Source organism: Leucoraja erinacea, chromosome 3 (assembly GCF_028641065.1).
Source record: "Leucoraja erinacea ecotype New England chromosome 3, Leri_hhj_1, whole genome shotgun sequence".
In the NCBI taxonomy this organism is placed as follows: Eukaryota; Metazoa; Chordata; class Chondrichthyes; order Rajiformes; family Rajidae; genus Leucoraja; species Leucoraja erinaceus.
This window is the reverse complement of record NC_073379.1, coordinates 104,773,512-104,839,969: the sequence shown is the minus strand read 5'-3', so window position 1 is coordinate 104,839,969 and position 66,458 is coordinate 104,773,512. Positions and strand designations below refer to the sequence as shown.

Here is a 66,458-nt window from a genome sequence, read left to right as displayed (position 1 = left end):
TATATAAACATGTTGTAACAAACAAACTGCCAGGAGGGTCTCAACCCGAAACATTAACTATTCCTCTGACTGTAGGGATGTTACCTAACATGCTGAGTTCCTCCAGTAGTTTGTCATTTTTCCTTAAGATTCCACACTTAGAAACATAGGTGCAGGAGTAGGCCATTTGGCCCCACGAGCCTGCACCACCATTCAATATGATCATGGCTGATCATCCAACTCAGTATCCTGTACTTGCCTTCTCTCCATACCCCCTGATCCCCTTAGCCACAAGGGCCACATCTAACTCCCTCTTACGCAGTGGCGGTGGAAAGCATCTTGTCCGGGAACATTACCATCTGGTTTGGGAATTGCTCTGCCAAGGACAAGAAGACTCTGCAGAGAGTAGTGCGTTTGGCCGAACGCACTATGGGAACTTCATTTGCCCCCCTGCAGGAACTATACATCAGGAGGTGCAACTCCAGAGCCAACAATATCATGAGAGACCCCTTCCATCCCTGCAATGGACTGTTCCAGCTGCTGCAGTCAGGCAAACGCCTCCGTTGCCATGTGGTGAGAACGGAGAGGTTGAGAAGGAGTTTCTTCCCAGAGGCCATTCGGACTGTAAACGCCTATCTCACCAGGGACTAACTCTACTGAACGTTTTTCCTTCCATTATTTATTATGTAAAAGAATATGTGTGTTGTGATTGTGTTTATAGTTTGTTTGGTTGTTTGTCTTTTTGCACAAAAGTCCGCGAGCATTGCCACTTTTCATTTCACTGCACATCTCGTATGTGTATGTGTGCAAATAAACTTGACTTGACTTGACTTGACTTAAATATAGCCATGTTTGGTCCATATCCCTCCAAACCTCTCATATCTATGTAACTGTCTAACTGTTTCTTAAATGTTGGGATAGTCCCTGTCTAAACTACCTCCTCTGGCAGCTTGTATCTGCATGTGTTATTGTTAACAGAGTACAAAACTCTTTCTCACTATTTTGGTACCATATCTAATTGGATTCAAAGTCCATCAGCATTCAGTTTTAAACTGCATGCCACACTATATAACTTGCTAGATTAAGTTTGTCACTACCTGAAACACCGCCTGTCCATGTTCTCCAGAGATGTTGCCTGACCTGCTGAGTTACTCCAGCACTTTGTGTCCTTTTTTTAAACTTCACAATATGGGCTAGTAATCATACACCAAGTGGCAGCACTGAGCACTCAAAACGTCATGTAAATCAGAGGTTAAAGTAGAGGCATGATCACCTGCAAGTTGTGGAGCTTTAAATAGAATATTCTCAAGGAGAAAGCCACACATCTCAAGCCATGACTGAATACACTTTTATGTATCACACATGATGCAGCAGAGGAATGATACAAGCAAGCATGTGTAGCGATTCGGCAAATGTTTGAGGAAAAAAGTGGGAACTGAGAGATTGTTCAGACTGAGGAAACCTTTGCTCTCTTAACCATCCAACTCATCCCCCAAAACATCAAACACATCAAATTAATTGAAAATGCTTCCAAGAAGGTTCCCGATTTAGGCGACTACAGGCAGCTAGCCATAGAAGCAGATTTACAGTCATATATTACAATCACTCCAGACTCTTAAATCTCTATTCCTACAGCAACATTTCTAACTTTAACTATGATTTTCTTGCACACCTCTCCCTTATCATGTATCTATAAACTGCAAATGGCTCGACTGTAATCATGTATTGTCTTTCAGCTGACTGGATAGCACACAACAAAAGCTTTTCACTGTACCTCAGCACACGTGACACATGAGCACAGGATCGCCCCAGGGTTGCGTCCCCAGCCCCCTATTGTACTCCCTGTACACACATGACTGTGTGGCTAGGTTCAGCTCCAACTCAATAATTAAGTTTGCTGATGACACTGTGGTGGTGGGCCTGATCTCAGACAACAATGAGAAGGCCTACTGGGAGGAGGTGGCTGATCTAGCACTCTGGTGGCAGGATAACAGCCTCCTCTTGAACATCAAAAAAACGAAGGAGCTGATCATGGACTTTAGGAGGGCACATCATCCGAGGACGTACACTCCATTGAGGATAAATGGGGATTCTGTGGATATGGTGAACTGTTTTAAATATCTGGGAGTCCACATCTCCGAGGATATGACATGGGCATCACACGCCTCAGCACTCATGAGTAAGGCAAGGCAGCGCCTTTACTACCTCAGGCAATTGAGGAAATTCAGAGTGTCTCCGAGGATCCTCCAGTGCTTCTACGCAGCGGCGGTGGAAAGCATCTTGTCCGGGAACATTACCATCTGGTTTGGGAATTGCTCTGCCAAGGACAAGAAGGGTCTGCAGAGAGTTGTGCGTTCGGCCAAACGCACTATGGGAACTTCACTTGCCCCCCTGCAGGAACTATACATCAGGAGGTGCAACTCCAGAGCCAACAATATCATGAGAGACCCCTTCCACCCCTGCAACGGACTGTTCCAGCTGCTACGGTCAGGCAAACGCCTCCGTTGCCATGCGGTGAGAACGGAGAGGTTGAGAAGGAGTTTCTTCCCAGAGGCAATTCGGACTGTAAACGCCTATCTCACCAGGGACTAACTCTACTGAACGTTTTTCCTTCCATTATTTATTATGTAAAAGAATATGTGTGTTATGATTGTGTTTATAATTTGTTTGGTTGTTTTGTTGTTTGTCTTTTGCACAAAAGTCCGCGAGCATTGCCATTTTCATTTCACTGCACATCTCGTATGTGTATGGGACAAATAAACTTGACTTGACTTGACTTGAATAAACTAAACTAAAACTAAATTAAACTAAAATTGTTTGAAGAAATAGAAACATTCATTCATATATTGACATTCCCCATGGAATTGAGGACTCCAATAAATAGGCTAAATATATTGGAGAGTAGAATTTTTATTCAACACAAAATTGCAATTGTTTGGAATTAAGACATAAAATATTTATGAAAATAATCCCCCAACAAATCTACACCGACCATCGATCACTCATTCACACTAGTTCTATGTTGTCTTACTTTTGAACCCATTCCTTACACTCTGAGGGCAATTTACAAAGCCCAATTAACCTACAGAGCAGCACATATTTGGGATGTAGAAGGAAACTGGAGCACTCGGAAGAAACCCATACAATCACAGTGAGATTGCGCAAACTGAGGGCCGGATTTAGATGAAGAGAGGCCCTAAGCTGTTCCACTTGTGAGGCCCCTTCCGCGTTGCTTTTCAGCGCTGGTGGCGAGGCAACGACCGGACAGCCATGGCGGCCAAATCTCCCACAATTCAAAGCGAGGGAGAAAGTGCCCAGCGCCGACCAGTTGCCGTTGCAGTGCGCATGTGCAAGACGGCCTGCCGTGCCGGCGGATGAGGAGCGAGCAGAGCCCGGACACGGATAGTGGGGGGAGATGGAGAGAGAGAGATAGAGAGGGGGACCCACCCAGAGTTGAACGGCAGGTGTCCCGCCTTGGCCAGAGGCCCCCCCTAGACCTCCAGGCCCTCAGCTTAAACTTGTCTAGTTTATAGGTAAATCCGGCCCTGTGCAAACTCCACACAGACAGCACCCAAGAACAGGATTGAACCTGCTCTAGTGCTGTGAGGCAACAGCTCTATCAGCTGCACTACAGTGCCATCCTTTTCATGGACATTTTGGAATAAATTTGTAATGTCAAATTGACATACACATGTTTTGCATGGCAATTATTTCAGTTGTTAATTTTCTAACATCAAATACCCCTATTTGCTTTTCAAAGATATTAATCTATTCAAACAAAAATGTTAACTGAATATTTTGATAATTGAACTGTTAATTTAGGTTTAGCTTTATTTTAGGTTCATGAGTGCCGAGATACAATGAAAAGCTTGTGTTTGCATGCTGGCCAATCAAATAAGAAAATAATATGCATGGATACAATCACGCCTAACCAATGTACAACAGACAGAGTCAGGACTTTCATATGAAGAAAGACTGGATAGACTCGGTTTGTACTCGCGAGAATTTAGAAGATTGAGGGGGGATCTTATAGAAACTTACACAATTCTTAAGGGGTTGGACAGGCTAGATGCAGGAAGATTGTTCCCGATGTCCAGAACAAGGGGTCACAGTTTAAGGATAAGGGGAAAATCTTTTAGGACTGAGATGAGAAAAACATTTTTCACACAGAGAGTGGTGAATCTCTGGAATTCTCTGCCACAGAAGACAGTTGAGGCCAGTTCATTGGCTATATTTAAGAGGGAGTTAGATGTGGCCTTTGTGGCTAAAGGGATCAGGGGGTATGGAGAGAAGGCAGGTACAGGATACTGAGTTGGATGATCAGCCATGCTAGCTTCTCGTTTTCACCCAATACACAGCTAACAATATCCTATTTTGTTTATCGTTATTACTTTTTTGCATATCTTTCATTCATTGTTCTTTATCTCACCGCATCATCATCTATATCTCTCGTTTCCCTTTTCCCTGACTAGTCTAGTGAAGGGTCTCGACCTGAAACGTCACCCATTTGTTCCCTCCAGAGATGCTGCCTGTCCTGCTGAGTTACTCCAGCTTTTTGAGTCTATCATCAGTATCATTTTTGGGATGACATAGAGATTCAGCTCACCCAGAAGAAACCCACACGGCAATGGCAAGGATGAGCGAATTCATAGAAACATAGAAAATAGGTGCAGGAGGAGGCCATTCGGCCCTTCAAGCCAACACCGCCATTCATTGTGATCATGGCTGATCGTCCCCAATCAATAACCCGTGCCTGCCTTCTCCTCATATCCCTTGACTCCACTAGCCCCTAGAGCTCTATCTAACTCTCTCTTAAATCCATCCAGTGACTTGGCCTCCACTGCCCTCTGTGGCAGGGAATTCCATAAATTCACAACTCTCTGGGTGAAAACGTTTTTTTCTCACCTCAGTGTTAAATGACCTCCCGTTTATTCTGAGGCTGTGGCCCCTGGTTCTGGACTCGCCCAACTTTGGGAACATTTTTCCTGCATCTAGCTTGTCCAGTCCTTTTATAATTTTATATGTTTCTATTTCTATAAGATCGCCCCCTCATCCTTCCAAACTCCAATGAATACAAGCCTAGTCTTTTCAACCTTTCCTCATATGACAGTCCCGCCATCCCAGGGATCAACCTCTTGAACCTACGCTGCACTGCCTCAATCACAAGGATGTCCTTCCTCAAATTAGGAGACCAAATCTGTACACAATACTCCAGATGTGGTCTCACCAGAGTCCTATACAACTGCAGAAGAACCTCTTTACTCCTATACTGAAATCGTCTTGTTATGAAGGCCAACATTCCATTAGCTTTCTTCACTACCTGCTGTACCTGTAAGCCAACTTTCAGTGACTGGTGTACAAGGTCACTGAGGTCACTGAATTCCATGGAGACGGCACCTAAGATCAGGATCAATCCCAGTCCTTTCACAGCTATGAGGCAACAAAACCAACTGCTATATCATCGTGTCACTCTATCACTGGTTAATGCCATTTGGCAAGAGCTGCTTTTAAAACAAGCAAAGTTCTGCATTTGGCACCTATTTCTTTGTTGCTTGGATTTGTTAACCAAACACTCAAAGGGGTAGAGACAGGGATTACACTGAAACCACCATTTCCTGGACAAAGAGAGAACAAAGAAACCACGTGTTAATTTCAAGATGAATTTAACGTGAGCTGCCAAACAGGAACATGCTCCATCTAGGACAAGGAAGTAGGGTGTAAGCATAAAATAAACCGTAAACCAAGGAATATTACATATATGAACATTATTTTCTGCATTATTTTTATTGTTCTTTATTTATGAGCGAGTCTCATTAAGCAGCCTTGAGGAGAAAATTGCTGTCTGTCATGCCATGATCATATTGAATGGTGGTGCAGGCTCGAAGGGCCGAATGGCCTACTCCTGCACCTAATTTCCTAATTTTCTATGTCATGCTTTTAGTATTTAGTTGAGAATATCGCCAGTTTCCCTTATCTAATGAGCTGGAAACGATGTCAATTTAATTCATACTGCTGCCTACACATGTGTGCTGGCCTTAATTAAAACATTTCAACCTTAGCACATGTCCTCCACCCATTATGAAATTGCCTGTTGTCCCAATTACCAAATAAAAGGCCAAGTTATAAAACTTCAGCCTGCCCCCAGTCGTTGTGGACTATCTAGGCAGTGGGACTGTGGATAATGACCAATGTTGCTACTATTCTGGCTCCCCCCATTTCATATTTAAATATTCCAAGTAATAGGTGGAGAAGGCCACTTGCCCTCTCAAGCCTTCTCTGCCATTTAGTAAGATCATGACAATCCTCATCTGTGCATTCTTGTTTGCCTGCGGAAGCTTGCTTCTCACAAATCTACCTCCCCCTTCAGACTGTGCTTAAAATGCTAGAAAAGTGTATTCCAAAATCCCCTGAAAGAAATAAAAATCACCTAATTTCTGCCTTATTTTTAAACACTGAATTGTAGTCTTAGATTTTCCTTAGAGATGAGACATATCCACTCTGTCAAGATCCTTCAGGATCTTATATGTTTCAATCAAGTATTCCTTTACTGTAAACTCAGTAGATACTAGCCTAGACTGTCCAATGTCTCCTCATAAGACAACCTGCCTGTGTAGTCTAACCTTTGTCTATGGTGCTTGCAACACGCTAACATACACCCAATACCATGCCAAGAAGTTTAGATGTGGCTTCACCAATGACTGTGTACATAAAGCATGATTTCCCTTCGTTTCCCATGGTAATAAATAATAAGTCTGTTAGCTTTCACAGTAAGTTGTTATATAACCTCAGTTTTGTAAATTGAGCACTAAAGCACCCAGAGTACGCTCCAGTTCAGAACTCTGCAAACTTGAGTAAGATAAATAAATTCCTTCTTTTTCTTGTTCCTTGTCCAAGTGGACGTTTGCATATTTTACCATATTAGTCTATTTCAGATTCAGATTCAGATTCAACTTTAATTGTCAGTGTCAGTGTACAGTACAGAGACAACGAAATGCAGTTAGCATCTTCCTGGAAGAGCGACATAGAACATGATTTCAATCAATAAATCTATTTACATGCATACAGTCATAGTGTTTTTCCTGTGGGAGGAGTGTCCGGGGGGGGGGGGGGGGTGATTGGCAGTCACCGAGGTACATTGTTGAGTAGTGTGACAGCCGCCGGGAAGAAGCTGTTCCTGGACCTGCTGGTCCGGCAACGGAGAGACCTGTAGCGCCTCCCGGATGGTAGGAGTGTAAACAGTCCATGGTTGGGGTGAAAGCAGTCCTTGGCGATGCTGAGCGCCCTTCGCAGACAACGCTTGCTTTGGACAGACTCAATGGAGGGGAGCGAGGAACCGGTGATGCGTTGGGCAATTTTCACCACCCTCTGCAGTGCTTTCCGGTCGGAGACAGAGCAGTTGCCACACCATACTGTGATACAGTTGGTAAGGATGCTCTCGATGGTGCAGCGGTAGCAGTTCACCAGAGGAGACAGATGGACCTTCTTCAGTCTCCTCAGGAAGAAGAGACGCTGGTGAGCCTTCTTGACCAGAGTTGAGGTATTGTGGGTCCAAGAGAGGTCATCAGAGATGTTGACCCCCAGGAACCTGAAGCTGGAAACACGTTCCACCTCCGTCCTGTTAATGTGGATGGGGATGTGCGTGCCGCCCCTAGACTTCCTGAAGTCTACAATGAGCTCCTTGGTCTTCTTGGAGTTAAGGGCCAGGTTGTTGTCAGCGCGCCATGCTGCTAGGAGCTGGACCTCCTCCCTGTAGGCCGACTCATCGTTGTTGCTGATGAGGCCAATCACCGTTGTATCATCTGCATACTTGATGATGGTGTTAGTACCATGTACAGGTGTGCAGTCATAGGTGAAGAGGGAGTAGAGGAGGGGGCTCAGCACACAGCCCTGTGGAACGCCGGTGTTCAGGGTGAGGGTTGAAGAGGTGTGCTTGTCTAACCTAACAAACTGGGGTCTGTTGGTTAGAAAGTCCAGTATCCAGTTGCAGAGGAAAGGGTTCGATGCCCAGGTTACCGAGTTTGGTGATCAGCTTAGAGGGTATAATGGTGTTGAATGCTGAGCTGTAATCGATGAACAGCATTCTTACGTAAGTGTCTCTGTTGTCGAGGTGGGAGAGGGCGGAGTGAAGTGCCGTTGAGATGGCATCCTCCATACTCCTGTTCTTGCGGTAGGCAAACTGATAGGGATCCAATGTGGGGGGTAGGCAGCCTTTGAGGTGTGCCAGGACCAGCATCTCGAAGCCAGTTCTTTGCCAGTTCTTTGGCTATTACTAAGCCCATCTATATCCCTCTATCTCATTCACAACTTACTTTCCCACTTGTTGTTGAGTCATTTGCAAATTTATCAATTATATCTTTGGTATCCTCATCTAAGATTCATTTTAAATTGTAAAATGTTGTGGTCCCAGAAACCAATCCCTGTGGCGCACCTTTCATTACAATTTGCCAACCAGGTGAAGACCTATTACACATTTGCTTTATTTGCTGTTAAACAGTCACCTTTTTCTACACCTATATGTTGCCTCCCATGCCAAGAACTTCTATTTCCCACAATATATTTTGATGCAGAATCTTGATTGCCATATGGAAATTTTAGTACACCAACTGGTTCCGGTTATCCACAGCATCTTATGTTACTTCTGCAAAGAAATGGAATAGATTGGTCAGACCTGATTTTCTAATTACATAATTGTGTTGTTTTTGCCTGATCACCTGATTTTAATGTTGCATGAGAACCCTTCTATTTAGGAAGAGGCACAAGGCCAGAGACATGCTCAGTTTAAAAAAAAAAAGATCAAACCCTATTGTTAAATTTATTGTTAATAACCCAGGTATAACATACATTAAATACTCTGATGCCACTTTGTGATCATGGACACCACCAAATCAAGTCAAGTCAAGTTTATTTGTCACATACACATACGAGATGTGCAGTGAAACGAAAGTGGCAATGCTCGCGGACTTTTGTGCAAAAAGACAAACAACCAAACAAACTATAAACACAATCATAACACACATAGAAACATAGAACATAGAAATTAGGTGCAGGAGTAGGCCATTCGGCCCTTCGAGCCTGCACCGCCATTCAATATGATCATGGCTGATCATCCAACTCAGTATCCCGCACCTGCCTTCTCTCCATACCCCCTGATTCCCTTAGCCACAAGGGCCACATCTAACTCCCTCTTAAATATAGCCAATGAACTGGCCTCAACTACCCTCTGTGGCAGAGAGTTCCAGAGATTCACCACTCTCTGTGTGAAAAAAGTTCTTCTCATCTCGGTTTTAAAGGATTTCCCCCTTATCCTTAAGCTGTGACCCCTTGTCCTGGACTTCCCCAACATCGGGGACAATCTTCCTGCATCTAGCCTGTCCAACCCCTTAAGAATTTTGTAAGTTTCTATAAGATCCCCTCTCAATCTCCTAAATTCTAGAGAGTATAGCTGCTTTACCTTTACATAATAAAATAATGGAAGGAAAAGCGTTCAGTAGAGTTAGTCCCTGGTGAGATAGGCCGAATGGCCTCTGGGAAGAAAATCACAGGAACAGTTACAGTCTGAGATGGACATTTTTTCAGAGTGGTGTAGGCGGAACTTCCTTGACCTCAATACCTCCAAAACAAAGGAGATGGTTGTTGACTTCCGTAAAGGTCCTTCCATCACCCCTACTCTGTTAGTCAAGTTTCAGCAGCGCCTCTTTTTCCTGAGCAAACTCTGCAGACTTCAGGTTCACCAGTCAGCCCTGACAGCTTTTAACAAATGTGTTATTGAATCAGTAATAACCTTCAATATGTCAGCCTGGTTTGGGTCACTATCCAACATCCATGGCAACCCACTAAACAAAATCATATCAATGAGCAGTAAAATAATGGGAGTGGAGCAGGAACCACTGATCAGTATTTACAATAGAAGGACTAAACTAATAGGAACACAAATAATAAGATTAAATGAGAACTTACCAGTTTGAAGTTTGATCTTTATTTTATGAGGAGTTACGATGAGGGATTACGTGAAGACCCCGCCAGCACGCGTGCGCGACATTCTTCAAAGCAGCGGTGTGGAATCACAGAAAATAGTAATTGAAGTAAACATAGTAAAGACAAGGAGAACTAAGATACCAGTTGACCTTTGTAATTGAGGGCGGGAGCGGAGGGCACAAAAACCCTCATCGTAACTCCTCATAAAATAAAGATCAAACTTCAAACTGGTAAGTTCTCGTTTAATCTTACTATTTTACTTCAGTGTCACGTGAGTGACTACGTGAAGATTTTAAAGCTGTGATTTCAAGCCGTGGAACAGTCCATGCTTCACTCACTGCCAAAGTCATTCAAGGGAGGAAGTATGTTATTGTATTCAGACATGCATCCAATTCATGCAATAACAATTTATTTTAACAAAATAATCCTCCCTCGGGCTAAATATATTGCAGAATTCAAACTTGATTCTGCAATACCGCAGGTTTGGTTATTGGCTTATTATAAAGAATTGGAAGGTCTTTCTCTTGACCATCCTGCTGCGGCCAGGATATGGTCCATAGGCACTTCCTTGTCTCTAGCTGCCGGTGTTGCTGTTGCCCTTGTGGATAGAAACTTAAGATGTCAGTATCCACCCCAGCAGCTCCCAAGCCTGTCTGAGCCATCTAGCGATGGTTAGTGCTGATACCCGGCCGTTAGGCTGCTTATGGCTGCCCATAGTGCTAATCATTATTATTGTATTTTAATGACCACACAGCCAGGCTGGTGGAATTTGTTATCAGTACAGCTCGGTACAGGTTCCAACATTTCATCAAACATTAAACATATAGCATAGATATACATACAAACAGACGCATTACATAATACATAAGGGCCATGCTTATTCTTATTCCTCACCGTACAGAGTTTAAAATGTTAATTGCAGTGGGAATGAAACTGTTTTTAAAGCGGTTTGTTTTGGAGGCAATTGTCCTGTCGCGCCTCCCAGAGGGCAGTAGCTGAAAGGCATAGTGTGCAGGGTGAGTAGGATCAGAGATGATCTTGCGGGCTCTGTGTAATGTCCGTTTGTGGTAAAGTGATTCAAGGGATGGTAGGGGTAAGCCAATAATTTTAGATGCTCTGTTGATGATGCGCTGTAATTTCTTCCGGGAGAGTGAGTCGAGACTGCCGAACCAGACTGTGATGGATGAAGTGAGGATGCTTTAGATGATGGCTGTATAGAAGCGGAGCATGAGATGAGACCTTGCTCTGAACTTCCTGGGCTGACGGAGATGGAAAAGTCTTTGCTGGGCTTTTCCATAGATGTGGTCTGCGTTTGTCCTCCATTTGAGGTTGTTGCTGATGTGGGTTCCAAGGAGTGTGAATGTGTCAGTGATGGAGATGGATTCACCTTTAATGAGCACAGGAGTTTTGCGGGATGGCTGGCGTCTTGGGTCGATGATGAGTTCTTTTGTTTTTGATGAGTTGAGTAAGAGAGTAAGAGAAAAATGTACTTCCTCTTAATGTTTTAGTAGTTTTAAGGTATAATAGAAGGTGTGTCATTACACATAGTCGGGTGTCAGTTGGGTATATCTGGAATTCCAAATTTTGTCCTGATGATCATGTTCTTTCTTGTTTAACAAGCTCTAGGGGTGGAAGATTGCAACCTTTACGTGGTCCGCCCTGTTTTGACTAATGCAATCAACCCGGCGTGCACAGTCAAATAAGATCAAATAGAACAAGTTGTCCTACAACTTTAGGCTGTGCACGCCATACGCAAGAAGAAGAACAAGCTCTAATATGCAAAGCTATCTTTTCTGGAGATGCCATCATATATCCCAGTCTCAGTTTATGTAGAAACTGGACCCCTAGAGCTGAGACCAGTACTATCAGCATACTGTTTTTAACTGTCAGTTCCCACCCCCCCGGGACAGGGACATTGCTAGTACCCCTAGCAATGTTAGTACAACACTGACGTCCCATATCTGGGTGTACTTCCCTCTAGTGTTGGTGTTGAAAATAATCCTCATAAGTTTGACAACTAGAGGGTGGGAACCCATGGAGAGTTGTCGTGGCGCCTGCCACCAGCAAGCTGACAGGGCACTCCTGCATAATTATAGTACTGCAGCTCAGTCCTCCATCTACATGAAGTCAAGTCAAGTCAAGTCAAGTCAAGTTTATTTGTCACATACACATACGAGATGTGCAGTGAAATGAAAGTGGCAATGCTCGCGGACTTTTGTGCAAAAGACAAACAACACAAAACAAATTATAAACACAATCATAACACACATATTCTTTTTCATAATAAATAGTGGAAGGAAAAACGTACTGTAGAGTTAGTCCCTGGTGAGATAGGCGTTTACAGTCCGAATGGCCTCTGGGAAGAAACTCCTTCTCAACCTCTCCGTTCTCACCGCATGGCAATGGAGGCGTTTGCCTGACCGTAGCAGCTGGAACAGTCCGTTGCAGGGGTGCAAGGGGTCTCCCATGATTTTGTTTGCTCTGGAGTTGCACCTCCTGTTGTATAGTTCCTGCAGGGGGGTGAGTGAAGTTCCCATAGTGCGTTCGGCCGAACGCACTACTCTCTGCAGAGCCTTCTTGTCCTTGGCAGAGCAATTCCCAAACCAAATGGTAATGTTCCCGGACAAGATGCTTTCCACCGCCGCTGCGTAGAAGCACTGGAGGATCCTCGGAGACACCCTGAATTTCCTCAATTGCCTGAGGTGCTAAAGGCGCTGCCTTGCCTTTTTAGTCTACCGGTGCGAGCCTTCAGAGTCCTGAATCGCCTCCCAGAGGGTAGCAAAGTGAAAAGGTGGTTGGCAGGGTGGGATGTGTCCTGCTTGATATTTGTGGCCCGGTGCAAGCATCGGGCCCTATATATATCATTTGTGGGGAAAAAACCCTGGATCTGGCTAAATCAGCAGTTTTAGCTACCAAACATAGGGTGAAACTCTGGGGTCATCTCCATCCAGATAAATCTAAGTCCACGGCATCCGGGGAATTCCCAGGACGTTGGTGGTTGTCGCTGTATTATACGCTACACCAGTCCTTGTTGGTTCTTGATAGGCTGCCGTGATCATGCTCATGGTCCTGTCCGCCAGCCCGGATCTAGCATGGTGGACTATGGTTCAGAGACTATGTCCGAGAACACAGGGATCCATGGCTGTGTAGGCCAATCAGGTACTTTCAAGACACTTGATGTTGAGTCCATATGTGTTTTTGCTTAGGATCCGATTGATGAGGCAGGAGGGAAAAACATTGTAAACAATTGTTCCGCATTAAGTGAGTAACGTTCATTGCTGCTGCCCCAAGTGTGGTTCACAAGCGACATATGTTGGTAACTGGCGATTGGGTCTAGATGCAAATGGATCGATATCTGGTGTCCCTCTTTTGGTAATATCAGCAACTTTTTTGTGGTCCAACAGCCATTCGATGCTGTCATTGAATTTTCATGACCTGGTGTGTGGCTCAGTATTGAGCTTACCTGGTAGGTAAGTTTGCTGATAGCCAAATATGTATGTTAACACACCGTAGCCAAATATATTGGCCAGATTGACACATGAGTATCGATCTTTTCTTCCATATGATTAATATATGCCACCACTGTGATATTATCAATTCGTAGGCGGACATGCAGATGGTGCATTGTTAGCAGTAGGCTTTTAGCCCATAAAACACACCCAACACCAGTGTTTTTAGTAATTAATTATTTTGTAGGTTTATCCAAGTCTGCTTTACTCTTTGGCAATGTTACAGACATATGGATAACGTTAATTGTAAATCCCAGAAAGTCCAGTTGTGGATGCCGTCGACTTAGATTTATCTGGATGGAGATGACCCCAGAGTTTCACCCTATGTTTGGTAGCTAAAACTGCAGATTTAGCTAGATCCAGGGTTTTTTCCCCACAAATGATATATAGGCACAAACAAATATCAAGCAGGACACATCCCACCCTGCCAACCACTTTTTCACTCTGCTACCCTCTGGGAGGCGATTCAGGACTCTGAAGGCTCTGAAGGTAGACTAAAACATAGTTTCTACCCACGTGCGATAAAAGAGCTAAATTCCACCAGAGAACGCTGGGGAAGCAAAATGAAATTCCAAGAAATGCCGCGAAATTCTTTTAAATTCTTTCAAATTCTTTTAAAATACCTATTTATTATTTTATTAATAAGTGTACATATGTGTTCATGGTTGTCGTGTTTGTATTTTTTTTAACCGAAGGAGATGCAATGGAATTTTGTTGGACAGTATTGTGCAATGAAAATAAACGTATTCATTCATTCATTCAATCATGCATTAATTCATTCAATCATTCAATCATTCATTCATTCATTCATCATACATTCATTTATTCATTCATTCAATCATTCATGCATTCATACATTCATTCATTCATTCATTCATTCATGCATTCATTCATTCATCCATTCATATATCATCAAGATATGCCATAACAATATGTTTTTGTTTCAAATATTGCCAAGGCCCGTTTTAATATCTTGGTGAAAAGTCATGAGGCTGAAGTTAGCCCATTAGGCAACGCTATGTCCTGCATAGTTGCCACATCCAGTTTAAATTTTAGGTATCGACAATGATCCCTCCATGTCTCCCAAAACAAGTGTAATATTCCCCCTGTTAGTACAGGTTGTACACCTTTGTGTTCTGGAAGGAACCAGATCCACCTACTTACCTGGTTGCCGGTGGTACGTCCCTTTCTTCAATTTCTGCCTCTTCTGCGGAAGAGGCGCCGGAGTGCGGGGTTGGCACATTTTCCATGAGGGTCGCTCTGGGCCTTGGCCTAAAAGGACCTTCGTGGTGCTGCGCGGCCCTCATGTTTCACCAGCGTCCTGGTGTTGATATCTGCTGGTGGATGCATAGGGGTGCTGCCGCTGCTGATGACGCTGTTATGAGCCTGACGGCTTTAATCTCTTCATTGAGCTTTTCTCTGTACCATTGTCTGGGCGAGTAACCAATGATATGCCCACTGTCAGAAGTTTTGAAATCTTCTGTAGTTTGACCTTGTGGGTTTTTGTGCCAGTCCCACTGTACCCCAGATCGCATTGTTTGTTGCAGGCATTTTTAAACAAAGTAAAGTTCACAGGAGGCCTATACTTCTGCGTAATTTTGTTGCCTGTTCCTGGAGAAGATGGAAGTACAGGTAGTCGATGCTGGCCGCCAGCCTGGTCTGTAATGGTACTTTTCGTTGATCCGTAATTTTGGTGATCACTCCCAGTAGCTCCTTGGGATTCTGCACCCGCTGCACACTGCCGTTTTCTTCAGCCACGTCCCCTTCTTCCGGACCAGCCCAGCCCTGGTCCACAGCGCATTCCTCTATCGAGGGAGATGCATTGTTTTACAGCCCTCGATAAGATGCTGTTGTGGGAGTGCGAGCTCCATCTCCCGGAGCAAGTCACGAGCGGACCTCTGCTGCACTCGGGCAGCGCGCCTCTTCGGCCGGTCTCAGATGAGTATGATCAGCCGGGCTGAATCCTGCTGGGCTTTGCCTCCAGCCTGCTACGCTGCTTTGAGTTGTACGACTCATGGCGCTGGATTCAGCTTGGAGTCGGTAAGTGGACCTTAGTAACCACGCCAACGGTCACTTTCACTGCCCTTAGGCAGTGTGTCCTTCTGGCTGGACTCCCTCAGTTTATCGGCCGTACCGACTCCTGCCTGCCTGCAGCCCGTTGTGTCGTTTCCAGGTATACAGCTCATGGTGCTGGACTCAGCCAGCGCCGGTCGTCCTGGAACCGCTGTTTGCATATGGCTGTGGGCTGCCGGGACCTACCTGGTTCCCACTGCAGCCTGCGGTCCTGGAACCGCTGGGCGTCCGTGGTGTCGGCTGCCGGGACCTATCTGGTTCCCCGCGGCCTGCGCTCCTGGAGCCACTGGTAGCTCGTGGCTGTCGGCTGCCGGGAACTGCCTGGTTCCCCGCGGCCTGCGGTCCAGGTCCGTTTTTTCTTCCCCTTGTCCAACGTGCTGTAACATAAAGCACAGCAAGGGGAAGAATACAACTTCAGTTTTTCCTTACCTGTGTAGGTCCGTTTGAATTTTTCCCGCGGGAGTGGTCCACCTCCGCCCGTCGCTGTTGCACTGCGTGAGACGCAATGTAACGTACGCGTGCTGGCGGGGTCTTCACATACTCACTCACGTGACTCTGAAGTAAATAGCCTCAGACACCACTCACTCACTGCACAGCCAATACTGTCTTCTACCCTCAGGCCAGAGATACAGGGCACTCACATTCAGGACTAAGAGAGTTGTCGAGTTTCGTGCCTGCATCCATTAGACTCATGAATAGTTGATCTATTTATTTATTCATTTATTTATTCATATATACATTTTTAACATTCTTTTAATGTTTTTTTTGCGAATTCTTCATGTATTGTGCTTTGCAAATTTTACCTTCTGACCACTGTTGGACTGCTGGTATGTGATGTGTGTGGTATATTGTGTTGTGTTGCTGGGTATGGGAACTGTACACGCACTGATGATCTGCACAAATGAAGTTCCTAACGGATAATTAACGCTCATTGAAATTGAAATTTGAATTGAATACTTTCAATCCTCCAGATAATTCTTTAACTTTCTGATTAATGAACGTACAAAATAAAATGGGCAAAGTGGTCCCTCCCTGATTATTTGCCCAATCAACCCTCTTGATACCCTCTCTGAACTCTGAACTCTTCTTCACAATCCCTCCCCCACCCATTTTCACTCTCTCACAGTAAATTAAAAAAAATCTCCCTTTTGAGGTGTGTTGCCTTTGTAATAATGGCCGTACCATGTGGAAACACAACATCAGATTATTCTTAGGTACACAAAATGCTGGAGAAACTCAGCGGGTGCAGCAGCATCTATGGAGCGAAGGAAATAGGCAATGTTTTGGGCCGAAACCCTTCTTCAGACTGATAGGGGGTGGCGGGGAGAAGGAAGGAAAAAGGAGGAGGAGGAGCTCGAGGGCTGAGGGATAGGATGAGACAGCCCGAGGGCTGAGGAAGGGGAGGAGACAGCAAGGGCTAACAACATTGGGAGAATTCAATGTTCATGCCCGCAGGATGCAGACTCCCCAAGCGGAATATGAGGAGCTGTTCCTCCAATTTCCAGTGTTGCTCGCTCTGGCCATGGAAGAGACCCAGGACAGAGAGGTCGGACGGGGAATGGGAGGGGGCGTTGAAGTGCTGAGCCACCGGGAGTTCAGGTAGGTTCTTGCGGTACTGAGCGGAGGTGATCGGCGAAACGATCGCCCAACCTCCGCTTAGTCTTGAATACATCAGATTATTGTTGGAAGCTGCTTGGAGTGGACTGGAGCAACTCTTATTTTTCTACCTGCCCACTTCCTAACAGTGGAGAGGTGCTTTACATAAACCGAGGTCAGCCCAAGTCTAATTGCTTTGGTTTGGGGAAATTTAAAACTAGCATCAAAATAACTTCCTGCTAGCCTCAGGGAATAAATAAATTATGAAATGCAAAAGGCGACAACAGGAAACATCTGGTCTCTTTTCCTCTTTTTAAAATGTGGAACTTTACTGTTATGCTTCTTGTAAAGGTGATATACCAGGGCATATGGGTATATCTAACATTCACCTTCACCTTTCCACTTACCTTGCCGACAACACCATCCACAACAACTCCACCATTCACCCTCCAAACACCTCCCTCCCGCTCTGCATCTCCCACCACTACCCCATATCCCATCTGTACCTTCACCACCCATTCACATCCTCACCCCCATCATTTAAAACTGAGCCAGTGGTCCCGCTCCTTCTAAGTCAGGGAAAGCTTCAGACTGAATGAGCTCCATCTGGTTCTACCAATGATGTGAACAAGGACATCTCCCATTGACATAGTGCCCAGGGGATTCTGTTCATCCAGCTGATTAGGGGAAATAGTCTGATAGTTTGGAGAGTGTCTTAGAGTCCTATAGCATGGAAATAATTTAACCCAACTTGCCCGTGGCATTCAAGATGCCCCATCCACATTAGTCCCACCTGCCTGTGTTCGGCCCATCTCTCTAAACCTTTCCTATCTATGTACCTTCCAGTGGCTATTGTAAAGCAAATACAAACCGCAGAAGCTGGAAATGGGTAGTTGTACTTCCAGTGGCGCTGATGCCAGCAGCCTCCACCTTCAGCTGGGTATCTTTTTGTTTTTTTTGTTTTTTTAGTTATGTTGATGTGTGTTTTTTATGATTTTTTTGGTGTCTTTATGTGGGGGAAGAGGGCACGGTGCGGGAGATACCGTCCTTCAGCCACTTCCTGGTGAGGACGCGACTATTATTCGAGTCGCATCCTCGCCCCCCCCCCCCCCCCCCCCCCCCCGCGGCCTACCTGGATTGGCGCGGCCTTTCCTGCCGGGATCGACCAGAGCTCCAGCAGCGGCGGGACAGCGCTGGAACATCGCGGGGCTGGCGATGCCTTACCGGGGGTCGCCGTCTGGAGCCCGGAGTGCTGGACCTGCTGCTCCGACATCATGGAGCTGTGGTTTGCGGAGCTCCCAACGCGGGCGGCGCTGATCAACAACGCGGGGTCCTGCGACTCTGCCCGGCTCGATCTGCGGACTCAGGAGCTGCAGACTCCGGCTGCTGGAGGCGGCTGATCAGGAGGTCCGGGCCGCTGAGGAGGAGGATGTTCACCGTCGGGGATCGGCGTCGGCGTTCCACTAGCCCGGCGTGAGGGCCTGAACATCGGGCCACCCGGGGCGGCGACTGCGGGTGCTCGGAAGGCCCCGACCACGGATGAACATCTGGGAAGATCGGAGGGGAGGCTGGCTGGACTATGGTGCCTTCCTCACCTTGGTGCCACTGTGTTATGTTGTGTCGTGGACTTTCTGTGTTTGTGCTTTTTTTTAAATTCTATTTTATTTTTTTAATATGTTTTTATATTTATTATTTATTTATTTTTATGATACTGACTGTAAAGGGAAATTCATTTTGTTGTCTCTAATTGAGACAATGACAATAAATTTGAATACAATACAATACAATACAAAAGGAGAAAAAATGCATTGGCGGGAATGCTGAGCAGTTCAAACTTTGTTCCTGTTTTTATTGATGATAAGGACATTCAACGCCGCTGTACTTTGATAAAAGGAAGTGATCAATGTACATGGAGAACCTGATGTGTTTTCGATGTAGTTACTGACACTGTGGGTGGATGAGACACTGAGTAAGGAGCAATTAAGGATCAATAGGAAGCACAGAAACGCCCTTTGGCCCATCGAGTCTGTGTCGACCAATGATCCCTGCTCACTAACACTATCCTGTACACAGTAGGGATCATTTTACATTTTTACCAAGCCAATTAGCCTACAAATCTGTACATCTTTGGAGTGTGGGAGTAAACTGGAAGAAACCCATGCAGGTCATGGAGATAACATACAAACTCTATATGGACAGTACCATTAGTCGTGATCGAACCCGGGTCTCAGGTGCGGTAAGGCAGCAGCCTATCTTTGTGTCACCGTGTTGCCCTATAATATAATACTGGTCATGGAGGCGTAGACAGGAGAATTGCAGGTGGCAGTGCATTCTTCTTTGCATGAGCACTTTATCACATTTTGGAAACTGAGCTTCTTTCATCAGTAAGTCTTCCTTACACTCAAGGGCCTGTCCCACTTAGGCGATGTTTCAGCGGACTACCGGCGAGTGTCAAGCTCGAGCCACTCACCTGAAAAACTGGGAACTGGAACAGTGAGTGTCAAGAATGGAACACACACACACTCACAAACACATCGCAAAGGCGGGGACCAGGGAAAGTGGGGGAGCGCTGTCTGAAATTCACGGTGCAAAGCCAAGGTTATACAGACACACACCGCGGTGAACAGGAACGTTAAGACGGCCAGCACAGTGTACGGTAAGTCCTTTAAAAGAGCGGCGAGGGGGGTGGGGACAAGGGGGGGTTGAGAAGGGGGAGAAGGAGTGGAGACACTTTTAAGAAGGCAGACAACTTTTAATAAGAAAGAGATATACAGCTGTGGAGTTTAGCGGGCATTTAACATTACCGGTCGGTTTTTCTTAGTTCTGAAAACTCGTGCTTACGTTTTCCCCCCCCCCCAATGAGCCAATGAAAAAATGCCCGGTCAGCAAAGGAGATTAACTAAAACTACTTCAACTACCTACAAGTACATGGCGACCCCACTACAACTGCACCTACGACTACAGGATTGTCGATTATCTCCATGGCGACCAAATTTTGGTCGCAGAAAATGTTTCAACTTGTTGAAAAATTCGCGGCAACCATACTGAGGCCGCGACTAGTTACCAGAATGCGGGAACTCCTCACGACCATGAAGGAGACTCACCAGAGCCCACCAGCGAACATGTGGCCACCATGAGGCGAGTGCAGAGTCTCCTGAACTCGCCTAAAAAGTCGCCTAAGTGGGACAGGCTCTTTAGTCTCTGAGTTTGGCTCGAACTAAACAGGAAGGAGTAAATTTGGTCAAGACTCATAGTGCAGCACAATGCAAAAGTCCTTATAGTTTATTAAAACTAAGAAAATATAAACAATATAATACAAAGCACTAGTTCATAGAAACTATTATAAACACCTACCAAAGAATTTAAAAAAAATGTACTCAACCGATGATACGGTTTTATCTCTTGACAATAACTAAAACTCAAAAGATAAGTCACTGTAGCAACCGTTGAAAGGGGCTTGTTCCTGTCTTTATAGGTGATCAATCTTGTTCTCAGTCCTTTGCAAGTTGTCCTCTGTTTTTTCGCAAACACCCTTTGTACACCCTTCCTATCTTTATATCCTGGTGGTATTATAGTCGCAACGGCATCTTTAAAGAAAGCTTCTTGTATGTGAACAATTTGATAATGCTCAAAAAGGCACAAAGTGCTGTAGTAACTCAGCGGGTCAAGCAGCACATCAGGAGGACACGAAGAGGCCACATTTCGGATATGAACCGGAATTCAGACGGATTGTAGAATAGGGGAGGAAGCTGGATGAGAGGCGGGAGATTGACAAAGCCAGGCAAGTGATGGGAGCATACAGGGGAGGGGTGTGTAATTGGCAAATGGCTAGACTGAGGGCAGTGATCAAAAGCCAAAAGGCCATAAGGTGACGAGTCATTGAAACGAGAAGCCAGAGGAAAGGATATGGGTGGAAGAGGACAGGAGGAAGGGGGGAATGCGGGAGAAATGTGTGTCCACATGGGGCACAGGGAAGAGGGGGAAAAAAGGTGGGGTTGTTGTCCGTTAGCTTATTAAAATAAAAAAAAACTCAATGTTCATATTGAAGTGTATTACAGTTGTTGAAAGCCATTTTCCTGAGTAGTTCCTGTTGTAATTTGTGTAATACAGGAAGCTAATTTGTAAAGAAGGCTCTCACACATAATGAGGTAATAATTCCAAAATAATCCTCTTTTAGAGACCAGGACTGAAAAATACAGTAGTGATCATTGGGGATTTCAATGACCCTAAATGTAATGGGGTTAGGAGGGAGAGATAGATAGATCAGTCACAATTGAATGGCAGAGTAGGCTTGATGGGCAGAATGCGCCAATTCTGCACCTATCACATGACCTTATGGAAAGAAAGACATGAATATGTGATAACACATAATTCCTATGACATATAAAAACTCTTTTCTGACACAATAAGCAAAATAACCCAACAACGGAAGATCAGCTATGCAATCTAAAAACGAGGATTCAAGTTGAGAGAATTAAAAGAAGAAAAAGTAGGGGAGCATCTAGTCCAAACTGATCATAAAATGCTTTAAAAAAAAAATTAAAAAAATTTTTTTTTGTAGGAAGTATACCAGATTTACACATGAGATGGAGGCTGATTTCCTAAGGCTGAGAATAGATCAGGATGATTAAGTGGCCAATAGTACTGGCAAATGATGATGCAAGAAACAAAACATTAAAAAAAAGGCCTGGAGACTCCACACATATATATTCTGTTAAACAACAGAATATTACCAAGATTTTGGGATGAATAGGTCACGTGAGAGTAATGAAAAAGATGTATAATTATTTCTCCCCTCAGCTTAAACCTATGCCCACTGGTTCTTGACTCCCCTACTCTGTTGAAAAGACTAATTAACCCTATCTACCCTATTATGGTTTTGCACACCTCTATACGTGTCACCCCTCATCCTCCTGTGCTCCAAGGAATAAAGTCTTAGATTTCTCAACCTCTCCCGATAGCTCAGGCCCTCGAGTCGTGGCAACATCCTCATAAATCTCTGCACCCTTTCCAGTTTTCTCCTCATCTCCTTCCTAAAAGAACGCCCTTTAATTCTGAGGCTGTGACCTCTAGTCCTGGACTCTCCCACTAGTGATAACATCCTCTCCACATTCACTCTGTCCAAGCCTTTCGCTATTCTGTACATTTCAATGAGGTCCCCCCTCATTCTTCTAAACTCCAGCGAGTACAGGCCCATTGCCAACAAACGCTCATCATAGGTTAACCTACTCATTCCTGGGATCATTCTTGTAAACCTCCTCTGGACCCTCTCCAGAGCCAGAACGACCCTTCCTCATCCGTATAAAGGTGCCCAAAATTGCTCACAATATTCCAAATGCAGCCTGGCCAGCACCTTATAGAGCCTCAGCATTACATACCTGTTTTTGTATATAAGCCCTCTCGAAATAAATACTAGCATTGAGTTTGCTTTCTTTACTACCGATTCAACTTGCAGATTAATATTTTGGGAATCCTGCACCAGCACTCCCAAGTCCTTTTGCACCTCCAATTTCTAGATTATCTCCCCATTTAGAAAATCATCTATGCCTTTACTCCCTACTACCAAAGTGCATGACTCCACACTTTGCTACACTATATTCCATCTGCCACTTCACTGCCCACTCTCCCAACCTGTCCAAGTCGTTCTGCAGACTCCCTGTTTTCTCCACACTACCTGCTCCTCCACCTATTTTCGTATCATCCGCAAACTTGGCTACAAAGCCTTTAATCCTCTCGTTCAAATCATTAATATACATCGTGAAGAGCAGCGGCCCCAGCACCGAGCATAGCGGAACTCCGCTAGTCACTGGTAGTTAACCAGAAAAGGCCCCTTTTATTGCCACTCTTGACCTTCTACCATCCAGCCAGCCTGCTATCCATGCTAGTATCTGCCCCATTGATACCATGGGCTTGCATCTTCCTTAGCAGCCTCCCATGTGGCACCTTATCAAAAAGTTTCTGAAAATCTAGGTATACAACATCCACTGACTCTCCTTTGTCTGTCCTACTAATTATTTCTTCAAAGAAACCCAGCAAATTTGTCAGGCAAGACCTCCCCTTCACAAAGCTATGCTGACCAGCCTATTTTATCGTGAACTTCTAAGTACTCCGTAACCTCATCCTTTATCTGAAGAAAGAATCTGAGGAAAGACATTCTTGCCATAGAGGGAGTACAGAGAAGGTTCACCAGACTGATTCCTGGGATGTCAGGACTTTCATATGAAGAAAGACTGGATAGACTTGGCTTGTACTCGCTAGAGTTTAGAAGATTGAGGGGGGATCTTATAGAAACTTACAAAATTCTTAAGGGGTTGGACAGGCTAGATGCAGGAAGATTGTTCCCGATGTTGGGGAAGTCCAGAACAAGGGGTCACAGTTTAAGGATAAGGGGAAATCCTTTAGGACCGAGATGAGAAAAACATTTTTCACACAGAGAGTGGTGAATCTGTGGAATTCTCTGCCACATAAGGTAGTTGAGACCAGTTCATTGGCTATATTTAAGAGGGAGTTGGATGTGGCCCTTGTGGCTAAAGGGATCAGGGGGTATGGAGAGAGGGCAGGTACAGGATACTGAGTTGGATGATCAGCCATGATCATATTGAACGGTGGTGCAGGCTCGAAGGGCCGAATGGCCTACTCCTGCACCTATTTTCTATGTTTCTATGTTCATAATAGACTCTAAAATCTTACCAACCCCGAAGTCAGACTAAGCAGCCTACAGTTCCCACTAATGTACTAATGTGACTTAGTACAAATATTTAAAATGATACAAGGTATTAATGGAGTGGAAGCTGAGGACATGTGTCCACCCGTGGGAGTGGAGCCCATCTAGAGACTCTCAGTGTAAGATAATGAATAAGAAATCCAAAAGTGAATTCAAAAAATAAACATTTTTTACCTAAAGAATGGTGGGAATATGGAACTTGTTAACTAGGAGAGGCTAGGATAAAAATGTATACATTTAAAAAGACGGACAAGTACATTAAGGAGAAGGGAATGGAGGGTTCTGCTGATAGATTTTGATGAGTCAAAATGGAAGGAGGTTCAATTAGGCGAGATGAATAAATGGTCTGTTTCTATGCTGTACAATTTATGGAAAAATCTGCACCAACTTGGTCACATGCATATTATAATGAAAAAATATGTACATAGATATGAGACTTCAACTGATGATATTGTGTTAACAGAACATATACATACATATACAGCTGATGATATTGTTAACAGAACATATACATACATGTACAGATAAAATATATATCTTCAAACAGCATCAACATGAAAATTGAAAAAAAGATTAATAATATAATTCTCTGAATTTAGGGAGAACAATACCAATATCTAACAAAACAATACGGCCCACATGCATTGGCTATGGTGCTGTTCATGTAAATATGTTATTGGCAATTTAAAGTGATTAATAATGATCTTATTCTGAAATATAATTCAACAAAAGAACAATAACAATGTTTTTTGGTTTAAGATTATTGTATCCTGTTCTATTTTGTATGTCTTTAAATTGAAGATATTTTGAGGAGGTTGGATTTGGCCAGATGACTCAAGAACCAATCTAGACATCACAAACCCAACGCTGAAAGCTTTGTGTAATCTTCAATCTGTTGTATCTCTGAAGAATTTCTATTCCCTTTATGTGTAGTAGCCAAGACTCTTGTTGCCTGCTTGAAAACCAGCTTCCACTGAAAAGAAAAGAAACAGCCATTTATACAATTTAAAAAAAAAAGAAGTCTTTTTTGAGTTGGACTAACATTCCAAACAACCTTTCTTGCCATCTCCAAACACCATCTGCCCCATTTCAAGTAAGGACTGCAGAACCATCAAAGGGCTGAACCTGCAATTGGCGTTAAACCTACTAAAGTGGACATAAGTAAATCAAAATAATGAAAAATGCTTTTAATGTAGCAATGTTACAAAATTTTGAGATTTAAAAAATCAAGTCTACAATTTATCCCATCAGATAAAGCATAACAATAAGTTTAATTTGACACCTAATTCACTTTCATATCTCAAGTAATAAAAAAGTTATGGCCATTTTCATACTCGGAAATTAGCATCCTGTTCCCTATTGATTTTCTATGGACATAACAAAAATGCTGTGATCATGGACAGTCAAAAGCCCATAACCTTCTTAAAAATTAAGAGAACTGAATGAAATTTTCAGTTATCATAGATTGAACCATTCTGAAACAAATATAAAATAATCTTACTTGGATGACCTGAAATTAAAGCATATAATTAGTTAGTTACCCAATTGTAGCTAATTTCAAACTTCAATTACTAGATCTAAACATCTATCCATTTCTTAATAAATGATTAACATTTTTAAATAGCCTAAGTGTCCAAATAATATTCACAAATAATTCACAATAAAACATGATTTTTAAATCTCATTTACATCAATTTATATGCCAAATGGAAGGAATTTAGTGTTCAATTGCTGTAAATTAAAGTCTATTTTAAATCAGCTTTCTAGTGGGTTCCTGTGAACGCGCTGGTTTAGAACGTTCACATTGCAGTGGATTTGTGCCCTCAAATGCCCAGAAAAATACTGCGGGATATAAAGAGCCCAAAATGAGCTACTCGCTATAGAATACTTTATATACAGGGTTCTTAAGAAGCCTTTTAATGTAAAAATAAGGTACATACCTTTAATTGTTTGCTTTATAAAACTCTGGGGCTGCGAGAGGTCGCGGGTTTAGAGAGTGATTTTTCAACTACTATAACTATTATACAAGGCCATAAAAACTAATAATACCTTTTGCGACGGGGTCTTTCAGCGATTTTCCGTTAATGATTTACTAGGCTGAACATTTTCGATTGCAACAGCCTAGTAAAAATCGCGTTTTAAACCCGCCCCCTCTAAACAGCGGCAAAATCACACACACGGGCTGGGGGCAGATTCTCATCGACGATTCAGGTAGGTTTTGTAACATACCTATTTAATGCTCAAGAAAATCACAAGCATTTTAGGGCAGCACAGTGGCGCCACGGTTGACTTGCTGCCTTAGAGCAGCGCCCGAGACCCGGGTTCAATTCCGACTACGGGTGCTGTCCATATCGAGTCTACCACTATGCCACTGTGCCGCCCAATACTGTTTTAAATTCACCCTTTCCTAAAACCATCTTCCTCAGTGGAGCCGACTTCAATCTGATGAGCGTGACTGTGAGAATGTCCCAACACAGACTGTATTAAGGGGTGGGGGTGAATTAGCCCCACGCATGCAAATGATGAAAAAACACTCTCATACCAATTGGCCGTTAGCAAATGCATTAATCTCTTTAAAATGATCAGTGATGTATTTGATATGCAAAACATTATAAATGTATCAAAATACAAAAATAAAATAATTTAAATACACTAAAAAAAAAGATGATCTGAAACCTACACTGAACTTTCCCCTAGGTAGACAAAAATGCTGGAGAAACTCAGCGGGTGAGGCAGCATCTATGGAAACCTACACTGCACTGTACCCTGCACTGTTTTAACCTTACCAGCCTCCTCTTGAACATCAAAAAAACTAAGGAGCTGATCGTGGACTTTAGGAGGGCACATCATCCGAGGATGTACACTCCATTGAGGATAAATGGGGATACTGTGGATAGGGTGAGCTGTTTCAAATATCTGGGTGTCCACATCTCTGAGGATATGCCATGGACATCACACGCCGCAGCACTCGTGAGTAAGGCAAGGCAGCGCCTTTACCACCTCAGGCAATTGAGGAAATTCAGAGTGTCTCCGAGGATCCTCCAGTGCTTCTACTCAGCGGCTGTGGAAAGCATCTTGTCAGGAAATATCACAATATGGTTTGGGAATTGCTCTGCCCAGGACAAGAAGGTTCTGAAGAGAGTAGTGCGTTCGGATGAACACACTATGGGAACTTCACTCGCCCCCCTGCAGGAACTATACATCAGGAGGTGCAACCCCAGAGCCAATAAGATCATGGGAGACCCCTTCCACCCCTGCAATGGACTGTTCCAGCTGCTAAGTTCAGGCAAACGCCTCCGTTGCCATGCTGTGAGAACTGAGAGGATGAGAAGGAGTTTCTTCCCAGAGGCCATTAGGGACTGTAAACGCCTATCTCACCAGGGACTAACATTACTCTACCACTCCACTGCTTTTTTCCCCCTTTTTACTTCTGCCCACAATATTTAATATGTAAAAGAATATGTGATTCTGTTCCATTCTGTTTGCAGTTTGTTTGTCTTTTTGCACAAAGTCCGCGAGCATTGCCACTTTTCATTTCACTGCACATCTCTTACGTGTATGTGACGAATAAACTTGTCTTGACTTGACTTATAATCAAACAAATGTGTTCCTGGAAACTGAATTAGGACAGGCCCCAAGGCGTGCGAGTAGATTTCTCAGCATAAGTGCTTGGGAACTCCAGGAGATCAGTACAAATGCTTTAGCCTAATCTGCAACGAGAGAGTATTTTAACACAACTAATACTAAACAGGGCAGGGCACTGCATTTTTTTGGCTTAATCAGGCCTCCTAGCATGCCATAAGGAATCTAAGGTTTTTAAAGTGAACTTCTGGAACAATAGAATGTGAACTGAAGAAAATGCATACGTATATACTGTGTATTTGTTAACAATTTGTTTTCTCTAAAAAAAGTGAAGTCCTCCTCTCCACAAACCTTACATAATCCACAGAAAAGTACCAATCGTAGGCCCACCAAGCCTGGTTTCAACCCTAAAATGTAAATGCTCAAAATTGTTACTCTGGTGAACATCCATCAGCTTTAGAAAATGGTGATAAACTCCGAGTTTTTCCCACCAATACACTTGGCAAGCAACAGACAGAATACCGTTTCTGAGAACTGGGCAATATTTGGACTTGAAACAAATTGGATCAAGATGGCATTAGTTGCCTACTCGATGGTAATACATGCAGAGTCACAATGCATTGTTTCATTTCTACACGTGTAAATGAACAACTGTGGACGGTTCTCTATGGAACAACTAAATGTGAGGCTGACATTGCTGCCTTTAGCTATAGGTTGCTAATCCTGCAAGCCATCTGGACTGGACCACATAGGTAATTAACTCCAACTGTGTTCTCTCTCTCCACCTTATGTTGGTGTTGGGTTCCTGTTGTCACGTGCATTGAAAACAAAGTATCTCGCCATAGCTCAGTACACCTGACAATAATAAACCATTGCCACCATAAGATAGAGAGAGAACATTGGTGTTAAATTACCAACTGCTCTCGGCCAGGTTGTTGTTTTAGACCTGATAAGCAGGATTTGCAGCCTCCAACTAAAGAGGAGGGAAGTAAAGCATCCCTCCTTGGAAATTAACGGGAATCTGGAGAGGCAGCTGGTATTAGCCAGCAGAGTTTGGCATCACATTAATGACCTCCCAGTGATAAGGGCACTGCAGTTAGAAAGGAATGGACGCATCAGTCACAAGACAAAATGGATGGATTTTGCAGTCTTTCTTCTTTAGATTTTTTAATGTGAAATGTGTGCATAATTTATGTATGTTGTTTTGTCTCTGTGCCTGTGACGCTGCTGCAAGCAAGATTCTTCAGTGTATCTGTGCTTCACTGTAATTGTGCAAATGACATTAAAATCAACTTGATTATTGGGATAGGAAACACAAATGTGAAGCAAAGGTTAGCAGCAGGTGATATATGCTACTAGTTCATTAACTGACTTATCACTGACATTGTGGTGTTAATCCATTCCTGTATATGAGTGTATGAAAGGTTATATGTCAGTCATTGCATTCAGTTATTATAATCTGTTAAGTGAAGTTCGTTGATTACAAAATGAGAAATTCCAGATTGTCATCACCGTTCATTAAATTTTCTGCTCCAACTCTTGTAATTTAATCTCCCGGCATTATTAACATTGATAGACACGGTGATGTTTTCAAGAGAGAGTTAAGGGCCTGTCCCACGAGCATGCGACTCCATGCGGCAAGCGCGACCTAAAAGGGCCGGTCCCACCAGCATGCGACTCCATGCGGCGAGCGCGACCAAACCAGAAGCGCGGAGGTCGAGTGAGTGACATGAAGTTCGAGCGAAGTCCGCGGGAAGTTCGCGCGTGACATACAGCGTGCGGTGTGTACGGCGTCGAGACAGTGCGTACGGCGTCGAGGCGGTGCGTACGGCGTCGAGGCGGCTGCGGTCCGGCAGGCCGTTGCCGCGCGGAATTTTTTAACACGGTCAGTTTTTCGGAGCCCCGCGCGATGTCGGGACCAGCTCCACACAACTCCATACGACTCTGGCGATCGAGGTGGGACCGGCCCCGCGAGGCCGTACGGCTCAAGTGACCACGTTAGGTCGCGCTTGCCGCATGGAGTCGCATGCTTGTGGGACAGGCCCTTTAGATATAGCTCTTCAGGCCAACGGAATCAAGGGATATGGGGAGAGAGTACTGATTTTGGATGACTCGAAGGGCCGAATGGCCTACTCCTGCACCTATTTTCTATGTTTCTATGGTGATTGCGTACAGTTTTTTGGTCTCCAAATCTGAGGAAGGACATTATTGCCCATAGAGGGAGTGCAGAGACGGTTCACCAGACTGATTCCTGGGATGTCAGGACTGTCTTATGAGGAAAGACTGGATAGACTTGGTTTATACTCTCTAGAATTTAGAAGATTGAGAGGGGATCTTATAGAAACTTACAAAATTCTTAAGGGGTTGGACAGGCTAGATGCAGGAAGATTGTTCCCGATGTTAGGGAAGTCCTGGACAAGGGGTCACAGCTTAAGGATAAGGGGGAAATCCTTTAAAACCGAGGTGAGAAGAACTTTTTCACACAGAGAGTGGTGAATCTCTGGAACTCTCTGCCGCAGAGGGTAGTCGAGGCCAGTTCATTGGCTATATTTAAGAGGGAGTTAGATGTGGCCCTTGTGGCTAAGGGGATCAGGGGGTATGGAGAGAAGGCAGGTACGGGATACTGAGTTGGATGATCAGCCATGATCATATTGAATGGCGGTGCAGGCTCGAAGGGCCGAATGGCCTACTCCTGCACCTAATTTCTATGTTTCTATGTTTCTATGGTGATTCTGTTCCTAAAATGTTTAGGGCTACAGGAGGACTGCAATGTTGGTACAGTGCTGAAAAACTCTCAGTGAGCATTAATCGGGGAGTATGAGATATTCAGGTTCAAAAAGGCTTTCCTCCCAGTAGGGAAAGGCATGCAGTTCCAAGAGAAAACTGAAAATGTAAATTTGACTATCCTAAGGCAGCCTGCCATAACTTTAAGGAAGACTATTAAAAAGTCAAAAAAGAATCTCAATATTTTTAACAAACCAAATTAATGGCTGCAAAGTTTCTGTACCAAGTGTTGGGAAATCATAGGCTGGTTAAATATAAATGATTTTGGAAATATTAATACTCGTCTTGTGTACTCATAGGGTAATTGGCAGCATTTACAGCATGGCAGACAGGGTGCCAAAGACTTAAAGCTCTGCCCCAGGGAATTTCCCAACTCTTTCTATGGTCATATGCACATAGCCTCTTATCAGATCCCTCATCCTTGAGATACTCAACCCCACAGCCTCCCATCGGCCGAGCGAGTCCGCGCCAACCAGCGTTCCCCACGCTCTACAATTGACAATTTTACTGAAGCCAATTAGCCTACAAACCTGTAGGTCTTTGGAGTGTGGGAAGAGCCCCGAGCACCCGGAGAAAACCCACGCAGTTCACGGAGAGAATGTACAAACTCCTTGCAGACAGCACCCGTATTCAGGATCGAAACCGGGCCTCTGGCGCAGTAAGGCAGCAACTCCACCACTGTGCCGCCATTATAGGAAAGTCATTGATTTGATCTTAGTCTAACACAGACAGCACCGGATGTCAAATCTGAACACAAGATTGTGACCTCCAGTGCTGTCTGTATGGAGTCTGCACTGTAATCAGTTGAGAATTCCCTAAGTGCTGCTGTTTCCTCCACATCCTCAATGATAGGTTGAGGTTGGCCGGTTAATTGGCCACTGTGGCTGCCCTTTGTGTAAGACCGGTAGAACCTGCAGGAAGTTTTGGATTGGATTTAATTTATTGTCATTGTCTCATAAGAGGCAACAAAATGGATTTTCCTTATAGTCGTAAAAATTTTTCAAAAGCACAAACACAGAAGTCCACGACACACCATCCCCACAGTGGCACCAAAGTTAGGGAAGGAACCAATGTCCCGTCAGCCTCCTCGCTGATCTTCCCAGATGTTCACCCATGGTCGGGGCCTCCCGAGCGCCCTGTAGTCGCTGCCGCGGGTGGCCCGATGTTCAGGCCCTGTCGCCGGGAATGATGGAACACCGAGTTGATGGGAATGTGGGAAAATAAAATGGAGTTTGTGCAGAATTAGTGTGAATGTGTCCTTGATGGTTAGTTGGTCGAAGGGCCTGCTTCAATTACTATATTACTCAAAAGCATGAACATGTTTCACACCTTTTGGCCTCTCTCCACTGGCTGCCTATTCAGTATAGGATTCGTTTTAACATTATTTTATTTACTTTTAAATCCCTAAGTGGTCTTGCCCCGTCCTACCTATCTGAGCTTCTTCACCCTTATTCGCCCTCCCGCTCTCTCAGGTCAGATGATCAGCTGCTCCTGATTGAGCCAAAGACTAAGCGGAAGCTCAGAGGGGACCGTGCCTTTGCTGTGTCGGCTCCGAGATTGTGGAATGAATTGCCTCTGCACGTTAAACAGGCCCCTTCTCTAGCTGTTTTTAAGTCACTCCTGAAGACATATCTATTCTCCATGGCCTTTGTAGACCAGTGAGGTGTTGAATTGTTTATTAACTTTATTTGCTTGGTTTTGCTGCGTTGTTCGTACTCTTGTTTTATGTTTTTTAATTTATTGTTTGGATTTTCGTATGTAATTTATGCGCCTCGTGTTAGTTGTATGTTCTGTTGTTCTGCCTGTTTTATGATGTCTTGCTTGTTTTATTTTTTCTGTACAGCACTTTGGTCAGCTTTGGTTGTTTTTAAGGTGCTTAACAAATAAAGTTATTATTATTATTATTATTAATAACTCAATCTTGTCCTTACCTGCAGATCCTTCAGGGAAGCCATGATTTACATTGCTGTAGTTCATCCCATATTGGTTATTGAAGTCACTGGCTGGGCCGCCGAAAGAATGCAATGGAATTGTACCAATAACTATTGGTAAATCAACCGTTAAACCCATTGCCCGTGGGATATCTACAGTTACCTGAGGAACATCAAGCACAGCCTTCAGGATTAAAAAATCTCAACTCCAACATATTTAGTACCTTCCTTTATCTCTGCTCCTAATTACAGTAACCATTGCCACACCGAGTCAAACATTTGACACCACCCCATCAGAACCACAAAGCTTTACTGAAGTTTTTAAGAAGGAACTGCAGATGCTGGAAAATCGAAGGTACACAAAAAAGCTGGAGAAACTCAGCGGGTGCAGCAGCATCTATGGAGCGAAGGAAATAGGCAACGTTTCGGGCCGAAACCCTTCTTCAGACTTTACTGAAGGATGGATAAGCAATCTGCTAAATCCACTGTTTACATCACAACAAGATATATAGATCGAGAAATCTGAAAAAGAGCTACATGAGGATAGATACACAATGCTGGAGTAACTCAGTGAGTCAGGCAGCATGTCTGGAGAGAAGGAATAAATGATGTTTCGGGTCGAAACCCTTCATTAGTTTCCGACCCGAAACGTCACCTATTCCTTTTCTCCGCAGATGCTGCCTGAGCCACTGAGTTACTCCAGCACTTTGTGGCTGCCTTTGGTATAAACCAGCATCTGCAGTTCCTTCCAAAACAATCAGCTACATGGTTTCCATTTACAGAAATGTTGACACTATTATATAATTGAGAACAGGGGCCTGCTTATAACTCAGGTTGAAAAAGCGCCCTCAAGATGCCCCCCCCCCCCTCCCCTCCCCCTTACACCATCACACACATGCAGCCCAAACAATTATATCAGGTTACAATTAAACAGGCCGAACAGAAATTAATGCTCTGCCACCTTTTTCTGGTGCATAGATTTCCTGGTCTGTTTGTTAAGTAATGCCGACCTTAATTTAGAAGATACGCTGCAGTAGATTACTAAACCTAAACTGCACATTTAAGCAAGTATAGAGTCATAGAGCTAGCTATACAGCTTTAGGCCAACTTGGCCATGCTGACTAAGCTGGACCTTTTGCCTGCAATTAGCCCAGAGCCCTCCAAACCCTTCCTATCCATATATATGTCCAAATGTCTTTTGAAAGTCATAAATTACTGTAAACATATAATTGTTATTGAGAGAAAGTGAAATAGGAAATGGAAACAGGAGTAGGTAATTTGGATTTGGGGATTTTTAGTCTTGCTATTACATTCAATACAATTTTGCCTGACTCGCTGTCTCAATGTTATATTCCTTCCTGCTCTCTCCCTGAATCTCTTGACGCCTATTGTTTCTAGAATCCCATCTTTTTTTAAATATCTCTAATGACATGGCCTTCCACGTTGGAGAATTCCACTTCACCACTCTCTGAGAGAAGAACATGCAGGGACTTTCAGAAGGCTTTCGACAAGGTCCCACATAAGAGATTAGTATACAAACTTAAAGCACACGGTATTGGGGGTTCAGTATTGATGTGGATAGAGAACTGGCTGGCAGACAGGAAACAAAGAGTAGGAATAAATGGGTCCTTTTCAGAATGGCAGGCAGTGACTAGTGGGGTACCGCAAGGCTCAGTGCTGGGACCCCAGCTATTTGCAATATATATTAATGATCTGGATGAGGGAATTGAATGCAACATCTTCAAGTTTGCGGATGACACGAAGCTGGGGGGCAGTGTTAGCTGTGAGGAGGATGCTAGGAGGCTGTAAGGTGACTTGGATAGGTTGGGTGAGTGGGCAAATGCATGGCAGATGCAGTGTAATGTGGATAAATGTGAGGTTATCCACTTTGGTGGCAAAAACAGGAAGGTAGACGATTATCTGAATGGTGGCCGAATAGGAAAAGGTGAGATGCAACGAAACCTGGGTGTCATGGTACACCAGGCATTGAAAGTAGGAATGCAAGTGCAGCAGGCAGTGAAGAAAGCAAATGGTATGTTAGCATTCATAGCAAAAGGATTTGAGTATAAGAGCAGGGAGGTTCTACTGCACTTGGTGAGATCACACCTGGAGTATTGCGCACAGTTTTGGTCTCCTAATCTGAGGAAAGACATTCTTGCCATAGAGGGAGTACAGAGAAGGTTCACCAGTCTAATTCCTGGGATGGCAGGACTTTCACATGAAGAAAGACTGGATAGACTCGGCTTGTACACGCTAGAATTTAGAAGATTGAGGGGGGATCTTATAGAAACTTACAAAATTCTTAAGGGATTGGACAGGCTAGATGCAGGAAGATTGTTCCCGACGTTGGGGATGTCCAGAACAAGGGGTCACAGTTTAAGGATAAGAGGGACATCTTTTAGGACCAAGATGAGAAAATCTTTTTTTTCCACAGAGAGTGGTGAATCTGTGGAATTCTCTGCCACAGAAGGTAGTTGAGGCCAGTTCATTGGCTATATTTAAGAGGGAGTTAGATGTGGCCCTTGTGACTAAAGGGATCAGGGGGTATGGAGAGAAGGCAGGTACGGGATACTGAGTTGGATGATCAGCCATGATCCTATTGAATGGCGGTGCAGACTCGAAGGGCCGAATGGCCTACTCCTGCACCTATTTTCTTTGTTTCTATGTTTCTATGAATTAACGGATATAGACCACTTTCAGTCAGAAGTGCAGTGTTATTTATAACCATATAACTATATAACAATTACAGCACGGAAACAGGCCATCTCGAAACTTCTAGTCCGTGCCGAACACATAATCTCCCCATGTCCCATATACCTGCGCTCAGACCATAACCCTCCATTCCCTTCCCATCCATATAACTATCCAATTTATTTTTAAATGATAAAAACGAACCTGCCTCCACCACCTTCACTGGAAGCTCATTCCACACAGCTACCACTCTCTGAGTAAAGAAGTTCCCCCTCATGTTACCCCTAAACTTCAGTCCCTTAATTCTCATGTCATGTCCCCTTGTTTGAATCTTCCCTACTCTCAGTGGGAAAAGCTTTTCCACGTCAACTCTGTCTATCCCTCTCATCATTTTAAAAAACCTCTATCAAGTCCCCCCTTAACCTTCTGCGCTCCAAAGAATAAAGCCCTAACTTGTTCAACCTTTCTCTGTAATTTAGTTGCTGACACCCAGGCAACATTCTAGTAAAATTTAGCATCATGATTGGTGAACAAAGAGCCTGCTCCTACATTCTATGTTTAGAATGGGGGATGGGGACGGACAACTTGACTGAAGTGGAGGTAGAATTAAATGGAATTAGTAAATGTTCTGTGTAAATAGTTACCATGTTTGTCATGGGCTTGCTGGGATGAAAGGTCTGTTTCTATGTTGTTCCACTTAACGACTCCATCCTTGCTCATACTGAAAATCTTTTTACAGAATAGTAAGGGGAAGTGGTGGAAGCAGATAAAATAGCAATGTTTTAAGAGGAATGTAAACAGGCATCTGAACACGCAGGGAATGGAGGAATAGAGATTGTGTGCAAGCAGAAGGGATTAGTTTAAAATGGCCCCATTGTCAGTACAGACATTATGGGCTAAAGCACGTATGCCTGTGCTGGATTGTTCTATGTTGCAATGTTCTCCCTTTCAGTTTAATGCTATTTTATTCAAACGTTAAAGGTATTGATGCAAAATGATTTGGGTGGAAGACGACAGCTAGAGGGCAAAAGCAGTCAAAATAGTAGGTGAGGTGAAGTTAGGATTATGCTGTAACCAGTGAGTTCCACTTGTGAATGCTTGCCATTACTACACTCTTTGTGGCGGTGTCCATATTTCCCATTGTCCCCACTCTAAACTGTAATTCAAAGTTATTTACCTGAATTGAATAGTCCATCTGAATGATGGTGCAGTTCATGAGTGTCGGAATCAATTCTGGGATTTCCAACATCATTGAATTCCGACTGTCTTTTTGTCCGGCTAGAACTGGCTCTCCCTTGGTTTTGATGACAACCTCCGACAGGGTCTTTTTCTTGGTTTTTGCATGGAATATGGTTTTTTTCACAATGGCTGCCTTTGGCACTACTTTGCGGGAAGAGTGGTTCTCAATTTCAACAAATATTTTAATCGATTCACCTAAAAGTACAAGATCCACAATTCATATAAATCTTGAATATTCCTTCTGGACGTAGCAAATTAGTTACAATAACAAAAGTCAGTAAGTAAAATTGAGGATAATTGAAGATGGATTTTCACAAGAAGAGAGGGAGGCGCAGTTGGTAGAGCTGCTGCCTCTCCGTACCAGAGACATGGGTTCGATCCTAACCTCGGGTGCTGTCTGTGTGGAGTTTGCATGTTCTCCCTGTGACCTCAATGGTTTCCACTGTGTGCTCCGATTCCCTCCCACCTTCAAAGATGTGCAGGTTGGTAGGTTAACTGGCCATTGTAAAATTGCCCGAAGTTTAGGGAGGGGATGAGAGTGGAATAACTACTGTGAACGAGTGATTAGTGGTCGATGTGGACACAGTGGACTAAATCTGTATCTCCCAAAAACAAAATCTGCATCTCAGGATCATCTGCACTTCCTTCTTACACACTTATAGAAAAATAGGTGGATATTGTGATAATGATAGTTTGTGATCGTCCAAAGTTCTCCAGGTTCTGGAAAACTCTCAATAGATTGGAAATCTCCAGGTGAAAACCGTAATTCAAACACAAGGGAGATTGAAAGCACACAATAACAGGCCAGACCAGTTGGTCCAATGTCTGTTGTTGAGAAAATCTTGGAATGCATCAGGAAGTAAAAACAGAATATTTAGAAATATATGATAGAATCAAGCAGAGTCAGCATCATTTTATCAATAGAAATTTGTGTTTGTCAAGTTTATTAGAACCCGCAGAGGATGTATTGAGCAGGATGGATAAAGAAGAACCAATGGTGTGCCAGTACAAGTCACTCTGATGTAACATGATAGTTGCGTTTCCAAGAAACATTGTATTACAGAAAAAACCTGTTGGAAATTGTAACAATGGATATAGGGATCGAGGGGCAATACGCACTATAACTGTAGGACTCTATCACTCTAAGCGGGGGCATGATATTTTCTGCTGCATGGAGTGGTCTCTAGATTGGAAAGTGTCCATGTTGGCATCTGACGCAAAGCATGAGGCTTTTGGGCTCTTCCAGCTCCATTGACAAGAGCAGGGGCAGTTTCTGCATGCTGGAAATCAACGCATTCTCCTCGATTTATTTGGTTCTTTATTTCGAACAGAATAAAAAATAAAAAGCAAGTATGAAACAGCATACAAAAAACAAAAACAAGAATATTTATAAAGTGTCATCAACAAAATGTATAAATAAATGAAATCGTATGTGTCCGAAAAGGAGCAGGAAGAAGCCAAAGCTTATTAATTCCCACCCCTTATTCAACTGCTTATAATTATCTTATACAAATTTAGCAGTTATAAACACCTATTTCCATATGTACACCAAATTATTTATATTTGTACACTAATCAAATATTTACAAAGTCATACAAATAAGAGAGAATTAAAAAAAAAAAAAAAAAAAAAACCTTCATGTACTATACAGTATCTCTTAGTCATATATATATATATACAACCCATCACCCTATAATCACCCTTCCCAATACAATCCCAATGAAATGTAATATGCAGGGATATATTAAATAAATATCAAAAGTACGTAAGAGGCCGACTGTCTCGGTCTCGGGTGAGTGGCACTGTTCAATTATCTCAGAGATGTAAATTGTAAACAGGAAAACAGAATTACATAAAACAATAGGGCAAGTATAGTTCTGTTAAATGCTGCAGTGAAACCTCACAGAAAGAGCTTTGAGAAAGCAAATAGCAGTTATTAAACAGTAAACGAGTAACCTTTCAATGTTATATTATGGTGAATATGATACTAAGTAGCAAGAAGGACAGTTTCCAGACTTTTACCTGCCACAAAGCCCATCCGTTCAACTTCGGCTTTTACTGATATCGGGCCAGAAGCACAACACCAGCAACAAATAGTTTTCTCATTTGCTGCTGTGTGTGGTTCCTATCAAAATAACAAGAAAAAAAAACACAGTAAACACTCTTGCTTTCCACCAGGATTGACATTCGTGTCTAAGACCATCAAGTTCAAAGATTTTCTTTGTGCTTCAGAATCAATGTACTTAAAAAAACAAGTTAATGATAGAAATACTAAATTTGCAATCAAGATTAACCTTAATTGACAAACAAGAATTATTTGCTAGAATATGGTCTCCATTTATTGATTTTCTGAAAGGGTAAATTGGTCCGGAACGGAAGCTTGAACCCAGGATTAGATGAATAGTAATGTTCTATAATCTCCAACGTTGTATTATTGGTAACTTATTCTATTCTTTTTATCGTGTTTTTTTCTCTTCTTTCTCACTATCTATAAAAAAATAAACAAATAGAAGCAGAGTTAATATATAATTGATAAATGAGGATCCCTATCACTGGAATCCCATCTATTAACAATATGTAATTGATATACTAAATGTGTTTTGATTATGATATGTACCTGCTTCTAATAAAAATATTATTAAAAAAAAAATTAACCGTAGTTGAATGCAAAATATCTGAAGGTCTCCAACTTTCTGAGTTACTTTATGAAGGACGAAACACAATTCATGGGTTTCATACTTTACTGCTGATGCTATTTTTTTACGCACTTAAGATTCAGATTAGTTTCTCATGCACACCATGATACAACAAAATTCCAAGTTTGCATGATGTTCATAAACAATAAATGCGATAAATACAACAAAAATACGAAGATGACAGTTGCAGAGCAGAATGCTATAAAGATTTTCATTCAATCTGAAGTAATACAACAAAAATAATAAAATGCGATAACGGAATAACCAATTGAGGTAGATTAAAATCAAGGGTATATGGTAGTACCTCCAGGATGGGAGCATGAACGAGGTGATTGGTTCCAGAGTGTGATCGCAATGGGGAAGAAGCTGTTCTTAAGTATGGATATCCAGTTCTGCAAACTTCTGTATTTGCTCCCAAAGGGGAGAAGAGAGAAAAGGGAGCAGCCAAGTTGGCAGGCATCCTTGATGTTGCTACCGGCCTTGTTAATGCAATACACCAGGAAAACGGACTGAAATGCAGACAGCGATACGCCTGTGATGGACTGAGCAGTCACACTCTGCAGGTTCAGGTGGTTGTGAGGAGAGTTGTTGCCATATAGGGCCAAGGTGCATAACATCAGAATTCTTCCTATAGCATATCTGTAGAAGTGAGAATCCTTGTGGAATTGGCGAATCTTCTCAGATACCTCAAAACTTATATACACTGCTGAGCTTGCTTTGATCACCACAGCAGTATGAAGAACTTTTTTCACACAGAGAGTGGTGAATCTCTGGAACTCTCTGCCACAGAGGGTAGTTGAGGCCAGTTCATTGGCTATATTTAAGAGGGAGTTAGATGTGGCCCTTGTGGCCAAGGGGATCAGGGGGTATGGAAAGAAGGCAGGTACGGGATACTGAGTTGGATGATCAGCCATGATCATATTGAATGGCGGTGCAGGCTCGAAGGGGCGAATGGCCTACTCCTGCACCTAATTTCTATGTTTCTATGTTTCTAAGATACTGCTGTGGTAATTTGGTCTCCTAATTTGAGGAAGGACATCCTTGTGATTGAGGCAGTGCAGCGTAGGTTCACGAGATTGATCCCTGGGATGGCGGGACTATCATATGAGGAAAGATTGAAAAGACTAGGCTTGTATTCACTGGAGTTTAGAAGGATGAGGGGATATCGTATAGAAACATATAAAATTATAAAATGACTGGACAAGCTAGATGCAGGAAAAATGTTCCCAATGTTGGGCGAGTCCAGAACCAGGGGTCACAGTCTTAGAATAAAGGGAAGGTCATTTAATACTGAGGTGAGAAAAAACTTTTTCACCCAGAGAGTTGTGAATTTGTGGAATTCCCTGCCACAGAGGGCAGTGGAGGCCAAATCACTGGATGGATTTAAGAGAGAGTTAGATAGAGCTCTCGGGGCTAGTGGAGTCAAGGGATATGGGGAGAAGGCAGGCGCGGGTTATTGATAGTAGACGATCAGCCATGATCACAATGAATGGCGGTGCTGGCTTGAAGGGCCGAATGGCCTCCTCCTGTACCTATTTTCTAAGATACAGTATATGGTTAGGTTGCTAGGAATACTGATGCCTGGGATTGGAAGCTGTAGAGCAGGCCCATTCTATAGCAGGTCCATTAATGAGGATATTCTTACATCATACCAACTATTTTGTCTTGGTAATGTTAAAGGCCCAGCTGTTGTTTTCATACCATGATACAATGATTGCTAAAGCAACTGATTGTTCCTTCAAGCAGACACACGGAATTCTGCAAAACGTACCAATAGTCTGGGAGTGTTAATGTCAACCTGGTTAAATACTGTAAATGGTTCTTTGGTTTTAATTCTCAGCTTCAGTGGCCTGTGCAGTTTGGCCGTCATCCAATAGCTCACGTGACCATAAGTACCCTTAAAGGAAGAAGGTAGTGGTGGCCTGTTGGGAACAGAAACAGACATGAAGATCAGCGGCTCATCATACAACACAAATTTAACGCGAGCATCGGCAAATATCCCTCACAGATTGCCAGGGTGGAAATTATCCCTGTAACAATGCAGTGAGTTAATGTTCCACATCATTATGCACACCTTAATCAAACCCACCTTTCACCTGAAAATTTAAAGCTGATTCTCTTTGCACAGAAGTACCTAATTTGCTGAGTATTTTCAGCAACTTTTGTTTTTATTTCAACGTCTGCAATTGTCTTGATTTTTAAATACCACGGCTCGGTTCTCTCAACGAGTCTTTCAATCAGACTTTAGCATGTCATCTTAATTGATTTGGGGATTTACTCAAATCAGGCCAGACACAGGGAGTTTGGCATAAAGGATCAGCCATCTATTTTAAAGGCTGACTGATAATGTCCGATGAAAAAAAAAATGTTATCATTCAATCATACAAGGGGGTACTGTAATTATCTGGAACATATATGCATCAATGTCATGAAGAGACAAGAAACTGCAGATGTTGAAATCTTGAGGAAGGAAAACAAAGTGACGGAGGAACTCAACGAGTAGGGTAACATCTGGGGAGAGAATGAACAGGGAATGTTTCAACATTATGTCACATTTTAACCCTCAATAAATTCATGTTTTCTTATTTTTATTTAATTCTAACGTTTCTAATGCAGAGCATGTTTTTTAAAAGGTAAACCAATTTCAGACAGATATCAAGGGCTTGAATTCCCATGTGATTCCCTCTTGCTTTCACCAGGAAATCTTCCTTGGACGAAGATCAGTGGGAATCTTGTATGTGTTTAGAAACTATCTCATTAGTGATTTTTCATTGAAACGTCAACAGATGTGGTTAAAAACAACACAATTGCAGCCATAGGTATGTAGTACGAGTTCATTCCAAGCGATCTCCCCGAGTTAAAAAAAAAAATCAAACTCGTGGTAAGCACGGAGAATGAACGTAGCAGGCACGTCGGAGCTCGGGGACGTCTCTTAGTGGCTCGTAACGCTAACGGCAGGTACTCGGGAAGACTCGCTAACGGCAGGTAAGCATGGGAAGACTCGTGGAGATTTTTCAACATGTTGGAAAATGTCCACGAGAGCCCCGAGTACCGACGAGCGGCCATTACCGTAAATCTCAGAGTTCGAATCGGGGCAAACTCAGGAGAGCTCTTGGAATGTACTCGTACCGTAGGACAGGGCTTTTTACAGTTTCAGAGGGGAGAACTTGTTTTTTTTGTCCATTTGTAGAGTAGCAGTAAAAAATAATTCTAGCAAGGGGGTGGCTGGAGACCTGCAACAGCCCGGGGCACTGCTCGTAAAAACTAGAGCAGGGACTGCACTTGGAAAATGGCACCAAAACATGGTGCCTCTTGCATGCGGGCTCAGTAGACTATTTATGTACACTTGCTGATCAGGGATCAGGGGGCTTGGCAATACTCTACTGGACTGTTTGTAAGAAAAAGACAGTGCTAGCACTTCACACATATGACAATAAAATCACTGCTGAACCATTCTGGAGCTGGAGGGTACCAGGACGAGGAAAGGGAACCACTAATTTGCAAACGTTGCATCTAAAGTTCCTTTGAGATGAAACTTGGAAATGAATGCTCCTCAGTATCTGTGAAGGGTCAGAGTGTGTAAAGGACTTGCTCGCTGTCTAGGGAAAGAAAGGGTCAGCTCCAAGCATGTGGACAAATGGAATCCATATAGCATTTGCCAAATCAATCAATTCAACCTCTATCTTCTCGAGTCCAACAATGCAGCCAACTGGCCAATGTAAGGGAGTCCAAAAGCCAATTTACATCCTGAACACCCGAGAAAGTGTTATTCACTTACTTCCCCCTCTGTCTTTTTATTTGGGTGTTAATGAAACTATTTAATGCAAGAATCAGACTTGTAAACACTCAAGCACAAATTGAATTGGCAACTACTCTATCAACACACAGTATGCCACAACATTCAGTGTGCTACGTGATAAATCTAGATTCGAAATGGAATAGAAATGTTTCCTGTCTGGCTGTAAGGAACAACAGAAGAAGAAAGACACACAATGAAAGGACAATGTGGTCCTACTTACATATTTAATTATAGGTAGTTCTGCTAGAACTTGTATTTCTATATCACAAATTGGATGCAATGCAATTGTTGAAGTAGGGAACACTATTTGTATTTGAGAATGAAGGGGGATCTGGCAGGGGGCGCCCGGAGAACGAAGGGGGGACCCCGCGGGGGGCGGACTGTGACAGATAGACAGAGTTGACGTGCATAAGCTTTTTCCATTGAGAGTAGGGAAGATTCAAACAAGATGACATGATTTGAGGATTAAGGGACAAAAGTTTAGGGGCAACATGAGGGGGAACTTCTTCACTCAGAGAGTGGTGGCTGTGTGGAATGAGCTTCCAGTGGAAGTGGTGAAGGAAGATTCATTTTTATCATTTAAAAATAAATTGGATAGTTATATGGACGGGAAAGGAATGGAGGGTTATGGTCTGAGCGCAGGTAACATAGAAACATAGAAAATAGGTGCAGGAGTAGGCCATTCAGCCCTTCGAGCCTGCACCGCCATTCAATATGATCATGGCTGATCATCCAACTCAGTATCCTGTACCTGCCTTCTCTCCAAACCCCCTGATTCCTTTAGCCACAAGGGCCACATCTAACTCCCTCGTAAATATAGCCAATGAACTGGCCTCAACTACCTTCTGTGGCAGAGAATTCCAGGGATTCACTACTCTCTGTGTAAAAAAATGTTTTTCTCATCTCGGTCCTAAAAGATTTCCCCCTTATCCTTAAACTGTGACCCCTTGTTCTGGACTTCCCCAACATCGGGAACAATCTTCCTGCATCTAGCCTGTCCAACCCCTTAAGAATTTTGTAAGTTTCTGTCAATCTTCTAAATTCTAACGAGTACAAGCAAAGTCTATCCCGTCTTTCTTCATATGAAAGTCCTGACATCCCAGGAATCAGTCTGGTGAAGCTTCTCTGTACTCCCTCTATGGCAAGAATGCCTTTCCTCAGATTAGGAGACCAAACTGTACGCAATACTCCAGGTGTGGTCTCACCAAGACCCTGTACAACTGCAGTAGAACCTCCCTGCTCCTATACTCAAATCCTTTTGCTATGAATGCTAACATACCATTCGCTTTCTTCACTGCCTGCTGCACCTGCATGCCTACTTTCAATGACTGGTTTACCATGACACCCAGGTCTCGTTGCGTCTCCCCTTTTCCTAATCGGCCACCATTCAGATAATAGTCTACTTTCCTGTTTTTGCCACCAAAGGTAGATGGGACTAGGTGAGAGTAAGTGTTCGGCATGGACCGAGATGGCCTGTTTCCGTACTGTAATTGTTATATGGTTATATATGTGGCAGCAAGACAGGTTCGCCGTTGTGAGCAAAAAATAAGTCTGTTTGATTAACTTTAATGTAACTTTATCAGTGCCAGAAATGGGGTGACTCTTGTGCACTGCCTTGGCGAGGTCTGCTAACCCAGGTAGCTCATGACAGCCACCACATTTCTGATGACTCATGATTTTACCCGGTTGTATGCAAAAAAAACATTTCACTGCACCTAGGTACATGTGACAATAAAGTATCATTGAATCATCGAATTGAATTAGTCAAATTGGTTATAACGCAATTTTGATCAAAAAGGAGAGAACTACTTTAAAATTACTTTGGGAATTGACGAGCAGAATGCAAGCTTCTTGCAAAAAATGAGTCTGGGTAAAAATATTTGTATATAACTTCTTGAAGTAATCAGTTGTAGTAGCTCCTTAAGGGCAGTGTGTCAGGGTCACAGCTGGTGGTCATTGAAGTTGACAAGCAGACAACACTTGTGCGATGATACTCTGTTAGTGTAACATATAGCCATGAGTATTTTTAACAGAATAATAAAAATAAACTTAAAGCTATTAAAAAGACCTTTATTTTTGAAATTCCTGCTGGGGAATAGGCTTTGTCACTGCAAGTCTGAAATTCTCTAGCCCTCTTTTTACCCATTGCCACCAGGGGCACAGCGGTAGTGTTGCTGCCTTACAGCGCCAGAGACCAAGGTTCGATCCTGACTATAGATGCTGTCTGTATAGAGTTTCTACGTTCTCCCTGTGACCAGTAGGATTTTCTCAGGGTGCTCCAAATTTCCCCCCACACGTGTAGGTTTGTTGGTTAATCGGCTTCAGTAAAATTGTAAATTGTCCCTGGTGTGTAGGATAGTGTAATGCCCCTGTCCAACTTAGGAAACCTGAACGGAAACCTCTGGGGACTTTGCGCCCCACCCAAGGTTTCCGTGCGGTTCCCGGAGTTTGCAGGCGGTTGCCGGAGGTTGCAGGTAGGGAGACTGACAAAAACCTCCGGGAACCACAAGGAAACCTTGGGTAAAGTCTCCAGGGGTTTCCGTTCAGGTTTCCTAAGTGGGACAGGGGTATTACTGTACAGGGTGATCGCTGGCCGGCGCGGACTCAGTTGGTCGAAGGGCCTGTTTCCGCGCTGTATCTCTCAAGTCTAAACATAAAGTCAAAACACAATTGTTCTTCTAACACAATTTTCTATACTGAGACGTTTCTTAGGAAGGTAACGATCACATTATAGCAAAACTGCCTGTATCAGGATTTACTGGTAACTAGTACGAAACTTAAAAGGGAGCCGATGACTGTGCTATTCAGTTATTTCTAGAACGGAAACAAAATTGCACCAGTAATGCAGGTTTATGGAGAGCAAGTCAAGCTCTGAGTCGGACGGATGAGTCGGAAGCTCTGGCTCCAACAAGGTGATGAGCTAAGTGGCCAGGGATTCTCACAGGTTGCTCAACAGCACTCAAGGTACACATATCGCCTGATCCAACAAAATATATGCCATCTTCATTGCCCTTGATTGGCAACTAAAAAGCAAACTTGGACGGAGTTTCCCCCATTGTGTAGACATGTCTTTCTAAATTTGAAATTGAAATACGTTGCTGTATCTACACTGTAGTTAACTCACATTTGTGGAAGCACAAGACTGAATGGATACTCATGAATGCCCTCCTGCAGTACAGTAACTTCGTCAGAAGAATCTGTAAAACCAAGGTCAAGAAATTAGTTCAAAAGCAAAATACTGCAGATGCTATCTGAAATAGTCAAAGCAAAGAACATAGAAACATAGAAAAATAGGTGCAGGAGTAGGCCATTTGACCCTTTGAGCCTGCACCGCCATTCAACCCTATAGAAACTTACAAAATTCTTAAGGGGTTGGACAGGCTAGATGCAGGAAGATTGTTCCTGATGTTGGGGAAGTCCAGGACAAGGGGTCACAGCTTAAGGATAAGGGGAAAATCCTTTAAAACCGAGATGAGAAGAACTTTTTTCACACAGAGAGTGGTGAATCTCTGGAACTCTCTGCCGCAGAGGGTAGTCGAGGCCAGTTCATTGGCTATATTTAAGAGGGAGTTAGATGTGGCCCTTGTGGCTAAGGGGATCAGAGGGTATGGAGAGAAGGCAGGTACAGGATACTGAGTTGGATGATCAGCCATGATCGTATTGAATGGCGGTGCAGGCTCGAAGGGCCGAATGGCCTACTCCTGCACCTAATTTCTATGTTTCTATGTTTCTATGTTTCAACATGATCATGGCTGATCATCTAAAATTAGTACCCTGTTTCTGCTTTTTCTCCCAGGTCCTTTGAGTCCTTTCGCACCGAGCTAAATCTATCTCTCTCTTGAAAATATCCAGTGAACCGGCCTCCACTGCCTTCTGTGGTAGAGAATTCCACAGATTCACAACTCTCTGGGTGAAGAAGTTTTTCCACATCTCAGTCTTAAATGGCATGCTCCTTATTCTTAAACTGTGACCCCTGGTTCTGGATTCCCCCAACATGGGGAACACTTTTTCCTCCATCTAGCCTGTCCAATCCTTTAAGAATTTTATATGTTTCTATAATATCACCTCTCATCCTTCTAAATTCCAGTGACTACACACCCAGTCGACCCATTCTTCCATCATATGTCAGTCCTGCCATCCTGGTGAACCTACACTGCACTCCCTCAGTAGCAAGAATGTTCTTCTTCAAATTAGGTGACCAAAATTGCACACAATACTCCAAGTGAGGTTTCACCAGGGCCCTGTACGACTGCAGTAGGCTCCTAAATTCAAATCCTCTCGCAATGAAGGCCAACATGCCATTTGCTTTCTTCACTGCCTGCTGTACCTGCATGCTTACTTTCAGTGACTGACGTACATGCACACCCAGGTCTCGTTGCACCTCCCCTTTTACTAATTTGACACAATTCAGATAATAATCTGCCTTCCTGTTCTTGCCACCAAAGTGGATAACCTCACATTTATCCACATTTTACTGCATCTGGCCACTCACCCAATCTATCCAAGTCACCCTGCAGCCTCATAGCACCCTCCTCACAGCTCACACTGCCACCCAGCTTTAAAAAACTTGGAGATGAAGGTACACAGCAGGCCAGGCTTGCTTTGGAGAAAGGTACAATTAAGTAGCAAATGAATCATATGAAATGCTAACAACGCAAATATCACACTATGTCAATAAACTAAAACGTAACTGTCAGCACAGCCCTTCCTTATTCTAATCATTTTTTGTACTTCTTCTTAAACCGAGTACAAAAAAATTACTCAGTTTAAGAAGTGCAAAAATATTTTTCAGAGGTATAAGAATGAGGAAGGGGTGTGATGACAGTTATGTTTTAGTTTATAGACACATAGCACATTAGAATTTGGTTCATTGTTTATAAACTGTATATGTATGTTTGCATGCTTGCATATGCGTGTATGTATGTAAGTATGTGTATGTATGTATATGTTTGTGCATGTGTGTATATATTATATATATGTGGATGAGATAAAGTTTGTGAATTAATTGATGAGTAGAGAAGGGGTAGGAATATACTTCCTAGTATACTTCCTCCTACTCCTTTTCGAACATGTAAAGGGCCTGTCCCACGAGCATGCGACTGCATGCGGCAAGCGCGACCAAACCGGAAGCGGGGGCTGCGCGGAGGTCGAGTGATCCCTGTACAGGGCCGGTCCAACCAGCATGCGACTGCATGCAGCAAGCGTGACCAAACCGGAAGCGGGGGCTGCGCGGAGGTTGAGTGATCCTGTACGAGTTGACGTGAAGTTCGAGCGAAGTCCGCAGGAAGTTCGCGCGTGACGTACGGCGTCAAGACGCTGCGTACGGCATCGCGACGCAGTGCACGCCCGTCGAGGCGGTGCGTACAGCCTCAATGCGGCTGCGGGCCGGCGGGCCGTTGCCGCACGGAATATTTGGACAGTGTCGGTTTTTCGGAGCCCCGCGCGATGTCGGGACCAGCTCCGCACAACTCCACACGGCTCCGGCGATCGAAGTGGGACCGGCCCCCGCGAGGCCGTACGGCTCAAGCGACCACATTAGGTCGCGCTTGACGCATGGAGTCGCATGCTGGTGGGACAGGCCCTTTAGATTTAATTTGTGATGTTTATGAGGTTATTCAATCTGTGTATAGGTTTATTGTTCATTTTATTGTTATTTTGCTTTGTGTTGAACTTTTGTTTTACATGATCAAAATAAATATATACACTACTACTACTAACTGTTTCTTTGATCAGAATAGCCCGGCCTACTTGAATTTCCAGCCTTTGCTATTTTTATTTTATTAGTTAGTAATTTGTGAAGTGAACGCTTTTTAAGGGAATGCTAAGTTCACTTTAGCCACAATTTAAACCACACATCATTTTGAAATATCACATTTCCATAATAAGGATATGGTGTAATTCCTGTGTCGGAAGGAACTGCAGATGCTGGTTTACACCAAAGGTAGACACAAGATGCCGGAGTAACTCAGCGCGACAGGCAGCATCAAGACCATTCTTTAGACTGAGTGAGGGAAGAGTGAGATATAGAGATATGGAAGGGTTCCACTAATCTTAGGAGAGTGGGGGTAATGTAATAGAAACATAGAAACATAGAAATTAGGTGCAGGAGTAGGCCATTCGGCCCTTCGAGCCTGCACCGCCATTCAATATGATCATGGCTGATCATCCAACTCAGTATCCCGTACCTGCCTTCTCTCCATACCCTCTGATCCCCTTAGCCACAAGGGCCACATCTAACTCCCTCTTAAATATAGCCAATGAACTGGCCTCGACTACCCTCTGTGGCAGAGAGTTCCAGAGATTCACCACTCTCTGTGTGAAAAATGTTCTTCTCATCTCGGTTTTAATGGACTTCCCCCTTATCCTTAAGCTGTGACCCCTTGTCCTGGACTTCCCCAACATCGGGAGCAATCTTCCTGCATCTAGCCTGTCCAACCCCTTAAGAATTTTGTAAGTTTATATAAGATCCCCTCTCAATCTCCTAAATTCTAGAGAGTATAAACCAAGTCTATCTAGTCTTTCTTCATATGAAAGTCCTGACATCCCAGGAATCAGTCTGGTGAACCTTCTCTGCACTCCCTCTATGGCAATAATGTCCTTCCTCAGATTTGGAGACCAAAATTGTACGCAATACTCCAGGTGTGGTCTCACCAAGACCCTGTACAACTGCAGTAGAACCTCCCTGCTCCTATGCTCAAATCCTTTTGCTATGAAAGCCAACATACCATTCGCTTTCTTCATTGCCTGCTGCACCTGCATGCCTACTTTCAATGACTGGTGTACCATGACACCCAGGTCTCGCTGCATCTCCCCTTTTCCTAGTCGGCCACCATTTAGATAATAGTCTGCTTTCCTGTTTTTGCCACCAAAATGGATAACCTCACATTTACCCACATTATACTGCATCTGCCAAACATTTGCCCACTCACCCAGCCTATCCAAGTCACCTTGCAGTCTCCTAGCATCCTCCTCACAGCTAACACTGCCCCCCAGCTTAGTGTCATCCGCAAACTTGGAGATATTGCCTTCAATTCCCTCATCCAGATCATTAATATTCATCCAGATCATTAATGTAAGTGACTGTTCCTTTCCCCATCTCCATATACTCATCTCCCAACGCTGATTGATCCAGGTCCATTTTGAATATCAATGTTTCAAAATCTAACAGAGAAAAAATATATTCTGTGTTTCTGTATTTTTTTTAACTGGTAACCTCACAATTTCCATATAGCATCCCATTAACCCAATCACTCAGTCTGGCCCATTGCAGCCATAACCTCTTTATGCATCCATCACTGTTTCATTCCCAGCAAGATTCATGTTATCAGCAAACTGATAAATCTTGCATTTGGTCCCCCGAGGAAATATCGTTGATGTAAGCTGTGACTAGCTGGAGTCAAGCACTGATCTTAACATACCCAAAAGGTTGAAGCCTGCCAACCTGATAATGACTCATTTATTCCAACTCCTTGCCTCCTCTGTGTTAATCAGCTCCCAGACCACCCTGGTATATATCTGCCAATTCCATACCCTCTTTTAAAAAAAACCCACAAAGTGCTGGAATGACTCAGCGGGTCAGGCAGCATCTCTGAAGAACATGGATAGGTGATTTACGGGGTCAGAACCCTTCTTCAGACAGTGTGAAGAAGGGTCCCAACCCGAAACGTCACCAATTCATGTTTCCGCAGAGATGCTGCCCGACCCACTCAGTTACTCCAGCACTTTGTGTCTTTTTTTCTAAACCTGCATCTGCATTTCCATGTTTCTACTCCATTGTTCACACAGCCTCCGAAATCAAACATTTTCAAAGCCGTTTGAAAAATAAACAAGAACAACATATCTGCTGCTCTCCCCTTATTTACTCTCCTGCATACATACTTGAAGAATTCCGAGCATCGTCAAAAATAATTTCCCTTTCTCATTTGCTCTTGAAGAGGAGTAAACAGTTGACTTTCTTGAAAGCAATACGTGTGAGATGCGAGGAACAAGGAACTGCAGAGTCTGAAGAAGGGTTTTGGCCCGAAACGTTACCTATTTCCTTCGCTCCATAGATGCTGCTGCACCCGCTGAGTTTCTGCAGCATTTTTGTGTACCAAGGAACTGCAGATGCTGGTTTACACAAGAAATCCTATGTTATCTGGAGATGCTGCCTCGCCCGCAGATTACTCCGGCATTTTGTTATGGAGTAACTCCGGCATTTTGTTATGGAGTAACTCAGCAGGTCAGGCAGCAACTCTGGAGAAAATGAATAGGTGATTTTTCATGTCAGACGCCTCTTCAGCAGACTAAAGGAGGGTCCTGACCCAAAACATTAACAATCTGTTGGTATAAACCAGCATCTGTTGTTCTTTCTTATCACTCAAGATAGACACAAAAAGCTGGAGTAACTCAGTGGGTCAGACAGCATCTCTGGAGAAAAGGAATAGGTGACGTTTCGGGACCCTTCTTCAGACTGGTTCTTATTACACTTTGTGTTATGTTTACCCGAGTGGCTGTGAGTGCAGCGTTCAGAGTTCCCCCTGAATGTAACACCACACACTATGAAGACTGCTGAGATTTCCAAAATACAATCAGAAATGAATAGCATATTAAATGCTGTGTTGCAGGTTATTTTTGCCTCTTGATTAATAATATTTCACATTAGTAGTTTGTTCCACTGACTCTATGCTTCCCCCAGGATCTTTTATTCTCCACTGGGACTTTAAAATAGAGAAACGAGGGACTACAGAAGATGGTATAAAGGATAAAGGGGAAATCCTTTAGGACCGAGATGAGAAAAACATTTTTCCCACAGAGTGGTGAATCTCTGGAATTCTCTGCCACATAAGGTAGTCGAGACCAGTCCAGCTGAGTTAGCGCACATGTCGTTCCCTCCTCCACTTTACAGTCAAGCTTGTTTATAAACTCTATGCTGCGAGGGCACAGTGACTTACCCGACCCAATCAGCATGTACTTGTGTTTAAAGTATCTCAGTTGCTGAGGCAAATCCTCAGATCGGTTAGAATCGGATGAATTGCTGTTGTCGGTCCACTGCACGTACGCCTCGCCTTTGGCGTGGATTTTCAACGCTCTCACTTCGGTTTGATTCGTGATCTCCATCACAATGCGCCCAGAGATCCATTCCCCGCAGGAGTAGGTCGGGTGGTCGTAGACGATCGATAAAGTCTTCACCCTACCCATGACTGCGGGTCCGTGCAGAGAGAGACTGTCCCGGGACCTCTCCCTCCGCTGAGCGGCGAGCAGAAGACAAGGCTTGCGATGATCAATGCAACGCCTTTTCCCAGTTGAAGCTTGTGGGGCAAACTGCCAAGACTAGCTTGCCTGCACTTAAATCCAGCTTCCGTCCTCAGCAAAGTGAATTACTCAGTAGTAATATGATCTCGCAAACCTAGCTCTCCACCCGTGAAAACATCGGCTTCTCCCTGGGCTTAGTAATTTGGACCTTTTCCACCCAAGATTAAAGATTCAAGATTCAATTTAATTGTCACATGTACCAATTGAGGTACAGTGAAATATGAGTTACCATACATAGAAACATAGAAATTAGGTGCAGGAGTATGCCATTCGGCCCTTCGAGCCTGCACCGCCATTCAATATGATCATGGCTGATCATCCAACTCAGTATCCCGAACCTGCCTTCTCTCCATACCCCCTGATCCCCTTAGCCACAAGGGCCACATCTAACTCCCTCTTAAATATAGCCAATGAACTGGCCTCAACTACCCTCTGTGGCAGAGAGTTCCAGAGATTCACCACTCTCTGTGTGAAAAAAGTTCTTCTCATCTCGGTTTTAAAGGATTTCCCCCTTATACCCTTAAGCTGTGACCCCTTGTCCTGGACTTCCCTAACATCGGGAACAATCTTCCTGCATCTAGCCTGTCCAACCCCTTAAGAATTTTGTAAGTTTCTATAAGATCCCCTCTCAATCTCCTAAATTCTAGAGAGTATAAACCAAGTCTATCCAGTCTTTCTTCATAAGACAGTCCTGACATCCCAGGAATCCGTCTGGTGAACCGTCTCTGCACTCCCTCCATGGCAATAATGTCCTTCCTCAGATTTGGAGACCAAAACTGTACGCAATACTCCAGGTGTGATCTCACCAAGACCCTGTACAACTGCAGTAGAACCTCCCTGCTCCTATACTCAAATCCTTTTGCAATGAAAGCTAACACAGCCATATTAAGTGAAAATCAATGATACACACATAAAATAAAATGTAACATAAACATCCACCACAGTGGAATCAAACATTCCCCACTGTGATGGAAGGTAATAAAGTTCAATCATCTTCCTCCTTTGTTCACACGTGGTCGGGGCTTCTGAACCCTCCGCATTCGCCGCTGCTGACTGTCCGATGTCTGAGCCCTCGCGTCGGGATGATGGAAACTCCGGGGTCGGGACGGATTGGAACACTCTGCGGCATGGAGCTCCCGAGTTGGCCTTTTCTTACCGGAGACCGCGGGCTTATGGTGTTAACGTCCACAGGGCCACGGTTGGAGCTCTCCGCAGTCCTTGGCAAAGGATCGCAGCTCCTGATGTTAAAGTCCGCGCCGCACACACGGCTTGAAGCACCGGGCCAGTCTTCAGGAAAGGCCGCACCTCTCCACGTTGTTAGGCCGTGGAGGGGGGGGGGGGGGGGGGGGGGGGGGGGGGGGGGGGGGGTGAGATTCGATACGGAGAAAATTTGAATCTCTGTCGAGGTAAGTGATTGAAAAACAGTTTGCCAGAATTCTCCCCCCCCACACACTTGGAACAGACCAAGAAACATTAAAACATCCTTTTAACACATACTTAAAATAATAAAAACAGAGAGCGGACAAACAGACTGTTGGCGAGGCAGCAGCCTCAATGACACCACCCAGTGTCACCCATATCCCTCCTTTCGGATTTAGATTTCTCTCCTCCACTTCTTTCCATATTGACACCCTTTTGTCTATTGAGGGAGTGCAGCGTAGGTTTACAAGGTTAATTCCCGGGATGGCGGGACTGTCATATGCTGAGAGAATGGAGCAGCTGGGCTTGTACACTCTGGAGTTTAGAAGGATGAGAGGAGATCTTATTAAAACATATAGGATTGTCAAGGGCTTGGACACGCTAGAGGGAGGAAACATGTTCCCGATGTTGGGGGATCCAGAACCAGGGGCCACAGTTTAAGAATAAGGAGTAAGCCATTTAGAACGGAGACGAGGAAACACTTTTGCTCACAGACTGTGTGAGTCTGTGAAATTCTCTGCCTCAGAGGATGGTGGAGGCCGGTTCTCTGGATACTTTCAAGAGAGAGTTAGATAGGGCTCTTAAAGATAGTGGAGTCAGGGGATATGGGGAGAAGGCAGGATCGGGGTACTGATTGGGGATGATCAGCAATGATCACATTGAATGGCAGTGCTGGCTTGAAGGGCCGAATGGCCTACTCCTGCACCTTTCATCTATTGTCTATAACCTCACAATTTCCATATAGCACCCCATTAGCCTGTAGTTGCCTAATCACTCAGTCTGGCCATATACAGCCAAAGCCACTGATGCATGCCTCCATCACTGTTTCATTCCCAGCAAGATTCATGTTATTAGCAAACTGATAAATCTTGTATTTGGTCCTCTGAGGAAAGATTGTTGATGTAAGCCGTGAATAGCTGAAGTTAAGCACTGATCTTAACATACCCAAAAGATTGAAGCCTGTCAACCTGATAATGACTTATTTATTCCAACTCCTTGTCCCCTCTGTGTTAACCAGCTACCAGACCACACTAGTATATATCTGCCAATTCCATACCCTCTTTAAAAAAAAAGACACACAGTGCTGGATTGACTCAGCGGGACAGGCAGCATCTCTGAAGAACATGGATAGGTTATTTACGAGTAAGGACCCTTCTTCAGACTCGGCTTGTACTCACTAGAATTTAGGAGATTGAGGGGAGATCTTATAGAAACTTACAAAATTCTTAAGGGGTTGGACAGGCTGGAGGCAGGAAGATTGTTCCTGATGTTGGGGAAGTCCAGAACAAGGGGTCACAGTTTAAGGATAAGGGGGAAATCCTTTAGGACCGAGATGAGAAAAAACATTTTTCACACAGAAAGTGGAATGAATCTGAATGGAATTCTCTGCTACAGAAGAGGGAGTTGAGTGCCAGAGAAGGGCATTGATATAAACTATATTAGCAATTACAGAGGGAGTTAGGCCCTATGTGGCCCTTGTGGCCATAAAGGGATCAGGGGAACCTGCCTCCACCACTTCCACTGGAAGCTCATTCCACACAGCCACCACTCAGCGTACATATACCCCTAAACTTCTGTCCCTAATTCTGAAGTCATGGACTGATCATGATCACATGATCATATTGAAGGGTGCAGGCTCGAAGGGCCGAATGGCCTACTCCTGCACCTATTTTCTATGTTTCTATGTTTCAGACAGTGTGAAGAAGGGTCCCAACATAAAACATCACTAATTCATGTTTCCGCAGAGATGCTGCCTGACCCACTCAGCTACTCCAGCACTTTGTGTCTTTTTTTTAAACCAGCATCTGCATTTCTGGCATTTTGTTATGGAGTAACTCCGGCATTTTGTTATAGAGTAACTCAGCAGGTCAGGCAGCAACACTGGAGAAAATGAATAGGTGACTTTTCAGGTCAGAAGCCTCTTCAGCAGACTAAAGGAGGGTCCTGACCCAAAACATTAACAATCTGTTGGTATTAACCAGCATCTGTTGTTCTTTCTTACCACTCAAGATAGACACAAGAAGCTGGAGTAACTCAGTGGGTCAGACAGCATCTCTGGAGAAAAGGAATAGGTGACGTTTCGGGACCCTTCTTCAGACTGGTTCTTATCGCACTGTTATGTTTACCTGAGTGGCTGTGAGTGCAGCGTTCAGAGTTCCCCCTGAATGTAACACCACACACTATGAAGACTGCTGAGGTTTCCAGAAAAAAATCAGAAATGAATATCATAATAAATGCTGTGTTGCAGGATATTTTTGCCTCTTGATTAATGATATTTCACAGGATGCAGGGAGTAGTTTGTTCCACTGACTCTATGTTTCTCCCAGGATTTCTTATTCTACACTGGGACTTTAAAATAGAGAAACGAGGGACCACAGAAGGTTGAATCATAAGGTCATTAGTGATGGGAGTGGAAATGGCCATTCGGCCCATCATGTCTATTCTCCCATTCAATCATGGCTGATCTATCTCTCCCTCCTAACCCCATTCTCCTGCCTTCTCCCCATAACCCTGACACCTGTACGATTAAGGAATCTATCTATCTCTGCTTTAAAAATATCTATTGACTTGGTCTCCACGGACCACAACCTCCTGTAGCAATCAATGAATTCCACAGATTCACCACCCTGCTTGAGCAAAACTCGAAGGGCTGGAAGAACTCAGTGGGTCAGGCAGCGCATGGGGAGAGAGTCTGAAGATGGGTCCCGACCCGAAACATTTCCTAACCATTCTCTCTGTACAGAAGCTGCCTGACGAGCTGAAATCCTCCAGCACGTCATGTTTTGCAACAGTGGTTACAACAATGTTACAAAACAAACAGTGCTGCAGTTCTGCCACTGGCTGTATGCGCGGCTTTGCCGCCTTTGAGGAAGGGGGGGGGCGGGATTAAAATGCCGTTTTGTACTGCCTGTATGAGGCGGACTTCCTCACCTCTCCACTTCTCGCTCCATGATCATTATTTTTAAACTAAATATTCACAACAGTTTGAGTCACATGTATAGTGCAAAAAAAACAACAATTTTGATTATATTTTGAGAGGATGTTTCTGGATTAATTTATGGGAATTAAACATTAAATACCTTCCATCTGGCATATAAATTTGTGACAGTGATATTTAAAAATCATGTTATATTGTGAATTCCCGGGTGAATGGGATTAGTTTGTAATTTGGATACTTAGGCTAGTTAAAAAGATTATCCTTTTATTAAGAAATGGAATCTACAGGACATTCTTAATGGGAAAGTAGTGGGCAGAAAGGCATGTCATTGAATTGAATTGAATTTCCTTTATTGTCATTCAGACCTTTCAGTCTGAACGAAAGTCAAGTCAAGTCAAGTTTATTTGTCACATACACATACGAGATGTGCAGTGAAATGAAAGTGGCAATGCTCGCGGACTTCATGCAAAAAGACAAACAAACTATAAACACAATCATAACACACATATACCTTTACATAATAAATAATGGAAGGAAAAACGTTCAGTAGAGTTAGTCCCTGGTGAGATGGGCATTTACAGTCCGAATGGCCTCTGGGAAGAAACTCCTTCTCAACCTCTCTGTTCTCACCGCATGGCAACGGAGGCGTTTGCCTGACCGTACCAGCCGGAACAGTCCGTTGCAGGGGTGGAAGGGGTCTTTCATGATATTGTTGGCTCTGGAGTTGCACCTCCTGATGTATGGTTCCTGCAGGGGGGGGCAAGTGAAGTTCCCATAGTGCGTTCGGCCGAATGCACTACTCTCTGCAGAGCCTTCTTGTCCTGGGCAGAGCAATTCCCAAGCCAGATGGTAATGTTTCCGGACAAGATGCTTTCCACCGACGCTGCGTAGAAGCACTGGGGGATCCTCGGAGACACTCTGAATTTCCTCAATTGCCTGAGGTGTTAAAGGCGCTGCCTTGTCTTACTCACGAGTGCTGAGGCGTGTGATGCCCATGTCATATCCTCGGAGATGTGGACTGCCAGATATTTAAAACAGTTCACCCTATCCACAGGATCCCCATTTATCCTCAATGGAGTGTACGTCCTCGGATGATGTGCCCTCCTAAAGTCCATGATCAGCTCCTTCGTTTTTTTTTGATGTTCAAGAGTCATACATACAATAATACAATAATAGACAACAGAACAGGCAGTAAACACAAATTAACATCCACCACAGTGAGTCCACCAAGAACCTCCTCACTGTGATGGAGGCAAAAATCTTAGGGCTGCAGTCTCTTCCCTCTTCTCCCTCTGCGCTGAGGCGATACCCCACCGGGCGATGGTAAGTCAGTCCCGCAGCTCACCGAGCTCCGCAAACGGGCCGGATCAAACACCGCGGTGGTCGAAGCTGCCGCCCTCCAGTCCAGCGGACGCAGCTGTTGACGGAACTGCACTGGCCCGCGGACGAACCCCGGACTCAGGCCGCCGCCGCCCTCACGCCGTCTCAGCCACCGGAGCACCGTTCCAGCCCCGAGCTGGGTCACCCTCACGGGAGGGTCTCAGCCCCGCGCCAGGCCGCCCTCACGGGAGCGCCGTTTCCCTCGGGCTGGGCCACCCCGACGGGAGCGCCGTTACCCTCGGGCTGGGCCGCCCCGACGGGAGCGTCTCAGCCCCTCACGGGAGCGCCGTTCCAGCCCCGAGCTGGGCCGACCTCACGGGAGCGGGCCCAGGGCGAGTCCTGACAGGCTGCCTCCGGAGCCTAGAGGTCGCCAGCTCCGCCATTAGGCCTCAGCGCAGACGGAGGCAGAGAAGGGGGATACGACAAAAAAGTCGCATTCCCCCGAAGGGAGAGACAGCAAGCCCCGTTGGGGAACAAGATGCTAATTTCCAAGTATGAACTTTTTTTAATACTGAAGATATGAAAGTGAATTAGGCGTCAAATTAAACTTCTTTTTATGCTTTCTCTGATGGGATAAATTGCAGACTTGATTTTTGAAATCTCAACATGTTGTAACATTGCTACTTAGACATGGCCCTACCCATAACAAGACGGGACATGGGGCTTTGTCATTCCACGGGGAGAACTCGCTGCCTTTGTGTCAGGTTACAGGTAGACGGGACAGGTGAGCTCTGTCTGAAGAAGGGTCCCGACCCGAAACGAACGGCACCGATCCATGCTCTCCAGAGATGCTGCCTGACCCGCTGAGCTACTCCAGCACTCTGCATCCTTTTGTGTATTAACCAGTATCTATCTGCCCGGTCTTGTTTCTACACGCCAATGTCGCTGCTCAGAGAGGCACTTTACATTCTGAAGAAATTACTCCACCCATTCTTGGTTTCTTGGTCCTCCAAAATATTCCAAATGGAATTTAAACTGGAGGTGGTGAAGGGAGGGCTTTAGCCAGAAAGGGTTATTGGGAAGGAAGAGCTACTTTAAATGTAGTTGCATTCCTTCTCTCTAGAGATGCTGCCTGTCCCGCTGAGTTACTCCAGCACATGTTCGGTGTAAACCCGCATCTGTAGTTTCCCCTCTACACTGACTTTACAGTCGGTTTGTTTCTCAACTCTCTGCAACTGGAGGGCACAGTTTTGACTTACCCCGCCATTTACATTTCTCTCACCAGCTCTTTCTTTCATTTTCCCCATTCACCTACATTATTAGCTACAGTAGCCAATTGCCAATTAACCCCCTCCCCCCCACCCCACCCCACTGTCTGTGGAATGCAAGAGGAAATTGGAGCATGCAGGAGTCGCACTGTGGAATTCTCTGCCTTAGAGAACGGTGGAGGCAGGTTCTCTAGATGCTTTCAAGAGAGAGCTAGATACGGCTCTTAAAAATAGCGGAGTCAGGGGATATGGGGAGAAGGCAGGAACGTGGTACTGATTGGGATGATCAGCCATGATCACATTAAATGGCGGTGCTGGCTCGAAGGGCTCAATGGCCTACTCCTGCATCTATTGTCAAATAATAAAATGTTAAAATACAGCTTAAACACCCACTCCCTATCAATAGGACATTGTCAATTTGCTGAGGTTGATTATGTCCAATTAACAGCTAACAATTATGCCATTCCTTGTCTGAGTAAAATGTAATTCAAAACCCACCCATTAATGATAAATTTTGCTGCAGAAGCGATTTATTTTTGTATGTATAACCCCACTTGAGAACCATGGGCGATTTTAAAATTTTACAGCCAGATTTATCACTTCTGAAACTTTTTAGATGCCAAAGAAATCAAGAAAAAACACAAATAATGCCTTACTGTTGATGAAATGCAGTGAGCAAACGCGATAATTCCCTATATTTTAAATCTCGATATCTGCACGGCCAATGTTCGCCAAGCACTTTAGCTGTTGTTGTCCCTTCAGCTCTCGCTTCTATCTACCATAATTTCTCCCCACTTTTGGAATTTTGAAGTAAGATAAATGTCTCTCACGCTTATCCCGATTTCCATAATTATTTACAGCACAAAAAATGACCATTTTGGTGGGTTTTAACGGGCCCGCTACGCTGGAAACAATGGTCAGTGCCTACCTGCGGTTCATCGCGTGTACTCCAGTTGGTGTAGCATAGCAACAGTACAGGTCATTGGTCGTGACCCGACTGCCGTGCAACCTCCCTATTAAAATGTGTTCGTATAAAATGTATACCGTTGATGGGATCTGTCAGAGGCGCTGCCTCAAAAAGGCAGCCAACATCATCAAGAACCATCGCTGCCCTGACCACTCTCTCATTTCACACCTGCCATCGGTCGTGGGGTAGACCGAGACTGACCCCCCCCCTCCCCTCCTCCTCCCCAATCTGTGCACATCCCCAAGCCTTTCCGCTCGTCACTTCCATGTTTTATGAATTTTGTGTTTTTATGAATGTTGGCGGATCAAATTCCCTCAGGGAGAAAGAGATATCGTATCGTAATGCCGCACATCAGAAGGACTGTTGTGACTTACACACAGAAAGTATGAAAGTATTCCAAATGAATAAATAGTAAATCCTAGGTTAATGGACCTATGTTTATGGGCTTTACAAAATATCATGTTTACATAATGTGTTGTGCTGCTGCAAGTAAAGAATTCACTGTTCCGTTTTTGGGACATATGACAATAGGGAGGTTGCACGGCAGCCGGGTCACGACCCATGACCCGTACTGTTGCTTTGTTACGCCAACTGGAGTACACGCGATGAACTGCAGGTTCAATTCAATTCAATTCAATTCAACTTTATTGTCATTGCACAGATACAAGTATGGGTACAACAAAATGCAGTTTAGCGTCGGCAAATTTAATGATGGCGTTGGAGCCATTCTTAGGGATGCAGTCATGGGTGCATGCACTTACCATTGTTTCCAGCATAGCGGGCCCGTTAAAACCCGCCGAAATTGTCAATGTTTGCGCTGTAAATAATTATGGAAATCGGGGTAAGCGTGAGAGACATTTAGCCTACTTCAGAATTCCAAAAGTGAGGAGAAATGACGGTAGATAGAAACGAGAGCTGAAGGGACAACAACAGACAGAGTGCCGTTTGCTCACTGGATTTCATCAACAGTAAGGCATTATTTGTGTTTATTCTTAATTCCTTTGCCATCTAAAAAGTTTCAGAAGTGATAAATCTGGCTGTAAAATTTTTACATCGCCCATGGTTTTCAAGTGGGTTTTTACATACAAAATGAAAACGGCTCTGAAGCAAAATTTACAGCCAGATTTATCACTTCTGAGACTTTGTAGATACCAAAGGGATTAAGAATAAACACAAATAATGCCTTACTGTTGATGAAATGCAGTGAGCAAACGCGATAATTCCCAATATTTTCAATTCCGATATCTGCACAGCCAATGTTTACCAAGCACTTTAGCTGTTGTTGTCCCTTCTGCTCTCGCTTCTCTTTACCTTCATTTCGTTTCACTTTTGGAATTCTGAAGTTGGGTACACGTCTCTCACACTTACCCCGACTTCCACAATATTTTTCAGCGCAAAAATTCAACATTTTGGCATTTTTTAACAGGTAGGAAAGCACTCGTTTCTTGCATTAATAACATATACCGGAAGTATTGATGTCCTCCAGATGGATTGAGCGTCATGCCCTATGACCCAGTGACCATACGCGCAACCCCCCTATAATCAGTGTGAAGAAGGGCCTTGATCTGAAACATCACCCATTCCTTCTATCCAGAGATGCCGCCTGTCCCGCTGAGTTACTCCAGCATGTTGTGTCTATCTTCGGTTTAAACCAGCATCTGCAGTTCCTTCCTACACAACACTGGCGACTCTCTCTTCAGGCCACGATTTCCCCTCGGATACCGATGTAATATCATCTCACGGGATATTGTTTGTGTTATTTCACATGACGCCCACGGTTTACACGGATATGATGGGCCCTTTAACTAACTCCATGTTTCTTCCGGGATCTTTGTCAGAGTGTGAGGCGTTGATTTGCGGCCCCAGCTCTGACAAGTCAGGACCGGCTGAACAGAGAAATCCCAACAGCAGTGACTCATGATCAAGCCTTCCAGCAATCATAACACACACCAAGTGTTTCGAGGCGGCAGGGCGATGCCTTTGTCTTTGTTTGCAGCGCCGAACTCAGCCCACGCTATGTTACTCTGGGGTGTAAAACCCTTTACACCCAGCTTGTTTGTATAGTGTGTGTGTGTGTGTGTGTGTGGCTGTGTGTGTGTGTGTGTGTGTGTGTGTGTGTGTGTGTGTGTGTGTGTGTGTCTGTGTGTGTGTGTGTGTGTGTGTGTGTGTGTGTGTGTGTGTGTGTGTCTGTGTGTGTGTGTGTGTGTGTGTGTGTGTGTGTGTGTGTGTGTGTGTGTGTGTGTGTGTGTGTGTGTGTGTGTGTGTGTGTGTGTGTGTGTGTGTGTGTGTGTGTGTGTGTGTGGCTGTGTGTGTGTGTGTGTGTGTGTGTGGCTGTGTGTGTGTGTGTGTGTGTGTGTGTGTGTGTGTGTGTGTGTGTGTGTGTGTGTGTGTGTGTGTGTGTGTGTGTGTGTGTGGCTGTGTGTGTGTGTGTGTGTGTGTGTGTGTGTGTGTGTGTGTGTGTGTGTGTGTGTGTGTGTGTGTGTCTCTGTGTGTGTGTGTGTGTGTGTGTGTGTGTGTGTGTGTGTGTGTCTGTGTGTGTGTGTGTGTGTGTGTGTGTGTGTCTGTGTGTGTGTGTGGCTGTGTGTGTGTGTGTGTGTGTGCAAAGCGAGGGGGGGCTCATTCACTTACCCGTGCCAATCATCAGGTACTTGTGCTTGAAGTATCTCAGCTGTTGAGTGTACACCCGAGTGCGCTTGGATTTCCCAGTGCCATGTCTTTCTGTCCAACGCACAAACTCCTCGCCTTTGGCGTGGACTTTCAGCGCTTTCACCTCGGTGCGACCCGTGAGCTCCACTACAATGCGACCTGAGACCCATTGCCCACAGGAGTAGGTAGGGCGGTCGTAGACGATCGCTAAAGACTTCACCCTGCCCATGGCTGTGGTCACAGTGCACAGAGAGAGACAGTCCCGGGACCAGCTCCCTCCGCCCAGTAGCGAACAGCACACAAGACTCTGAGGGCGGGTGCGAGGCTGAACATTGCGTGACAAGCTGCCAGTCTATATTTACATTCTAATTCCGCTCCGAAGAATTATTATTCCAAAGTTCAAACATTTAGTAAAAGATATGACAGTGAAGAAAATGTCTTTTCCGATCCTCTCATTTTTTTGGGGGTGAAGTTTAAATTGAACAACCCACTGAAAGGCGTTTGCCTATTTCAAGTCTATTACAATGAGTTTGTATAAAATGTATACCATCGATGGGATCTGTAGGAGGCGCTGCCTCAAAAAAGGCAGCCAACATCATCAAGAACCCACACCACCAAAGATCTTATAGCAGAGTTTATAGCAAGATCTTTGCACACCACCAGGGCTGGATTAACCATTAAGCTAAATAAGCACGTGCTAAGGGCAGCAAGGGAAGGGAAGCGAAGCACCACAGAAATGGCACAAAAGAAATCACTTTAAACTTGCTAAAATAACATTCGGTGGTTTATATGATCAGAACAACTATGCAACAAGGCAGGCTGGATGCCTTATCTCTACTAAGTATAGACGCAGATGTGCTATGTAAGATTAATTTTGAGGATCTGATCAAAGACTTTGCAATTTAAAAAAGTAGTAGAAAACTTTTCAAATATAAATAAAGTGGAAGTATAGAAAAATAAACATTATTTTACTTCGGAGTCACATGAGTGACTACGTGAAGAACCCGCTCAGCGCGCAGGCACGGCATTAACGCCAGCAGTGCAACAGCGGCTGCAACGGGAGTTAGGCACTCCCGCTACAGAATGAAACGGACCGTCAGGTGAGTACCCTCAGGTCGGGTTTCTATTACAGGGGAGCCTTTTTCTGCTTGTGTTTTACAGGCAGAGAAAAAAGCTCTGGAACAAAACTGTCCCCCGTTTGAGGAGGAACGTTTTCCGTCAGGGAGGGGAGCAGCAACAGGCGGTAGGAGCGTTTACCTGGTGTTCCGCTATTCCCCGACACCGTGCCGAGCCCAGCCCGCTAGTACCTGAGCAGCGGGCTGGATGCATAGCCACCCAAAGAGGCATCTGGCAGGTGTTTTCCCGATTTCGGACGGGACGTCTCTCCATCTGCACGGGGGAGAGAGAGCCGCCTGAGCCGCTGGAGCGGCTCTCGGAGCAGGTGCCTGCGAGACGCGCTGCTTGAGGGGCGCTCTCGCTTCTACAAGGCACAGAAGCTCTAGAAGAACCTGTCCCCCGCTCGACTGCAGGGGAGGAGCGTTCCATTGCAGGGGGGGGGGCAGCAACAGGCGGTAGGAACAATTACCGGGCGCTCCGCTATCCCCATCACCGCGCCGAGCCCAGTCCCGCTAGTGCCTGAGCTGCGGGCTGGATGTTTAGCCATCTGAAGAGGCATCTGGCCGGTGGCTTCCGACTTGTCGGACGGGACGTCTCTCCACCCGCATGGGAGAGAGACAGCCGCCTGAGCCGCTGGAGCGGCTCCTGGAGCAGGAGCTCCTGCGAGACACGCTACGTGAGGGGCAGTCTCGCTGGAGGGTTCAGACATACCCTCCACAGTGCCTAGGCACTGCCCATCGCTTCCTCCTTAGTGTGGTTAGCTTTGGGGTGACCAGGGCTGGGCTGGTCATGAAGAGGGGGTCGCTGGCTGAAGAATTCGGGAGTATGCCAGGGGTGCAGGAACAGGAAGAGCTGCTGGGTGTGTGTGGACCGCTACGTGGCTACCCCACGTGCAGGAAGGCCATTGGAGCCTAAAAACTAATGGCCAGCATTGACCACCTATCTGACAGGCACCTACAGGAGCAGGTAGTTAATGAGGCTTTAAAATGTACAGCTCCAATAAATTATAGTCCTTCGAAGTGCCGGCAGTCAACAGCCAAATCTGGGGGCACGTCGGGACAAATACTCGGACCAGGAGCTGATACTGCAGCAGATCCTCAGGCTCCTGACGTCAGCCATCACACCATTTGCTCGTTTTCTGTGGACAATACGGAGATGACCACTAACTAACAAATCACTCATGCACTGTTGTGCAACACGCAGAGCGAGATAAGTTACCTCCGTATATAAATCATAAGACCTGCCCTAAATCCCTAATTTGGGTTGTGCTAAACTCCAGCCACTGAGTCAGACTCACTGCTCTTTGGCAAAAAAACCTCATGGGAGTAAAAACCTTCGGCCTCATGAGGGCAGGCCCCAGGACGAGCAAACCCCAAAAATACAATACCCAAGCGGCAGCACCCCATCGCGTCCACCAGTCGACGTCTACCATATGGGAGTGGTGAAAGCTCGGGGACCGCATTTTTTTATGCCCGGGAGTCTTTCAGACCACGGCCCAGAGCAGGACCCCATGGAAAATGCGCCACCCCCCAACATCACCGCCATGTCAGACAATGCGCCAGACTCGCTGGTCTGGGAAGAGACAGAAGAAATGCCCATATCCATGGAGGTAGGTGGGTCTGGTGCCTACAAGAATATGTAAAATAAGGAATCTAATTTCAAAGGATACTTTATGGCAAGCATTGGCCTCAAATATGCTTACTATTCAGTACCCATTCAAAAGGATCTACGCAGATACCTAAAATTTACCTGGATGGGGCAACTATGCCAGTTAAAGCATTACCCCATGGGGTAACGTCAGGTCAGCTCAAGGTTATTCGTCAAGATACTAAAACCAGCCCTGGCAAAACTAATAAGAAGACCATGGAATTGGCTATGTCAGCTGTTTTTCAGCTACAAAACAGTTTTCAAAACCCTGGGGTTTGTTTTACATCCAGATAAATCAAAGTTGAAGCCATCCACTATCATGGACTACTTAGACTTCACAATTAATTCAGTCCATATGACTGTAACTTGCAAAAAGACAAAACGGTTGAATTGGCACAATTATGCCACAATTTAATGGTCAACGAGCAAACAACTATTCGACAAGCAGCAAGAGTAATTGGGAAAATGGTAGCAGCATTCCTGGTTACACAATTCGGACCATTGCATTATAAAATCTACAAAGAGCAAAGGTACAGGCATTAAAATATCATGCAGGTCATTATGATTGGGTCATGAAATTACCCACTGAAACTATATCAAAACAGTTGGCATAGTTTCAGCCCTATCATTATCTAACAGGTGGTAGATGGACTAACCTAAAGTCATCATTACTACTTACACGGGGCATTAATTATTTAGCGATGTTGGGTGCCTTTTATGGATTAAAAGCATATACATCAAATATGCATCACTGCATGTACGGTTACAAATGGATAATACTACGGTGGTGGCCTACATTAACCATATGGGAGGCATAAAATCGTTATCATGCGACAAATTGGTCAACACAATTTGGCAATGGTGTGTCAAAAAGACATATTTGGCTGTCAGCAACTTACCTATCAGGTAAGCTAAATACAGTGGCAGACACCAGGTCACGCAAATTCAATGACAACATCGAATGGATGTAAAACCCAAAGTATTTGCAAAAATTATCAAGCTATATGGCACGCCAGATATCGATTTATTTGCATCAAGGCTAAATCACCAGATACCTATGCATGTTGCTTGGGAACCAGACCCAGAGGCAGCAGCGGTAGTAGATGCCTTCACGCTGGATTGGGGAAATTCCTTCTTCTATGTTTTCCCTCCCTTCTGCCTCATCAGTCAGGTACTACGAAAAACTACAGATGGACTCTGCATCAGGGTTTGATAGTACCCGACTGGCCTACACAGCCATGGATCCCAATACTGCATGACATGTT

The 66,458-nt window shown here is 44.3% G+C and overlaps 1 protein-coding gene across 1 annotated transcript; it reads right to left on the bottom strand.

Annotated features, from left to right (window-relative positions):
• Positions 1–20,388: 20,388 nt before the first annotated feature.
• Positions 20,389–62,860, bottom strand: LOC129695903 (arrestin domain-containing protein 3-like). The gene is made up of 7 exons (XM_055633350.1): positions 62,413–62,860; positions 45,703–45,775; positions 40,551–40,701; positions 38,106–38,208; positions 36,022–36,278; positions 32,154–32,316; positions 20,389–24,829 (listed from the first exon to the last, which is right to left on the bottom strand). The coding sequence occupies exons 1-7, from the start codon at positions 62,657–62,659 to the stop codon at positions 24,780–24,782; spliced, it is 1,044 nt and encodes a 347-aa protein (XP_055489325.1). The 5' UTR covers positions 62,660–62,860; the 3' UTR covers positions 20,389–24,779.
• Positions 62,861–66,458: the final 3,598 nt, after the last annotated feature.

Bases quoted from the DNA above. Each gene is read 5' to 3' on its own strand.
- LOC129695903 (XM_055633350.1), bottom strand. From the start codon at position 62,659: ATGGGCAGGGTGAAGTCTTTAGCGATCGTCTACGACCGCCCTACCTAC. The intron at 45,776-62,412 runs GTAAGTGAATGA...TTGGTTTTACAG, and splicing joins GTACCTGATGATTGGCACGG to ATTCTTCTGACGAAGTTACT. The intron at 24,830-32,153 runs GTAAGGACAAGA...TTTTCTTTTCAG, and splicing joins CTTCCCTGAAGGATCTGCAG to TGGAAGCTGGTTTTCAAGCA.